The sequence below is a fragment of the Elgaria multicarinata genome, chromosome 18 (assembly GCF_023053635.1).
Source record: "Elgaria multicarinata webbii isolate HBS135686 ecotype San Diego chromosome 18, rElgMul1.1.pri, whole genome shotgun sequence".
NCBI classification, from domain to species: domain Eukaryota; kingdom Metazoa; phylum Chordata; class Lepidosauria; order Squamata; family Anguidae; genus Elgaria; species Elgaria multicarinata.
Genome location: NC_086188.1, coordinates 2,313,410 through 2,374,357, shown reverse-complemented (window position 1 = coordinate 2,374,357; position 60,948 = coordinate 2,313,410). Strand labels below are relative to the sequence as shown.

The 60,948-nt window shown below is 50.0% G+C and overlaps 3 protein-coding genes across 3 annotated transcripts; 1 reads left to right on the top strand and 2 right to left on the bottom strand.

Moving 5' to 3' along the window:
• Nucleotides 1-3,997: 3,997 nt before the first annotated feature.
• On the bottom strand, nucleotides 3,998-8,603 carry ISCU (iron-sulfur cluster assembly enzyme). The gene is made up of 5 exons (XM_063143953.1): nucleotides 8,460-8,603; nucleotides 6,821-6,934; nucleotides 6,564-6,674; nucleotides 5,563-5,641; nucleotides 3,998-4,872 (listed from the first exon to the last, which is right to left on the bottom strand). The coding sequence occupies exons 1-5, from the start codon at nucleotides 8,565-8,567 to the stop codon at nucleotides 4,775-4,777; spliced, it is 510 nt and encodes a 169-aa protein (XP_063000023.1). The 5' UTR covers nucleotides 8,568-8,603; the 3' UTR covers nucleotides 3,998-4,774.
• Nucleotides 8,604-9,635: 1,032 nt separating this feature from the next.
• On the top strand, nucleotides 9,636-27,155 carry SART3 (spliceosome associated factor 3, U4/U6 recycling protein). The gene is made up of 19 exons (XM_063144381.1): nucleotides 9,636-9,832; nucleotides 11,269-11,395; nucleotides 12,265-12,369; nucleotides 12,943-13,127; nucleotides 13,699-13,804; nucleotides 14,894-15,018; nucleotides 15,294-15,449; nucleotides 16,082-16,220; nucleotides 16,950-17,057; nucleotides 18,202-18,279; nucleotides 19,434-19,492; nucleotides 19,632-19,741; nucleotides 21,274-21,386; nucleotides 21,857-21,933; nucleotides 22,540-22,705; nucleotides 23,459-23,937; nucleotides 24,413-24,565; nucleotides 24,784-24,974; nucleotides 25,995-27,155. The coding sequence occupies exons 1-19, from the start codon at nucleotides 9,650-9,652 to the stop codon at nucleotides 26,176-26,178; spliced, it is 2,844 nt and encodes a 947-aa protein (XP_063000451.1). The 5' UTR covers nucleotides 9,636-9,649; the 3' UTR covers nucleotides 26,179-27,155.
• Nucleotides 27,156-29,245: 2,090 nt separating this feature from the next.
• Nucleotides 29,246-32,530, bottom strand: FICD (FIC domain protein adenylyltransferase). Its single transcript, XM_063144383.1, has 2 exons — nucleotides 32,186-32,530; nucleotides 29,246-31,521 (listed from the first exon to the last, which is right to left on the bottom strand). Exons 1-2 carry the CDS (start codon nucleotides 32,490-32,492, stop codon nucleotides 30,437-30,439), a joined length of 1,392 nt encoding a protein of 463 aa, XP_063000453.1. The 5' UTR covers nucleotides 32,493-32,530; the 3' UTR covers nucleotides 29,246-30,436.
• Between the last annotated feature and the right edge of the window lie 28,418 nt (nucleotides 32,531-60,948).

Sequence of the window (60,948 nt, the reverse complement as noted above, 5' to 3'; positions counted from 1 at the left end):
GCTGTTCATGATCAGGAGAGAGAGCTGAAATTTCTACAGACTGCACACACGAGCTTCACAGAGCCCCTGCCCCGCTCACACGAGAGGGCACGCCTGTTTGCAGATCATACTTGGCACACTAACACCCACACCATCTGAAGACGAAGAAAAGCACGCTCCCTGTTTTCAGAACGACCGGTTTCACCCATACGCAAAGGCCATTGATAAGCATCGGTTAATTAACGACGATCTGTATGACTGATTGCCTAAAAGTCCTTTACCAGGTTGCAGCAGCCCTGCTAGTTTTTAAAGCAATTATAAATGTCACTTTGTCGAGCCGAGAAAACAAGGCATGCTATTCATTTGAACAGAAGCAAACGTCCTTTTCACTGCAACCACTTTTCCTAGAAATGTCTTTCTTTTTCTTTCTTCACCCTCTCAAAGCAGACGGAGTCCTGGTTCTCCTCTTCCCTTTTGTTAATAAACACCTGTGTCTGGATGGCATCACAAGCAACCGGAATGTTTTCCCCATCATCTTTTTTCCTTGCTTGCTTTGTCTCGAGCCAAAGGCGCCGTTCCGAGCAAGGACGTGTTTTTAGAAATGCCAGTCCCTGACCTAGTTTCGTTGCCTTTCCCCCCGATTTAGGTCAAGGCTCTCCCTTCAGATGACTAGATTGCGCCGTTCCCCTCCGTGGAAATGCTACAGCGGGGGACGGACAGACATGGCACTCCGTCACAAGGTCACAAAGGTGGGCTGGCAGGGCAAGGGGAAGGTTTATGGCTTGGTCGTTCAGTTGAGTCAAGGCCACCAATGATCACACAAGAGGGCTGTTAGCTGTGTATGAACAAAGGACCGTATTTATTTAATTTATAACCCACTTTTCCACCCCAAAATGGTGTGCAAGGCAGCTAGCAACAAAATCCAGATGAAAAGCAAAATCTTAATCAGGAGTTTGAAGCTGGTTCCTTTAAAAAATAAAAAGGGGGGTCATTATTATTATTTATTTATATAGCACCATCCGTGTACATGGTGCTGTATGGAGTAAAACAGTAAAACAGCAAGACCCTGCCGCAGAGGCGTACGTTCCAATAGAATCATAATAAAACAATAAGAAGGGGAAGAGAATGCACCAAACAGCCATAGGGTAGAGTAAAACTAACAGTATAAAAGTCAGATCAAAATCAAGTTTTAAAAGCTTTAGAAAAAAGAAAAGTTTTTAGCTGAGCTTTAAAAACTGCGATTGAACTTGTAGTTCGCAAATGTTCTGGGAGAGCGTTCCAGGCGTAAGGGGCAGCGGAATAAAATGGATGAAGCCGAGCAAGGGAAGGAGAGACCCTTGGGCAGGCGAGAAACATGGCATCAGAGGAGCGAAGAGCACGAGCGGGGCAATAGGGTGAGATGAGAGAGGAAAGATAGGAAGGAGCTAGGCTGTGAAAAGCTTTGTAGGTCAACAGGAGACGTTTATATTGGACTCTGAGGTGAATTGGAAGCCAATGAAGAGATTTCAGAAGTGGAGTAACATGAGGTCATCACCTCTTAGGATTCATTGCCCCACTGACATTGCAGCCATCAGCCTCCAGTGGAGGTAGCCACCACTGCTGGGCCCCTGCTTTCTACACACACTTTGAGCCCTGTTTGGGCTGCCTTGCCTGGATCTCCTATCCAAGAACCAATCCCGCTTCTGAAATCTAAACCTCTTGCGTTGCAGGAGGGATCCGTCGGCGACAGGAACAAGCTGCAGAGATGCAAGTCTGACACTGTACAGCTGTCGTTATCGACTGCCACGCTGCGGCAGCTGCGGAGACATTTCGGTTGGAAACCTGAGCCGGCCATAAATTATTTCAACTACCCCACAGGCCTCTTCGGGATAGCAGCTGGCGCTTAGCAGTGGGGGGGGGGGGGGGAGAGGGAGAGAAATATTTGCACGTCTCGCACAAGCGGCGGAGGGTGGCAGGAATATTTGCACGTCTCGCACGATTGGACGTGTGAACGGGCTCCATCTAAAACAGATCAGGCGGAAGCTGCCTGTGATGCAGCTGCTTCTGGCTGGCTTTTCAGACTGGATCAGACCAAAGGTCCATTTTCGCCTGCTACAGGGACCCTGGGTAGTTGCTTCTGGGCACCACCCGAAGAGAGCGCAAAGGCAATACACACACACACACACACACACACTCTCTCTCTCTCTTGTTCCTCAGTGGTAGACAAGCTCCCATACAGTGGTTCTATGTAGTCTTCATGACTTGTAGCCATTGACAGACCTGCACTCTATGAATTTGCCTAATCTGTATTCAGTCCGCCAAGCCGCTTGTCTATAGGATCTAAATACCCCATCATGGTTGCACAGTTGCGCTCCATCGTTGGTGTCACAGCCACCAACCCGCAGCTCCATCGGGCTTTCCCCTGCAAAACTGCGCTTTTTCTAAGTGTCTATTTATCGCGACTTTTCCCCATTGCTCCGATGTCACCACTGTCATTTCTTCATCTGTCAGCGGTGACTTCATTTCGTTTAGAAAATGGGCGTATCCCAGCACAGGGTAGGCACGGGAACGCAGGGCAGGAGTCAGTGAGATCCGGGTTTAAGAAGTGCAGCAACGAGGTTGCAAAGCCGTGGATTTACAAAAAAAATACAGGCTGGAGAGCAGAGCAATCCTTCTGAGGTGTGGATTGTTTTTCTTCCCCAGAAACAAATCTATCTTCAGAAGTCTTCCCTCGCTACTGGGTTGCCAATTTTTATTTATTTTAAACATGATGCAGCCTAGGAGATTAAAAGGAGCAAAGTTGGCATTCCATTGCATATGCTAGGAGCTTTCAGCTCCAAAAGCTCGTCTCAGTGCCAACCCATCTTAGCCGTTAACAGCTGTTGATCCTGCCTTGGTCCTAAAGCAGCCCAGGAACCTGGAAGTGAAGCTCTGATCTATTCCGGAAGCCCACAGCAGTGTGCTCTTCTGGGTAGCAGGATCCACATGCCTCAGAGGTCAAAACGTGGATGCCGCTATGAACGCACCTCTCCCTCGCTGGAGGGTTTTGTTTAATCTTCCCTTCCGAAGAATAGCACGCTCGGCTGCCCTCTGGAGGGGCTTGCGGCTTTTCAAGGCGATTGAAAACAGCCTGAGGCGAGCAGATTTTGATGACCAGACGCGGGAAGGCCACAGGGGGAAGAGGAGGGCTCCCTTCCTGTACTGCAGCTAAAAGCAGGACCTGCAACAAAATGTTGCAGCATCACTTCTCTCCCACTTCCTCCCAGTTTTCCTTCCCAAACCCATTTTTTCTTTTCCCCATTGTCACCTGAAATTCTGTGCCAACGGAACGTGCTCAGCCCTTGAAGCGCTGCTTGCATTTGCGCAACCCTTAAGAGTTTCTCCCAGTTAGCTGATGCCTCCTCCGTTTCTTAGTGGCCTCTTTGGGGCTATAAATTTATTGGCACTTACCAGCCGAGTTTGCAAATGAGGCATGAGGTGGCCTCGAGGGGAACTGGGCCCGCTCCAGCAGCACTCTCATGTTGTGACGGAAGCCATTTCTAATACGCAAACTCCTCCCCTCCACCGGATGTCATAGTTTTGTTTCCAGTTTAAAATTGAGAACCCCTTCCCCTTCCTCAGCCTCCACAGAGAAACAAAACTATTACTACCAGTGCAGCCCAACTCCATGCAGGGCTGTTCCGAAGCAATTCCTGCCAAGCTGAATGGACCTTACTCCCAAGAAAGCCTGTACAGGATTGCAGCTTTACAGCCCAATCCTGTGCATACCGACTCAGATGCGATGGACTACAACTCCCATCATGCCCCACCCATCATGAGCTCAACTACCTCTGAAAATAAAAAGAGAGCCGATAGAGCATAAGGTACCCTAGCCACGTGTTGAGCCTACCTAATTAAGGCCTGTTGATTCAAAGGGACAACAGGGTACATCTCTTGGGTTCACAGGTAGGATAGTTGTTTGTTTTAAAAAAGAGAATCATGACGCAGCTGATGAAAGGTAAGTAATTCGTTAAGCGGCAGGTAGCAACACGACCAAGTGTGAAATTAACAGGCAATTTATTGTACTGGAGCACAGTCATATATTATCTCTGTATATATGTATATAGCGTACGCTACACTTCACATACATCTGAAATTTGTGCATAAACAGCTTCGTCAAGGCAAGATCCAGTCCTTTCTTGGAAAATAAGGAGAAGGAAAAGGTAGCTTCTGCCTTAGCCTGCTGTTGGGGGCAAGGTCCCCTCCCTTGATTTTAGGCTAGGCGGATGTGCTACCAACAGCACAAACACCTGCTCCTGGAGAAATACAGCAAAAGGGCCCGCCTGTGCTATCTGTCTTTTTGCCCTGAAAATTCCCTGCTGCTCTATTGCATTTCCCTGTCTGCGGGGAGAATTCCTCAAGTTTACTGAAGGGTTGGAGGTGTTATCGCAACCCCGAGGTCCCTCGATCTGCCCAAGTGACCATTCCCGAGCAAACCTTGAGGTAACCCCCCCCCCGCCGCCTACATACGGAAGGCCCCAAATGATTACTTGCTAAAGATTATAGTGAAATTCTCACACTGAAATCACAAGACAATTTGCTCTTTTCACACACGTGGAAACAAAGGAAAGAGAAAAGCTGGTGGCAGAGAGCTCAAGATGACGTTGCGGGAAGCCGTGTCTGCCCACTTGGACATAAGGAAGTCTAACGTTGTGCGCGTATGCTGTGCATTTTTCTAATGCACTAAGGTGATGTTGTGGCTCCTTACTGGAACGGCACCAAATTACAGCTGGAACGAAGCCGGGGGCAGGCTTCCAGGCCTTGACACCAAAGGCTTCTATGCGCTGGAAGCACTTTTCTCTGCCTTGGAAGTCAACGGTCCCTGTTTCAACTTGTAATCTGCTAAGGCAGCTTTGATGGCATCTTCTGCCAGCACTGGGGGGAACAGGAAGGAAGGAAGAAAGAGTAAAATGTTGAACTGGTTTAAGAAGCGGAAGCGAAACAAACAAACCTATTTCGAACACAAAAGACTCTGGGAGAAGAGCCCAAATCCTAGCAGATCAAACCCACAATTTCAGGTCATTTACTAACAGTGAGAGATCACCCATCAAAGCATTACAGACTCAAGAACCCAAGTTTTGAGGGACGTTCTCGTAGCCAGTTTAGAACGCACGAAAACTTATATTTATAATAGCACTTGTGTACAAATGAATGTACACAAATGAACGGACCCCAGGTTGTTTTTAAATGGATACCGTTGTTTTATACTGTTTTTGATGGTTTAAAATTTTGTATACTTTTTAATGTTCACTGTTTTTAACTTTCGTAAACCGCCCAGAGAGCTTTGGCTATGGGGCAGTATATAAATGCAATAAATAAATAAATAAACAAACAAATAAATAAATGTTTTCAGTAATCTTTACCACAATCCTATAACGGCAGGCCAATGTTTTTTTTCATACTGCAAAGAGGGGGGGTTCAAACTCTCTTTTGATGTTCACCACAGAGAGTCTGCATTTGGGGGCCTTGAAATGTTCCTCTCTTCAACGTCACATGTGAAAAGACAGAAGAAGCCCAAAGAACAAGCTGAGCAGCGACAGTTTACAAAAAAAAAGAGTCACTTACTGGAGCAGTGCAATTTTACTGGAGGAAGGCAGAGCTCTTTAGCGATGTCTGTGTTTCTGATCTTCAAGGCTTCATCAACCTGAAATATCCCAAGTATGCCAATTTAATACTCCTGTTCCCAGCCAAGGTTTTCCATAGTAACTTCTTGTAAGCTGGCTCCAATTACACAAGTTCATTTTGTATAACTGACATATACTGCAGAGGCCACCAGTGAAGGAGGAAGCAGCAGCCAGGCACCTCTCCATCGTGCCTGGGTCCAGCTCCAGCTGAGAGCCCCCTCCCTCCTGCTACCAACTGTCTCTGGAGAGGCCACCAGTGAGGGAGGAAGCAGCAGCCAGGCACCTCTCCATCGTGCCTGGGTCCAGCTCCAGCTGAGAGCCCCCTCCCTCCTGCTACCAACTGTCTCTAGAGAGGCCACCAGTGAGGGAGGAAGCAGCAGCCAGGCACCTCTCCATCGTGCCTGGGTCCAGCTCCAGCTGAGAGCCCCCTCCCTCCTGCTACCAACTGTCTCTGGAGAGGCCACCAGTGAGGGAGGAAGCAGCAGCCAGGCACCTTTCCATCTTGCCTGGGTCAAGCTCCAGCTGAGAGCCCCCTCCCTCCTGATGTCAACTGTCAACTGTAACTGCTGAACTTTGCAACTAAGATTGTAGTGACTGAATTTGCTTTCCTTTCCCCCCTCCTCCTCCCTCCCAATCCCCTTTCCTTTTGTGTCTTGTCTTTTAGATTGTAAGCCTGTGGGCAGGGACTGTCAAGAAATACTTTTGTAAGCTGCCGTGAGAGAATTTTTCGGCTGAATGGCGGCATAAAAATGCTTAAGTAAATAAATATAACTAATGGACTTCCACATGCTCAGCATCTTCAGTTAACATGTGGAAGATCTACTCGTAGAAATCCACCCTGCCAAGACTGGAGGAGCCTGGTTTAAGTGCCCTAGATGGCTGAAAAAGCAGGAGCGAAGCCTCTTGAAATCAGACCAAGGTCTAGAAACAGGCAGGACTTACTGTCTTCCCCTTCACCCACTCAGTAGCCAAGGAACTTGAAGCGATTGCTGACCCGCAGCCGAACGTTTTGAACCTGGCATCAATGATTTTCCCGTTTTCATCCACTTCAACCTGAAGGCATTTAAATGACGTTAATTACCAATCGATTCTTTTTGGGAGTGGGGAGAGGATCACTTACGATCGCAAACAGACAGGGACAGGCTGGAAGAGTTTTACTGCGTAACAGTCAGGGGTGCCTTAAGGCCGCACTAACTTACTTGCAGTTTCATGACATCACCACAGGCTGGAGCACCCACAAGGCCAGTCCCAACGTTCTTTGCACTCTTATCCAGGGAACCAACATTCCTGGGGTTCTCATAGTGATCTACAACCTGGAAGGGAAAATTCAAAGGCAAGGATTGGTAGGCGAAGGGTATCAATGAATTCTTGGCAGGCTTGACGAGAAAACAGTCAAGTCACTCCCACACCTAGAAGGAGGAAGCACAAATGCCCAGAAAGTTATTCCAAAATCCACCCCTGAGGCCGTTTTGGTTCAATCAGTCCAGATGGCTCGATTACTGTAATTTCCATAGTGGGAGTTAGAAGCAAAAAACCTCGTGGTTTCCCACTATCGTAGATGATCTAGTCTGTTTCTCAAACAAATTAATGAAAGACAAGTCTATTAGGAGATATATGAAATCTCTCTTTAGAATCTCTCCTGCTCTCATCAAAGTGCTAGAGGAGAAAGACAAACGAGTATTTCCATCCTGCTCTATTGCTGACTCCCTAAGGTTAGAGAACAGGGTTGAACTGTTCTTGTCTATCATTGCCACCTGCTGGAGAGATCTGACAGAAATCTATACAAAGAAATATATCCTCCAGCAGTGGATATCCTATAACGAACCAGGTGTGTGTATATGCGTTGGACCACGTGTCCTCCAAGACTCTCTCTAGTTCTATGATCCAGTATCCCTTACGAGATGCACCATCATGATCAATCTTTCCAAAGCCCCTAAAATATCTAAAGCGCCGTACATAAATTAAGAGCAAGGCTGTCCCGGCCTGCACACTGACGACCTAAAAGACAATTCGGGGGAAAAGGCAGGGATGAGGAAAAATGCAAAATCAAGCACCAATTCCCCCCTATATCGGCTGCCCCACCTCACAGAAAACTAGAGAGCTTCGGCTATTGGGTGGAATAAAAATGTAATAAATAAATAAAGAAATAAATAAATTTCATACTGTGGGGAATTCCCTCATCTCTTCCCCCACTACCTGCTTGTGACACGCTACCCCTTAATTTACAGCCCCCTTGTTATAGGGGGCCACGTATGTACCCCATCCCAAAGACACCCCCATTCTCTTGTGTACCCCACTAGGGTTCCTCAAATCCTTATGGAACCCAAATTTGGGGGGGTCCCCTTGGACTCCAAATCTGGGGGTGTCCCCTGGACTCCAAATCTGGGGGTGTCCCCTGGACTCCAAATCTGGGGGTGTCCCCTGGACTCCAAATCTGGGGGGGTGTCCCCTGGACTCCAAATCTGGGGGGGGTGTCCCCTGGACTCCAAATCTGGGGGTGTCCCCTGGACTCCAAATCTGGGGGGGGTGTCCCCTGGACTCCAAATCTGGGGGGGGTGTCCCCTGGACTCCAAATCTGGGGGGGGTGTCCCCTGGACTCCAAATCTGGGGGGGGGTGTCCCCTGGACTCCAAATCTGGGGGGAGTGTCCCCTGGACTCCAACTCTTTTTATGGCATTTAACCCCCCCAACACACACTTTCAAGCCACCCCCTTAAAATACCAGCCCAGCCCCTTCCAAGCCTGACACACGAAGACCCCCTCCCCCGCCATTACCCCCTCTCTATCTTTCGGATCCCCCCACTCCAATTGAGCGAGGGCTACTGGCCCTCCTTCCCCACCTTCTCGTGGTAGCCCAGGGCGAGAGGAGCCTGCTGCAGGCCCAGGCCAGGCCTCAGAAGAGCCGCCGCCGCCGCAGCTCGCACGCCGCTTGCCCGCAGCGCCGCCATCTTGTCTGTTTTGAAAGGACGGCGCTGGCGACGGAGATAAATAAAGGGGCGGGGAAAGACACATACAGAGAAGGCGCGCTTGTGACGTCACTCCCCTGCGCGACAACTGAGGGCATGACGCCGCGGCGGGCACCACGTGACCGCGCCCACTTCTCTTTCTTGTTGTCTTCCCAGGGAAGAAATTAACCGTTTGCTGGCTGGAGCTTTTTTTTTTGGCTTTCTTGCAGGAGAGCAAGGAAAGAATACAAATATAATAATAATAATAATTAAAAAGTTTGTTTTATATTTTCAACTGTTTGTAACCTGTCCAGAGAACATTGGTTAACTTGGGGGTATTAAAAATATATATATAGTAAAGCAATAAAGACTAGCCTTTTCCGGCAGGCCTATTCAGATCAATGTTAAATTATGAATTTTTAAGATGTATTAATTCCTGTTCTAATGTTGTTCCCCGCCTCGATCCAAGCGTTCAATCATAATCACATTTATTGATACAGCCCCATTTATGTGCATGATGCTGTACAACTTACAAGAGGACAGGTCCCTGCCCCAAGGAACTTACAATCTAAAATTCGACACCCAACGCCTGGCGCATACCAAATAAATACGGAGGACAGGGCAATCCTATGGAACCCCCCCCTGCGCGCATTGGAGCAGGCTAGCCGGCCTCCTATTGGCCATTGCAGCGGATGCGGGCCCTTGCCACACTCCCTATGGCGGCTCCAGCCTGCCTTTCCCGCGCGTCCGGGCAACGGCGTGAGACACACTGACCTTCCTTGAAGTCCTCACACTGCCTGCGGGGCTGTCTAAACTTCTGCCTGTTTGAAAAGGACCAGATGGCGGCACTTGCCCTTCGCCGTCTCCCCTCAGATAATCCTTCTTGACAACCTTACATTATAAGTGGGGGGAAACGGTCCGTTTCCAAAGCCTTCCGAATTGATGCAGCCTCTGAGGGGGTGTTTCTTAGTCAGGCAGCCTGAAGGGCAGCCCGATCGCTTGGCGGGCGAAGGGGCTTTCGCCGGGGAAAGGCGGAGCTTCGCTGAGGTGCGGGGGAGAGCGCGAGAGAGCGTCGGCTGGACAAGATGGCGGCCGGTGGCGGAGCTGAGGCGGCCGCGGCTGAGGAAGAGCTGCGGGAAGCGGGAGGCTCGGAAGACGACGGGGACGAGGGCGGAGGCGGCGAGGAGTCGGAGTCCGAGGAGTCCTCTGGCGACGGCGAGGATGAGGAGAAGGAGAACGAGGCCGAGATCCAGCGCCTGGAGGAGCAGGTGAGGGGCTCGGGGGCGGGGCTTCAGCCGGGGAAGCCACGCCCCCTCGCCGGCCCTGCCTGGCCTGCTCGGAGTTCATCCCCCGGGGGGGGGAGCAGAGGGCAGAACGAGCCCTTAAGCCGCAATCCTACGGGTATTTCGACAGGGGGGAAGTCCTACAACTCCCAGCATGCCCCAGCCAACATGGCTGGCTGGGGGCATGCTGGGAGTTGTAGGAGTTTCCCCCCTGTCTAGGATTGCACCCTTAATCACTCCTATTCTCTCCCTGCTGTGCCTCTGCAGGAGTCCCTGCTCCCAGTTTGACTCCTCCGACGGCTTTTTGGATGGAGGCAGATCTCGGGCGGTGACTCTTGCAGGGATGCAGCGGGTAGCCTCCTCTTGAGAGTAGGGGATTCTGCATAGGGAGAGACTCCTGAAGGATTTCTCAGTCCCTGTTCTGAGCACGTCTCTTGACTTTTGGGGGCTGAGGGGGGGAGGAATACAGGGGGTGGGGGAAGGAGAAAAATCAGATTTTAAAGAACAAAAAAACACACACAATCTAGTTTTACTATCCCTCGTTCCCTCCCTCCAAGTCCCAGAAAAAGACAGTTAAAAGATTCTGATTCTTTTTTTCTGGGCTTGCCCACCCCATTCCCCCCCCCCCCCTGGTGTGTGCGTGTGTCCCCCCCCCCCCCCCGCGCAGGCTTTCACTGGGCACACCCAGCACAGTGACTCCTGTAGAGATGCAACAGGCAGTCTAATTCAAAGGCAGGCGATTCTGCTGGAATTAAATGAGCCTCTTGCATCTCTGTTTGAAAGGAGGTGAGCCCAGAGCTGAGACCCATGTAGAGGCACAACAGGCAGCCGCTTCCTCCAAAGGCAGGCGACTTTGTTGTGGTGTTGCATAGGTGGATGATTCTACTGTCGCCGCAGAAGCATACAGTCTGGAGTTTTTTATATAAATTGCTACAGATGCACTATTTATTTGTTAGTATGAGTTTTGTTTCTCTCCAGGTCAGATACCTTTTCTTTAATAACTGATGGCGGTATTGTGGTATTTAATATTCCACTGACATTTCCATGGAAATGAACATCACTAGATTGTGTGTTTGTGTGTGGGGGGTGGTTACGGCTTTTAAGTTCCTGGTCTAAGCACTGGGGTAGAGAATTCCTGATGCAAACTACAAATTGCGATATTATAAAGAAAATATGGGGGATATGTGTGCATGGAGATCACTGGTGTTTAAGTGGAGGTCCCTATTTATTTATTTATTTATTATTTACATTTCTATACCGCCCAATAGCCGGAGCTCTCTGGGCGGTTCACCCTATATTGCTTGTGTGTGCCTGGTTAAGAACACAATTGCCTTTGCGTCTTTTGGGTGTGTAAATAAATGCCAGCTGTGTTTCCAGTGAAAGTTAACCAATAAAACATTGCTTTGTCTTTACCTTTTAAGCTATCCATCAATGCGTTTGACTACAACTGTCATCTGGATCTGATCAAACTGTTGCATCAGGAAGGAGAATTAATCAAACTCCGAAGAGCCCGTCAGAAGATGAGCGAACTCTTTCCCCTCACTGAAGGTAGGCAGTGTTCTCGGCTCTTCCTGGAAGCCGTAGTTTGATCTGCTCTATTATCTCGTGAAAATATATTAGAATTTGAATGGGATGCAGCGTGTGTGTGTGTGTGTGTAAACACTCTTGGCCCATATAGTAAACTTTTGGAGATGTTAGATGTAAAACCTGTGTGTGGAAGTTAAAGGTCACGATGTAGCGCTGTTCCTGTTGTGGCATTTTATAGCACCGAAGAACAAGGGCAGGTTGGTAACTGCTTGCTTTATTAAGAGAGAAAACAAAGTTTGCCTTAACGGTGAGCCCCCTACCACTGCTGAAAATTACTAGTACGCACAGCCTTCCTTCCCCACGATGCCCTGCCAATTTTGTGGGAGACAAATGGCCCTGAGAAGGTGGTCATAATATTTGGCCCAGCTCTAATGCAAACTAAACAGAGAGACTATCGAAACGGTTGTAAAAATGAAATACATAGAATCATAGAATAGGAGAGTTGGAAGGGGCCTCCAAGGCCATCAAGTCCAACCCCCTGCTCAGTGCAGGAATCCACCCTAAAGCATCCCTGACAGATGGTTGTCCAGCTGCCTCTTGAAGGCCTCTAGTGTGGGAGAGCCCACAACCGTATCCATGATCTTGGCTTGTAATGTACGGACTCAGTTTGCACAGTGTGTGCTCATGGTATGTAATTGCTTTGATGGCTTCTTAGCAAGTAGCGTGCTATATACACGTTAAGAATGGATTACTGAATAGCGGAAGGTCAGTCAGCGTGTTAGTTTGGTGTGCAGACTTATTCCCCCAAAATCTAATACAGATAACATGAGAGGGCACATTCATACCTTAAGAGTATATTCTTTCCTAATTCTCATTCCTGTGTTTTGCAGAAATCTGGCTAGACTGGCTGAAGGATGAGATTCGGATGGCTTCAGAAAACTCGGAGCGGGAAAAGATCTACGATCTCTTTGAGCGAGCTGTGGAAGATTATATCTGTGAGTTGGTTGGGTGGTGTATTTTTTTTTTTTTAAAAAAAAGCCCTCCATGGGGGATAAAAAAAGGCCTCCATGGCATCCCAGTTGTGGAATGAGCTCCCCAGAGAGGTCCTCCTGGTGCCTACACTGTACTCCTTTCATCGCCAGCTGAAGACCTTTTCATTCTCTCAGTATTTTAACACTTAATTTTAACTTAAATTTAAATTTCGCTGTTCTAACTCTGTATTTTAATCTTATATCAGTTTTGCTGCGTGGTTTTATCCTGGTTGTGCTTTTTATACTGTATTTTGTATTTGCGCTTTTAGCCTGTTGGTTGTTTTATGATGGTTTGAATTTTTGTGAACCGCCCAGAGAGCTTCGGCTATTGGGCGGTATAAAAAATGTAATAAATAAATAAAACTTCATCGGTTAAAGAATGCAGATGCAAGCAACGTAAAACGAAACAATTCAGTGTTAACAGTTCTTAAAAGAAGCTACTTTTCTGGAAGAAATGGTAGGTTCAGAAGTTAGCCTGAGGCCCTTTCCTGGTACCTTGCAGAACTGTGTAAGCAACATAGCGGTGCTTCCTTCTAGGTCCTGAAATTTGGCTGGAGTATGCCCAGTACTCAATTGGCGGCATCGGCCAGGAGGGAGGCATAGACAAAGTTCGCTCCATATTCGAAAGGGCCCTGACCGCCGTCGGCCTTCACGTGACGAAAGGAGCTGCCATTTGGGAGGCCTATCGGGAATTTGAAAACGCCATCTTGGAAACGGTGCAGGTAAAGCCCTCGCTTGCTTGGGGCGCGGCCCTGTGCACGTCTGGACCGGAAAAAAGGCCTAAAACCTCCCAGCATGGGGCGTGCTGGGAGGATGGTAAGGCCTTCTTTGATCTAAACATGCCTAGGATTGTACCGTTAGTTATCCTGAATTTATACTTGTGGTGGTAAATCCCCACGAGGGCAGCTGTATTCTGTTGAGACGGGGACAATACCTTAACTTCTGGGTTGATAGTCCTGTGGGTTGGAAGCTGGCCTAGCGAGGCGTTGGGCCGCTAAGAAGGGCGTGCGGATGGGGCTTTTGAGGGGAGTCTTTCCCCGACGCCACGGCATCTCCGAGTCCGGGAGGGAATGGCCAGCGCTCGGGTGGTCTGCGTTGCCTCCCCGTTCCAAATAGCGGGTCACGGGGCTGCTGGTGCCACTTCCTGACCCGGGAGCTGGAGTTAGTTTTGTGCATGTGGCTCTTGCTCTCGGATGAGGTTGGCGCTCCGTTTCCCGTAGCCTTTCCGGCTTCTGCTGCGTCAGGCAGCCAGCCTGACACCCACCTTTTCTTTCTTTCTCTCTCTCTCTCCAGCCGGGCGCCGGCAGCGTCCCCTCCCCTGAGCAGCAGCAGACCGTCAGCGCGCAGCTTGAAAAGATCCACGCGCTCTTCAGGCGCCAGCTGGGGATCCCGCTGTTGGGTGAGGACCTGCGAGGTCTCCTGGCTCCGGGCTGGGGGTGGGGCTGCATGTGCCTGGAGCGCCCAGATCTGCTTTGCACTGGAGATGGAGGCAGAGGCCTGGCGCTCTTTGAGCTTGGAGGGGAAGAGTTAGGGTCCCTTTTGAGTAATGCCACCTCCCACGCCCCACTCAGGGGAGCGTGTCTCAGGCAGAGCCCCTGCGAACGAACCGTCAGTGGTGGGGGTTTTCCTTTCTCAGGCGCCTTTGTTGACTGGGACGGAGGGGGGTGGGTTTCAGGGAGAAACCTGAAAAATGGGTAACTTTTGTGCCTGGAAATTAACATGGGGCTGGTCCTTCTGTTGTTTTTCATTCTTGGAATCCACTTCTTTCCCTCTCCTTCCCCCAACACCTCCTCCCTTTTAAACGGTGCGAGTTCTGTTGAGCTTGAGTTTTTGGAGTTGCCTTTGTGCCGTGGCTAAGAGTGCGTGGACTGCGAGGCAGGAGGTTCCTGGTTCACGTCTCACCTGTGACAAGCTCACTAGGTGGCCTTGGGCGAGGCGTTTTCACTTGCCCAGTCTTCTCAGCCCTCTAATTGGCGACATTACCGGCTTACCTTACAGCAGGGGTGGGCAACCTTTCTGCTCCTGAGGCATCATCGCTGCAGGGAGAATGGGTGGCCGCACCCTTGCGCACACATACAGGTGTACACACACACACACCTCCTCCTCTCCCAGCGATCTTCATCAGGATCGCTGAGGAAAAGGGAGAGGCTTGAACCACAGGTTTTGGACTACAGCTCTGGTCTGCCCCAGCCGGCATGGCCGGTGGAAAGGCATTGTGGGAGTTGTAGTCCAAAACATTTGAAGGGCACAGGCTTGCTTGAACCTGGCTCTAGAAATGATATTGGCTTGGTTCTGGTTTTGCCCTCCTTTGAGAGACCGACTCCTGTCTCTTGGTTTCTCGTGTCACTTATTAGGCAGAAAGGGTTTCCTTCAGAGCTCCTTCCTTCCCTGCCTGTCGATTGCTCGGCAGTCCGTTATGTGTGGAGCCGAGTTCAGGTTCCGCCGCCTCTGCTAGCGCCTGACGCGGTTTTCCATCTCCCATGTCAAGATATGGAAGCCGCTTATGCGGAATACGAAGAGTGGTCCGAGGATCCGGTCCCGGAAGCGGTGGCTAAGAACTACAAGAAGGCTCTGCAGCAGATGGGGAAATGTAAACCCTACGAAGAGGCCCTGGTAAGGCGCTTCCTTGCTCGGTCGCAGGTAGCTACTTTTCTCCTTCACCAGAGACCTCAACCATCTTCCGCAGAGATACTCGGGATACAGCCTGCGATGTCATCGCTGCTCAAATCAATTGTGTGCTTTCCCCAGAAGCCGCCTCAGTTTTAAATCTCACTTTCCGTGCACTGTACAGTATAGACGAAACCCTTCTTTGTTGTCCACCCCCCCCCGGGCTCCTCTCTCACCATCCTGAAGCGCTTTTCCTTCCTCTCCTCCTGCTTTCATTCCAGCTAATAGCCGAGACCCCAAAGCTGGCCGAATATCAAGCCTACATTGACTTTGAAACCAAGGCCGGGGACCCGGCTCGCATCCAGCTGACCTACGAGCGCGCCCTGGCGGAGAACTGCCTTGTGCCCGACCTGTGGGCACGCTACACCCAGTACCTGGTGAGGAGCCCATAAGCAGCTTCCTTCTTGTCTCGTGGCTTCCTGGGGCGGCACCCTTTCCGGCAGCCTAAGGAGCAGAACTTCGGGAACCCAGATCCAAATCCTCTGACGTGTATACGTAATGCAGATCTGCATAGTTGCTCTCACTTTCCTTAATTTGAGCTGAGAGGCAAGGGACTATCTTCTGCATGATGGCTAGAGACTTTGCGGGCTGTGTGTGTGTTCCTACCAGAGATTCCCCCAAAGTAGAATCCAGCACCCAAATCATAGAATAGTAGTGTTGGAAGGGGCCTATAAGGCCATCGAGTCCAAAGCATCCCTGACAGAGGGCTGCCCAGCTGCCTCTTGAAGGCCTCTAGTGTGGGAGAGCCCACCGCCTCCCTAGGTAACTGGTTCCATTGTCGTACTGCTCTAACAGTCAGGACGTTTTTCCTGATGTCCAGCCGGAATCCGGCTTCCTGTAACTTGAGCCCGTGATTCCGTGTCCTGCACTCTGGGAGGATCGAGAAGAGATCCTGGCCCTCCTCTGTGGGACAACCTTTTCAGTATTTGAAGAGTGCCCCGTTCGAGACTCCTGTGGAATCGAGGTGAATAAACGGCCCTGAATGTAACTCTCGGATCTGATCTCCCAGGACCGACAGCTGAAAGTGAAAGAGCTGGTGCTCTCTGCCCACGAGCGGGCGGTCAGGAATTGCCCCTGGACGGTCAAACTGTGGAACAAGTACCTCCTGGCCATGGAGAGGCATCACGTTGAACATCGGCTGATCTCAGGTGAGACCGAGCGCTCACGAAATCCGAAACCAGACATTTGCTTCCTGGAGCTCGGAAACGTTCTGTGTAAAGTCGGATGTTATACAAGGAGGGCAGCTTGCGATACGCTTTGATTTATTTAGCGTGGGCTCCAGGGCTGAGCTTCCACCAAGAGGGGCACCTTGTCAGGATGCATCACTTGGTGTTTGACCTGGTTCAGATGACACGGCAGCCCAGCATGGTTTAATTAACCCTCGAAGGGCCACGGTGTGTGCCGTCTGCCGTTATGAATACGCATCTCCCATTTGGCGTTGGCTGTGGGTCGTTGTGTCGTACGAACATGACCGGAGGGGGTTCCAACCCTCACGTAACCCATGGTATGTTTTAAGGTTATGTGAGGGTTGTTTATCCCTCAAATACGCCTCCCCGGTCGAGTTTGGACAATGCAACAAGCCCTGGTAACCCCTAGGGATTGCATATTCACAATGGGGGATAGTGCGCGTCGCGGCCCCTTGAGGGTTAATTAACCCATGCTGGGCTGTCGTGTCATCCGAACTTGCCCAGTGAGTGACCACAGCCCATAACCCGCTATCGTGGGAGGGAGGGGAGGCTCTGAGCTTTGCCACTCTTAAATTTGGGGGCCTGGACCCTGCTTCTGATCCCGCAGCTAACAGGCGTGGGGGGATGTCGCAGCTTGGAAGGACCCTCGGCGCCAGGTTCACACTGTTTGTCTTCTTTTGCCCGTGCTAGAAAACTTTGAGAAGGCGCTGAACGCCGGCTTCATCCAGGCTACCGACTACGTGGAAATCTGGCAGGCCTACTTGGATTACCTGCGGAGAAGGGTGGATTTTACTCAAGGTAACTGTGCACGGGGTTCGGCACTGAGGAGTGCTGAATGCTGCTTAGGACAAGGCCGACCTCCGAGGCTGTGTTCTCTCAAACAGCCAGCGAGGTGACTTGAGATGCCTCCGCACCCTCTGTGCTTCCACGCCTGCAGAAAGCAAGTATGTCTAGGCTCCATCTAGCCCGGGATTGTCGACACTGGCTGGCAGCAGCGGCTCTCCAGGATTTCAGGCAGGATTCCTTCCTAGCCCTACCTGGAGATGCCGGGGATAGAACCTGGGGCCCTTCTGTATGCAAAGGAGGTGTCCTACTGAGCTACAGCTCTTCCTTGTGAACAGAGTTGCTGCTTCCTTCCTGCAAGGACCATTCATAACTGCAGGCCTCTTCCTCTCAGATTCCTCCCATAGCTCTTCTCTTAACATCAGAAGAGCCCACTTAGTCCAGCGCTCTGTTCACACAGCGGCCAACCAGCTGGACAGGGGTGCAACAGCGCCCTCCTGCCCATGTTCTCCAGCGACTGGTGCACACAGGCTGACTGCCTCTGCTCTTGGAAGTGTCACATAGCCCTCAGGACTAGTAGCCATGGACAGCCTTCTCTTCCATGAAAGATAATGGCATCTTCGCAAGACAGTTGAATGGGAGTCTCATCTCTTGGTGATTTTTCCACCCCCAAAAATGGCTACCTCAGGACTCGTAGCCATGGAGAGCCTTCTCCTCCAGGAATTTTCCCACCCGCCCTTTTAAAGCCATCCAAAATGGTGGCCATCACTGTCTCTTGTGGCAGTGAGTTCCACAGTTTAACTATGCGCTGTGTGAAGAAGCCCTTCCTTCGATCTGTTCTGAATCTCCCACCCATCAGCTTCACAGGAGAGCGAGAGATTGATCAGTGTCTCCCTCTCCGCATTCTCCACGCCAGGCTGAACTTTGCCAGCCGGTGCCCTCCAGATGAGTAGGATTCCCCCTCCCGTCATTCCTAGCTGGCACGGCCAGCGCCAGCGTGTGTGATGGTTCAGACGCATCCGGAGGGCGTCAGCTTGGGGGAAGAAGGGCTGCCCCAGTCCATGGCCTTGCTCCTTTGAACCACCCCCGAAAGGTGGCGCTGGGGCAGGGAGTCGGCGGCCCCTGAACGGATGCTTTCCTTCCACCTGCTGTTTTTCAGACTCGAGTAAAGAGCTGGGAGAGCTGCGCTCCGCCTTTGCCCACGCGATCGAGTACCTAAAGGAAGAAGTGGAAGAGCGTAGGTTGGGGGCTTCTCTTTGGAGAGGGTGGCGGCGTGGGCGTGTGGGTCTTCCTCCTGCGGTGGCGTCATGTCAAAAGCTTCTGATGGGGGCGGGGGGCCCTTTTGCATTGGCTCTGCATTTGCTCGCCCCGCTTGGCCTAGTCTGCCTCCTCCCTTGGCTCCAAGGAATCTGTCTTTCTCCGAACAGGAATCCCTCCCCAATCCTGGTTTCGGTTTAAAAATCGCCCCCTCCAGCCCAGGTCCCCGAAGGTCAATGTTGGCTTTCCCCAACTTGGGAATTCCCTGGATGTTTTTCTCTACAGCTGTCTGGGGCTGATGGGGGTTGGAGTTCAAAAGGCCAGTTGAGGCTGAGGTTGGTCTATTCTGCCGGGCCGATGCCTCCGGAGGCCGGGGCATGAAGGTGGAGGCCTCCCTCTCTTGCGGCGCCGCTCCTGGTATTTCAGGCCCTGTTGCTCATGAACGTGGGAGCCTCGTTGCAGCCGGTCTTCCCCACCTAGCCGATGTGTGAGCGAGAGGGAGAGAGGTGTGGCCTCCCAACCAAACGGCCTTCCCCAACCTGCTGCCCTCCATATGTTTTGGACTGCAACCCCCATCATTCCCAGCCAGCACAAAGGGTGCGATAGAAGCCCCCTCGGGAGGAGTGATTTCCCTAGCTATTTGCCCCCCTCCTCAAGAGCAGCTCAAACCCTATTCTGGAATTGCTGAAGTTCGCCAAGTGCCGTGTTCAAAGCTTGCACCCGAGCGCTTGACCCAAGGTGCCTCACAGGTTGCCGGAGCTTCCGAATCTGTCTACTTGGGACTCTACTGGACTGGAGACCTTTGCCTCAGAGCTTCGTTCGTTTAAAGCCTTCTTAGGCCGAAAAGGCTCCCAGAGTGGCTTATGGAGGATTAGGCTTCCAGTCTGAAAAGACACGACACTCACCAGACAAAGGGGTGTGGAGGGAACCGGGGCGGGTGGGGATTCTTTCAGCAGGGCTGGTGGGATGGCCCTGCTCCCTCCCCCCCCCAGCTCAACCTGCTGGGGGACATTTGAGGGAGGAGGAGCCTTCGTTAATTCATCCCTTGTTATTCCTAAGGAGCCTTCGTTAGTTCATCCCTTGCTATTCCGCAGAAACCTTTCAGGAACAGTTCTGTTTGCCTTTTGCCTGCAGGTTTTAGCGAAAGCGGGGATCCGTCGTGCACCATCATGCAGACCTGGGCGAGGATCGAGGTAACGTTGGCTCCCCCACCCCACCCCCTCCGGTGTTTTGGTTGCCCCACCGTTGGCAGGGAGCTGGGTGGTGGTGGTTGTAAGCCTGCCTTTGACGTGTTTTAAAGCGCTGCCTACACGCGGGGCTTCCTCTCCTCAGGCTCGCCTGTGCAACAACATGCAGAAGGCCCGGGAACTCTGGGACAACATCATGACGAAAGGGAATTCCAAGTACGCCAACATGTGGCTGGAGTATTACAACCTGGAGCGGTAAGCGGCCCGGCAGCTGGCCTGGCGTGAACGCTCGTGCGCTGGTCCCGGCCCCCTCGGCAGCGCTACTCCGTCTGCAGTGTGCATCACATTTATTTATTTATTTATTTATTTATTACATTTCTATACCGCCCAATAGCTGGAGCTCTCTGGGCTGTTCACAAAAATTAAAAACATTCAAAGTATAAAACAACAGTATAAAACCATAATATAAAATACAATATAAAAGCTCAACCAGATAAAAACAGCAGCAATGCAAAATTACAAATTTAAAACACCAAGTTAAAATTTATTTGTAGACTGTTAAAATGCTGGGAGAATAAAAAGGTCTTCACCCGGCGTCTAAAAGCATATAATGTCGGTGCCAAGCGAACCTCCTTAGGGAGCTCATTCCACAGCCGGGGTGCCACAGCAGAGAAGGCCCTCCTCCTGGTAGCCACCTGCCTCACTTCCTTTGGCAGGGGCTCGCGGAGAAGGACCCCTGAGGATGACCTTAGGGTCCGGGCAGGTACATACGGGAGGAGGTGTTCCTTTAGATAGCCCGGCCCCAAGCCGTTTAGGGCTTTAAATGTTCATACCAGCACTTTGAATCGGGCCCGGACCTGGACTGGCAGCCAATGAAGCTGGAAAATGACTGGTCTCGTCGGCCAGTCCCTGTTAGTAACTAGGCAGCCCTGTTTTGTACCAGCTGAAGCTTCTGGATCGTTTTCAAAGGCAGCCCCACATATAAAGCATTGCAGTAATCCAAACGAGAGGTTATTGTAGCATGTGGGGGCTACTGTAAACCTCCTTGAGCTGCAGGAGAAAATGGTTCCCTGTTCCTTATTTGTTGTAAAGACAGAAAACTACGCCGGTCCCTTCTTAATGGTGATAGATGGATTGCAGAGGAGAGCGAGACGAACGTTTTGAAGGCATTCCTCTTAAAATCGGCCCGTGTGAATGTGGTTTGACCATTTGCCCAAGCCACTGTTGGTTCTAGGTTATGTTCCTTTGTAAAGCAGTCTTCAAGCTGCCTTCCTGCCTCCTCTGCTGTGTTACTTCCTTCCAATCCCCCCCCCCCCCCCCGGCCCCAACTTTGCGCCTCATTTGAAAATGACGGGTCCCATGCGAATCGCAAGCAATGTTTCCTAGCTTATGAAATCACCTTGAAAACTCTGGTGCCGCGGAATGGTGACCGTACAACTTATTCAAAGGCTGCTTAGAGCCAAAGAGAGCCATTGTGGCGTAGTGGCTAAAGTGTTGCACTGGGAGTCGGAAGATCCGGGTTCTAGTCCCCACTCAGCCATGGAAACCCACTGGGTGACTTTGGGCCAGTCACAGACTCTCAGCCCAACCTACCTCACAGGGTTGTTGTTGTGAGGATAACATGGAGGGGAGGAAGATTCTGTACGCCGCCTTGGGTTCCTTGGAGGAAGAAAGGCAGGATATAAATGTAATAAATATAAATGTAATAAATGAATAAAGATGGTTTGTGGAGGTGGCTTGCTGTGTGTGAGAGACAGCCCGTAACTCCCCTCCCCATCTTCTTGTAGGGCGCATGGTGACACCCAGCACTGCAGAAAGGCGCTCCATCGAGCTGTGCAGTGCACCAGCGATTATCCAGAGCACGTCTGTGAGGTGCTCCTTACACTAGAAAGAATTGAAGGTAGGCTGCTTTTGACTCCCTTCTGGGGGTGTAGAGTCGAGCGTTTGGGTTAGGTAGTCAGTCGTGAAGTGTGACTGCATCGCACGAGGTGGTTTTTTGCTTTCTTTCGCTGCGTCACCCACACTGTTCATTACGTTACTGTTTATGGGTGTTTTCGTTTTTCTTGGACAATGCTGCATTATTTTATTGTGTGTGATCGCTTGTACCCTGCTTTGGGATTATTTCCCCATGAAACGTGGGTCCTGTGCATGTTTTAGACAGAAAGAAGTCCTACAACTCCCAGCATCCCCCAGCCAGAATTGTAGGACTTGCCTCTTGTCTAAATACGTGTAGGACGGGGCTCTAAGTAAGTAAGGCTGTTGGGAAGGCTTACGACAACTCTTGGCAGGACGCGTTCAGTCTTTGACGGACGCTCACGGGTTTGGCAGAAAGTATGGCTAACATCTCCCTCTTCTCTTCCCTGCTCCCAGGAACTTTAGAAGACTGGGACGCCGCTGTTCAGAAAACGGAGAACCGCCTTGCTCGAGTCAACGAACAAAGAGCAAAGGTCAGGATTTTCTTGTTCCTTTTTTTTTTTTTTTTGCTTTTTAGGCACGAATTTCGGCTGATTTGCAAAGCTGCTGCACAGTGTGGGCCCTGCGAGTTAGACTAAGCTGCTTTTCCCCAACAGCCTTCCAGCTGTGTTGGACTACAACTCCCAGAATCCCCCAGCCAGTGGGCTCTATGACCCTGTTCAAATGACGCGCTAAGCCACGGCGGTTAGGCATTTCGAGCTGAACCTTATGGCTCAGCGTGTCGTGTGAACCATTCCTCACCATGGCGGTTACATAGGCTGCAAACGGGTTCGCGGCCTAACCACGGCTTGGCGTGTTGTCTGTACAGGGGCTTTGTAGTTCTGATCCTGGCTCCCCCACACTGACTGGTCGCCTTCTTTTTCCCCCTCTTTGGAAACTTCCACCCCATTGTTGACATTGAGCCGCATAATCCAAAGACCTCTCCCCACCCGGTCTAATGCAGGGAAGACAGGCTGGCAAAGGCGCCAGCTCTGGAGGCGCACGGTGCCCACGGCTTGCCTGGCCCCTGCGGTCCAGAAGAAGGCGGGCCGAGCCGTCGCCAGAACGCCCGCTCACTCGGTGTCGTTTCCGCTTTGCAGGCCGCAGAGAAGGAAGCCGCCCTGGCCAAGCAGGAAGAAACGCGAGCCGAGCAGCGGAAGCAGACTCGGGCCGAGAAGAGAGCCGCCAAAAAGGCCAAGAAACCCCGGGCGGGAGACAAGCGCAAAGCAGACAATGATGGCGACTGGGGGCAGGAGGAGGAAGAAGGTATGGGCTCGGCTTGGGCCGCCTTCGTGGTTGCGCGGTAGCCTGTCCCAGCTGGTGGGAAGAAGGGAGCGGAGGCTGGACTCCTGTGCGCACCTGTGGGGACGTTATCACACCCGGGTGCCTTTAGACTTGGCTTCTGGGTCAGCGTACGTGGGGTCCCAGGCTCATCGTTTCTGCGTAGGAAAGGGCAAGGCGGCCTGCATCTTCCTCTCCCTCCGCCGCCCAAATCGGCGACCTGAAGAAATTGCGCGGCGGCGGCGGCCCAGCGAGTCAGGCTTCTGCCTGGGGGAGGCTGGCCAGTTGCCTGGAGTCCTCACTTAGCGGAAGGATTGGAGTCGCCCTCCTCCTGCCTGCCTGCCTGCCTGCCTGCCTCAGTATCTGCCCCCCAGACTTCCCTGGTAGTGCTGTGTGCAGAGGAGCCGCTTGTGTGCCCACCACTTTCCCTTCCTCTTTGAAGATCTGTGGGGAGGTGATTCGGTTTCTGGGAAGAAACGCACTGGGGTCTCTGTAGGCAGAGTCCCCCCTCACGGGCAGGGATGGGAAAGCACAGCATGGTGGCGAAGCCCCCCGGCAGGGTTTGGCAGGTGGGATCCATGGTGTAGATACACGGCATAAGGGAAACGGTCGCTTAGGGTTGAACGGGCCCCTTCTCTTGTGTGTCCTCCGCTTCGCCTCTGTACCGCCATGGCCTGCGTGTCGCAACAGCCAGCGTCCGCTGGAGGCGTCTCAATCTCTTGACGTTTCTCTGTCCAGCTGAACAGCCCACCAAGAGGCACAAGGGCGGTGGCAGCGGTGATATGCTGGTGGTCGAGGAGGAGGAGGAGGAGGAAGAGGTTGAAGACATGGAGACGGAAACCGGGCTGTTTGGCAGAACCATGCCAGGAAAAGCGGATTTGAAACAGAAGGCGGAGGCGGAGGCGTCCAGGTGGAAAGACGCCCCCAAGATCTTCCACGACAGCGAGAAAGACAGCGTCACAGTCTTCGTCAGCAACCTCCCCTACAGCATGGCGGAGCCCGAAGCCAAGCTGAAGGATCTCTTTGCAAACTGTGGGGAGGTGGTGGAAGTCCGCCCCATCTTTACCAACAAGGGGACGTTCCGGGGCTATTGTTACGTGGAATTTCAGGACGAGAAGTCGGCTCTCCAGGCGCTCCACCTGGATCGCAAATACGTCGAGGGAAGGCCCATGTTCGTGTCTCCCTGCGTCGACAAGAACAAGAACCCGGATTTTAAGGTACCGCTGCCCCTGCCCCTTCTCCGCTCAACCCCAAGTCAGTAGTAATGATGTTGCCAGTTGGGAGAAGGAAGTAGGATAAAATCTGAGGGCAGGTACTTCTGTGGTCCAATTAGGGTGTAGGCATGCTTGTTTCAGACTGGTAACATCTCTCCTAAGGGCTTGGCTTATGTGCGGTAAGGTGGGTCCATGCCCCTAGCCACACACAGTCAGATCAGAAACGGGGGAGCAGACGCCGTGAACAGAGGGATCTCGGATGAGTTCCAGCTCCTAACGTGCCCTGTGTAGCAGTTGGCCCACTGTATACACAAAGCAGGTATTTAACTCTCTCTCTTTTTGAGACAAAGTGTCCGGGGCCAGGCACTGGCCCTGTAAAACCTGAAAACTGAAATCCTGCATTTGAAAATGGACTTGTCCGTGGCTTGCCTTGTCTGAACTGCCTTCCTTGGAGTTACTTCGTTTCTCTCCCCTGCAGGTGTTCAAGTACAGCACCGCCCTGGAAAAACACAAGCTCTTCATCTCCGGCTTGCCCTTTTCCTGTACGAAGGAGGAGCTGGAGGAAGCGTGCAAAGTCCACGGGAACGTGAAGGATATCCGGCTGGTCACGAACCGAGCCGGGAAACCCAAGGTATGGCTAGCCCAGGGTATATACAAGGGGGAACCCTTAGGCGGGCTAATTCTCCAGCGGTGGTTTTTGTCCCTCTCAGGTCAACCACCGAAGTCTCGCTTTTTAAACGAGAGAACTGCACTGGGAGGCGTTCGGACACGCGCCTCCAGTGCGGGGGTGAGCCGGAAGCCCAGCACACCCCATGTACAGCGTCTCTCTCTCTCTCTCTCTGCTCTTAGGGCTTGGCCTACGTGGAGTTTGAGAATGAAACGCAGGCCTCCCAAGCGGTACTGAAGATGGACGGCCTGACGATCAGAGATCACGTGATCAAGGTGGCCATCAGCAACCCGCCTGCCCGAAGGTTCCCCGAAAGGTCCGAGGCGGTGGGCAGAGCGGCTCAGACCATGACCCCCCGGCAGGTCTATGGCGCGTGAGTATATCAAGCTGGGGGGGAAGGAGGCTGCGGCCTGAGCCCCGGGCATTCATGTTTCAGGCAGCACTGCCATGTTCTGGAAACCTTGCTGAGCACTGTTTTTGGTGGAAAGGCAGGATAATAAATAAACAATTCCAGGCTGTGAACTGCCAATGCTAAGGAGCAGTTCCGGTTATCGTGACGTTATCCACATTGTGATGGGAGGACCTTTTCATCGCAACCTCCCATTTATCTGGAACGTCCTTCCCAGCGATATTTTTCACCTAGTACCGCAAAGAAAAGAAAATGGCGCCGTCTTTCTTTCCTTTTCAGTACCAGGTGAAGCGCTCTGTTTTTGTCAAGATCTTTTAGTCTTGCGGTAGGTGGTGGGTTTTTTTTGAATTTTTAGGAATTCTAGAATTTCCAACTTGCTGCCGTTTCTTCGATCGATTTCATGGCCTGTTCTTCTGTGCCTTTGTTACAAGCCGCTCTCTGAGGCCTTAAGGGTTAAAGACTGGCTAACCGCCAATTTAAATAAAATCGTTGGTCCAGCTAGCTGAAACGTGTCGCAATCACGGATGGGTCCGTATCTCCTCGGAAGCGGCTTGGCTAGCGCTTCAGAGCACGCTCCTGCGTATGTCCACTCAGAAATCTGTCCCATGGAGTTCAGTGGGGCTTCCTCCCAAGGACGTGCCCGTAGCATCGCAGCCTTGAACTTCTGGAAGTTTCTCAAATGTAGGGATGTCTTGTCCTGGAACCTGGATGGAAGTTTCTAGATCTTAACGGCCGCTGTGGCCTCTCGGTAAGCGGGGTGAGAGATGCGGTAGCAGCAGAAGTGGCCGGCCGATGATTCCCCACGCTTGGAGTCGGGGCTCCGGCATCCTGCCCCCCTCTTGGTGTCTCATGACTAGGCACAGTAGTCCAGACGTCAGACTTTGCGTAACTCGTCCAGGCCGCGCAGTTCTATTCTTTTTCCTAAGCACCTGGTCAAGAACGCTCCTAATGCAGGGCCCCGTTGTGTTTGTGCTCTTTTCAAAGACGGGGCAAGGGCAGGACCCAGCTTTCGATGGTGCCCCGGGCTTTGCAGCGGCAGAGCAACCCGGCGGCCAAGGCGGAGAACGGGGTGGCTCCCAAGGCCCCACCTGCCACAGCGTCCCTGCCCGCCGAAGAGCCCAAGAAGATGTCCAACGCGGACTTTGCCAGGCTGCTTCTGAACAAGTGAGCGAGGGGCAGTGACCGGTGGGGCGGAAAAGGCGAAGCTCTGCCTGAGAAGCCATGGGGTGTGGGTGGGTGTGGGTGTCCGTGCAGGTGTGCAAAGGAGCCGGTTAACAGCCGCCCGCCGGCTCTCTCCTGAACTTCCACACCTACGGAGATATACCGAGCAGGGAGCTGTTGAAATTGAACTGTTGATTTTTTTCCCTCTCTCTCTCTCTCTGAGAATCAGAGGGCAAAGATGTTGGGTTTTTGGAGTTTGGGGTTGGGCACCTGGTTAAAATGGCTTTAAACGCTCCCTCATATTGAGGGATAACGTGGGGAGGACTCACTCTGGAGGTTGGGTACGACGTGCGTTTTACGGAGGACGTTATTCCCCCCCCCTTTCTTTTTTCTTTTTCTTTTCAAAACCTTTTTAGGAAATGAAGTTTAATGTGAAAGCGTATCGCTCTAGTTTGTACAAATCCCACTGCAGGCTTCTCTCACATAGTACACTTTAGAGAGAGACACGCGCCCACACTTGCCCCCCCCCCCCGTGTTTGGCACCCCCCCTTTCTCCTCCTCTTCCTCCTCCTGTATAAAGTTACTATAAATAGCAGATGCTAGCAACTTCACCATAATGGCCTATTTTAGTACTGGGGAGCAGGGGGCAAGTATTTATATTGAACCTGTATTGACGATTTGCTCAAGCTGGTCTGTGGTTGTTGTTTTTTTTATATCAATATTTGTGTATTTGTGAATGATATGCCAGATTATGATTTTAAGCTTTGTTTGACACGATACTTCCCAAGAGCCACTCGTTCAAGGCTTGGATACTCCGCTTCCATGGACCATTTGGCGTTTTCGTTCGCTGAACATCTGTACCATTTTTTGTTTTGTTTGCTGTATTGTTTTTGCCTTGTTCGGTTTTTTTGTTCTTTTTGTAAACAATGCGAAGCGTGAGCCGACGTTCCTCCTTTTGGGTTCATTAAAGTGCAGTTCTTGAAAGCCGTCTCCCAAGCGTAATTGCACGGAACTGTCCTTTCCGTAGTAATCACAACGGACTAAGATAAACAGACCCGGAACTTGCATTTTAGCTTCCCCTTCCTGGGGGAGAGGAGAACAAGAGTTTGGATTTGAGATACGGGATCTTGAAGCTCTGCCCAGGATAAAGAGTTGCCCAAATTGCTAGATAACCAGGGGACGGGCATGGTAGGATATTAGGGGCTAAAAGACGTAGTAGGCCGGTGCTGGAGTTTCCCCAAGGAAGACCTACACTCCCCAGAGGGTTTACGCTCAAAGGAAAACTAACCCGAAGTTTTCCGCCAGCTATTGCTCATGATATGTAGATGCTAAGGATCCCCTCCTGTGTGGAATTTCCTGCCTCTGGCGGTCAGGCAGGCTCCAACCTTGTACTCCTTTCGGCGCCTCCTGAAAACGTCTTTATTCCAAGAAGCCTTTCCTTAACACGCAGCCTTGAATCTCTGTTTTTGCTTCTTTTAAATTTTGTTTTAACTGTTTTATTCTGTTTTTATTTTCATTTTATCTTTGCAGGGGAGGGCTGTTAGCTCTGCATCTTGTTTGTGGGTATCTTATTAGTGCGTATCGCGGCCGCTTGATTACCCAATATCAGAAACTAGGCTGTGCACGGACCCCCCCCCCCCGAACCGCTTCGTGGCCCGATCCAGAACTTCTGGATTGGGCCCGAACCACTTTGGGTTGCTCCTCCCATCCCCTGCTCCATGGATCAAGATCTGGAGGGGTGCATCGAGATTCCCCCCCCGCCTCCGCGGTGGACAGCAGAGGCAGGTAAGTGGGGCAAAATGGGGGACAAATCAGCCCCCCTCACCTGTGTCCTTTGCAGGCTTCAAGCTGAATGGCGGCGGCGGCGGCTGCGGCCTGTTCCAGCTTGAAGCCCGTGACGGACACAGGTAAGCCACCCTCCCCCCTTACCTGGCTCCATCGCCGGACAGACGGCAGCGCCAGGAGCTTACCTGCTTCCGGAGCGCGGCGAACCACTTCGCCTCAATCCGCAGCCCCCCCCCCGACCCGATTCATCTCCGCTTTTGTTGGAGGCGAATCAGGCTGCTCCGCTATCGCTTCTACGAAGCGGAGCACAGCCTTATCTGAAACAAGATAATGTGCTACCTAGAGAGGATCTAGCTCAGTATCGTCAACACTGACTGGCAACAGCTCTCTGTGGTTTCAAGCAGGAGTCTTTCCTAGCCCTTGGGGTGGGGAGGGGGAAGGCCAGGGATTGAATCCGGGGCCTCCTACGTGTGCTCCTTGGGCTGATCTAGCAGGGCCGTCCTCATGTCCTTGAGACAGCACTGTCCGGAGTGCCCTGTTGATGCGTGGCCTGTGGGAGTCTTCCCAGGGCTAAGTGTTGGAACTCTGCCCTACAGCCTTCCTCTCTGAGCATATGAGTGTGAATGTGGGGCCGCAGTAACCTCTGACCTTCTGAAAGCATTTCCTAAGGTTGAGCCCCTCACCTTCAGAAGAGGAGCTGGAACAACATGTAAACATAGGGTGAAAACAAGGGGACTCTGCCCCCTGCTTCCTTGGGAGCTCCCTCGAAAGCGGTGGTGGTGGTGGGGTTACTTCTAAGTACAGATGGGGCCAGGCTGCAAGGCCTCAGGCGGCCTGTTCTGAAGACCACATTCTATTTCAAATGAAATACACACAATTTCTGCTTGTGAAACTGATTTTTATCCACATAAGAGTTCACATTAAAAAACACACTCCGTAGCTTCACCAGTTCCTGATTTCCCCCCACGTATACCCTGCGCTGTCTCGTGGAACCAGATGCCCTGGTCTACAGCGCTCGTCTTCTCTTTTAAAACCAGTTTTGTAAAATAATTTTGGCAGTTGCATCTCGTACGTGCAATACTACTCTACGACAAGCAGTGCCTGTCGGAATCCACTTCTAGGCAGCACTAGGAAGGTACAGGAACCGCCTCAAGCTTGCTTGATTTGTTGTTTTCGAATACGTATTTTGTATGGCTCTTCCCTCAAGAGGGAAGACCGCGATGTTGAGGCGATGGAGACGTGAGAGAGGCGGGTCAGGTTATGCCCCGAGCCTGTCTCAAATTTACCCCCCTTGATGCTTAAAAGCTGGACTTGCCAACATCACTGAAAAGCATAACATCTTTCTCTTCTGTCCTTGGAATTCAGGAGCAATGTTTGCTTCTGCTGCTGTTCCTTTACTGTCAAGTGAATCTGTGTAAAGTGCTATCAAACATGTTTTTTTTTCTTTTAACCAAACCCTCCAATTTCTAGTATTAGATAAAATAATCACGATGAGGAGCATGTTCCAGGCCACTCAGTCAATTCTGCACAGGTAATGGTACCCAAGTAGGGCCGGGATCCAAAGAGTGACCTTGGATAGATGCACAGTAAAGGTCTTCGGCTTTTGAACAGCAGCAGACGCTGCCGTATTACGGGTTACTCAGATTCCCACGCTGCATCATGATGTTGTGATTTTTGAATGCGAGACGTAAGCCTGTAGGGCCCACAGAATAAGTTAGAGTGTCCTTTTGATCTCGGCCCAAGTTCAGACGTCTCACCGGAGTGATAGTATTGGGGGATGGGGAATAAGGCAAGGGTGTGCAATACTGTGGCAACTGGATCAGGCCCCCCACTGAGAGGGTCAGAGCGTTGGCACGAGGGAGACAGGTGGGCTTCAAGTTGGGAACGCAACTGACACACATAAACGAAGAAAGCAATGGCGGCAACACAAGTTACAGCTTGGGGTGGATTCAGAAAAGGAATTTCCCTCCCCAATACGGGTGGAGTTTGGGCATTGCCATGCGCTGACTGTCAAACTGCGCTGTGCTGGAAGAAGTCGCTGCGTAATAAAACTCCTTGGGCAGAGTTTGGCGGGCAAATTAGCAACGCATCTTTCCTGCCCAATGGCCGTTGGTTGGGAAGTCCATTGTGGACTGAATCTCTCCAGCGAACGCACTCGTGCTCGACATGTGGCAGGTCTAATGCCCGTTTGGGAAAAGGTTCTTTGCTGAATCCATCTCACGCTATGGTCCATGCTGGTGTGTTCTTAGAAGTCATCCTGCTTCCCCAACCCATAACGAAACCAGTCAGAGTTAACCACAAATAATTTACATTTGGCCTGATACTACGGGATAATAAATATTTTGAAATATTACTGCAAAAAAAAAACTTATTTAAATAAATGAAATGCTTAAAAGAAAGTGCCTTTCTCGTTCTGTGTTCTTAAAACGTTTGCAAATGTGGACACCAAGCAGATGCCTTGCTCCTCCCGCGTCTGGGTGTCACGTTCGGGTTTTGACGGAGATGGTCTGCTTGCAGTCAGTGGTGCTGCTGCTGTGCGCTTCTGGCAGGCCCACTGAATACTCGGTGGTGGCGATGAGCAACATGTCTAAGGTGGTCTCGGTGCATTTGGCAATGAAGCGGATGAAGGGCCTGACGTCTCCTTCGTTGGCCACCTCCAGGACGTGGTAGTACTCTGCCCGCTGTTCCTTGCGGATGGTGATGGGTGGGTAGCCGGCCTGCATGAGGATGAGGTTCATCAAGAGGCGTGAGGTCCTCCCGTTGCCATCCACGAAGGGGTGAATGTAAACCAGTTTGTAATGGGCCAAGGCGGCAAATTCAACCGGGTGTAGACTCATGGCGTCTTCGGAGTTGATCCACTGCACGAATTCAACCACCTGCTTTTCCACGTCGCGAGGGTGGGGCGGGATGTGGTGCCCGACAAACACCTGGGTAGTCCTAAATCTCCCAGCCTCCACGGGGTCCACGTAGCCCAGGACTCTCCGGTGGATCTCTAAGATGTCACTGAGGGTCACGGACCCAATTCTGGAGACCAGCGTGGTGTTGATGTACTTCATGGCAGCGTGCATGCCGATGACCTCGTTTTGCTCCACCAGGCTTTTCCCGGGGACGGCGTACCGGGTCTCGATGATGTGCCGGATTTCAGAGAGTGTCAGGGTGTTCCCCTCGATGGCCACCGTGTGGTAAATGTGGTGGTAGTAGGACTCCTCCATCACCCGCCTCAGGGCGGAGTTGCCTTTTGGGATGGACATAATTTTTTGGACCTTGCTGTCAATGATGCTAAAGAACCTCTGGTCAATCTCTTCGACGAGAGGCAGCGTCCGGTCGCGACTGATCAGAGCCTTTTCGTTACGGGGGGAGATGGTTAAGGCTTTGGAGTACAAGTAGTCAGCCTGAATAATGTCCTTCTCCTCTTCGGAGAACAGGCCAAACTCTGTCAAGGCATCGACGTAATCCGGGTCCATCTTGAGGGCGTGCAAGAAAAGCTTGTGAGCTTTCTCTCGTTTCCCTTGTCTTTTCATCTCCAGGGCCTGGTTCAGGGCTGCTTTGGCTTCTAACCTGGCCTCTGAAATGAAGGCACCGTTATTAGCATTGCAGAAAGGGGGTCCAGGCCCAAGACCCCCCTCGGACTCCCAACCTGCAACAGGGGACCCACTTTTACAACTGCCCAACGTGGCGGCATCAGCTTTGCTGCAGCCCATCTGGACTGATCTCGCCACCCTCCAGTTGAAGACCACCGCTCTAGAGCAAAGTAACTGTAGAATCAAGTTTCTCTGAGAGTACACTTGGGCCTGTGACTCTTTAAATTATTCTGAATGATTCTTTCCTGAAAAACAATTATTTCATTGTGTTCATCCTTACGTTTTCTCATTGATTTTATTGAATTTGCTTTAATTACAAACTTTGCTGGACAAATAAACAAGCACACAACTGCAGTAGAGGGCTTCTAGCTCTCAGGGCTGGCTGCAAAGAAAACAAACAAACAAACATGTACTCCGTGCCCTCCCCCAGTTCTCTTTCATCACCTCCTTCCTTGAAAATGTTCAAATAACCTGAAAGCCCAAGTTAAGCAAGATAAGATATAGAAAACTCAGTACACCGGTGCCCTAAATGGCCTTAATTTGCACAACGCATCTTGATTTCTTGGTTGTACAAGCGAGTGTTTGCAGTAACACCAAGCTGTAAAGGTTGATACCCCGCTGTTGTTAGCCCAGGGCAAACCTCCTTACCTTGGGAGACCTTTGGCTTCAACACCAGCAGCTCCAATCTCCCCGAGGTGACGCTGAGGCCTGTTGTCTGCCCCGCGTAGCTGGTGATCCCGACACAGCCCAATCCCAGTCTGCTTTTCAGCAAGGACAAGCCCTTGAGAACGGCGTGGCACTGTTCTTCCACCGACGTCAGCTGGAGCAACGGCATGAGCAGCGCGGCTAGGAGGACCACCAGCACCGCCGCCCAGCGAACACGGAGCCACAGGGACACCCATTTCAGCTCTGGTTCTGCCACAGCCACCACGGCTGCCATCGATACGAGGTTCATCTGGCCACAGAGAAGGGCAGGAGGCGCATCTCCTCAAAGGTCCCACCTGGGCAGAGATTGATTTAAGGGGAAGGTTTTCAGAGGAGTGCCACATGGATCCCCCGGCTTCCATGTTTGCGTTGTCCACTTGCTAGAATCACCCTTTCCACTTTTCTAGGCTGTTGGATTCTCCATTTGCGGCACCTTTCAGCTAGTTCAGGATGTTCAGCTAGTTCCAGATGTTTTGACCTGCAATTCTCATCACAGCCAACAGTGAAGGGTGTTGGCCAAAACATCTGGAGAGCCAGAAGATGCCCACCCCTGAGCGAGATCTACACATACAGCAGAATGAGGCAGTAGAATGGTTTGTATCATTTCAGACGGTGGAAGGGAAGTTCCACCACATTCTGCTGCATGCATAGACCAGATTTTTAAGCCTTTAAAGGTCACTCACCAACATTGCGTCCTACCTTTGCTTACCTGACAGCTCCTGCCCAATTTTGCATTGAGTTACAAGATTATTCACCTGCTTGTCCACCCACAAAGCTATTGAACCTGGTTGCTCGGAAGCAATTCTGACTCATCACACAAAAACAAGGGAGAAATCCTTATCAAACTTATCATAGCGACCCCCCCCACCTCCTTCACACATCACGACTTCCCTTCTCTTCAAGTTCAGCCTCCTCTCCCCAAATCCTGATTTCCCCCTCCCCCTCCCCTGAAATCCACCTTTTTCCTCTTCATAAATTAAAAAATGTTAATTAAAATAATAAATTAAAAAGTTCCTTTTTAAAAAAATGTTTTGATTTTCAATAACTACATAATAACCATACTTCTAAACAATACAGACAATACAATATATAGTAATAACCCCGTAATACATAATACATACTTACGCAAACTAATAAACATACATTCTCTTCACTTAATTCTGCTTTTGATCTAATAATTGATTAACATTAAAGGGCACCCCCACCCCAGGGATCTTATTCTGATTTCCAAAATCTCATTGATTCTTCTGGAGGTGTTTCCCCTCTCCCCCTTAATAATACAAAGTCCAAAATAAATTGACCCTCCTGAGATTCAACTTTTCCCTCTTCCTAAGTTTTTGACACCCCCTTTCTTCCTCTAGTTCTATTCATCACCAGATTCCCCCCCAAAACTGACCCAACCTTTCCCCCACACCTGCCCCTCCCCCCAAACCAATGAAGACCCTCCCCACTCAATTGGGACCCCCCAATTTCCTCTTCCTCCAAGGTTTGACCCCCCATAGGAAATCTCTTGCCTTTCCTTCAAACTACTCCTTCCACTTTCAACACCCCCTATTTCTTAACCCCCAAATCTCCCCCTTCCCTATTTCTTAACCCCCTCAGGTCTCCCCCACTCCAACTCCCCCCATTTCCTAACCTCAGAAAATCCCAATCCCCCTCTTAACTCCCCCCTCTTTTTCAACTCCCCCATGTCTTAGCCCCCCCCAAACTGCCCCTCCCCCCACTTAATCGCCCCCCTCCCCCTTTCAGCACCCCCAATTCTTAGCCTCCCTCCTACCTACCTAAAGCCGGTCTGATCGTGTCTGTTTCTACTTTCACCTCCACATCCTGCCTCCTGCTTCCGCCCATGGAAGTCCCGCCTTCTCTCTCCATTTCCCTATTGGCCTCCGGCCACGTCCATCTCCCTCCGCCCCGCCTCCGCCAGCAGACCGTCTCTTCCTCTCCTCCCTTTCTATTGGCTACGCCGGCTCGTCCGTCTCTATATCGACCTCGCCTCCAGGGGAGGAGAACTTGAGCCGGCACGGAATGAAGCTCTGTCTTCGTGGACGGCTGCGATTGGTCCATATCCCCGTCCATCCGTAAAGCCGGCATTGGCCAATGGAGAGGCGGCGAAGGCGGGCACGTGCAGGTTGGAAACGCCCGGAGGAAAATGGCGGGCGGGGTTGCCTAGGAAACGGGCGGGCCTTGCAAAGGCCTGTGTTCAAACCATAGCATTTGCCTCTTATTTTTGCTTGGGGCTGTTCTTTTTTTTGAATAGAAACGCATTTTATAAAATAGACTGCAATATTTACAAAAGGGGTTGAATGTTTGTTTTTTCCTATGAGACACTAAATTATAGCACACATTTGATTATACAAACTAAAATGTTTATGGCTTGTCCTTTAACACTCATGGTGTTTTGCAACAAAAGCAATAAGGTACCAAGTGACCATAATAAAATAAATGTAAGACTCCCATGCAAATCTTTCAAAACCACATGTTTTGGGCTACAACTCACATTATCCCTGATCATCGTGGCTGGGGATGATTGGGGTTGTAGTCCAACACACCTGGAGGGTGCAAGCCTAGGAAACACTCGTCCATATAAAAATTTGAGAGAGAGGGTAGTGTTGTAGTGATTAAAGTAGGGTGTCCATATGAAAAGGAGGACCGGGCTCCTGTATCCTTAACAGTTGGATAGAAAAGGTAATTTCAGCAGGTGTCATTTCTATGCATGCAGCACCTGGTGAAATTCCCTCTTCATCACAACAGTTAAAGCTGCAGGAGCTATACTACAAGGGCAGGGCGCCTTCAGCTTTAAGTGTTGTGATGAAGAGGGGATTTCTCCAGGTGCTGAAATTCCCTTTTCAATGCAACTGTTAAAGATACAGGAGCCCCGTCCTCCTTTTCACAGGGTCACCCTAATTAAAATGCTGGACAGGGACTCAGGAGACCTGGATTCAAGTCCCCTCCTAGCTGTGAAGTTCACTGACTCCCAGCCTAGCCTACCTCACAGGGTTGTTGTGAGGATAAAATGGAGAGGAGGACTGTGTTCCCCGCAAGAGGAAAAAAGGCAGAATATAGATTAAATAAACAAATAAATAAATAAAAAGTTGACAGCAGATTCTAGGGGAGGCTGGCCCCATAAACTGAGGCGAAAGAAAATGCCGAACAAAATCACATACATGCCTACTGCTCAAAAGTACGTCCTATTGAACTCAATAGGACTTACTTGTGAATAGACATGACTAGGATTTTGTAGTAAGCTTCCTTTCTAAATCCAAAGACTGTGGAAAGGAATGTGGAGCTGCCGGAAAGGAACTTTATATAACACAGATCGCAGTGTTATATAAAATTCTAAAACTTGAAAAACTAAAACCCCAATTTGCAAATGTGAAGGATTTCACCCTCTTCTCTCTTGCCGATAGATGGCAGCAAGGGATTTCATTTCCCTTTGAATTGGTTCATGAAAAAAAATCAAAAATCCTAATCTTGACTTTGTGAGTTATGGATTTTGACATTGTAGTAATAATGAAAAATGGAATTTGAGAGAGAGGCGCCTTCTGTATGCAAGTAGAGCTGCAAGGGAGCTTCTAAGTCAGCCCTGGGTATCCTCGGGGACAATTAAACAGAATGGAAATATATTGACGGGTGGATAGATTGCGAAAAAATCCCTCCCGATGAATTAGGCTTGACGATGCTGCAGTCAAGACAGCTCCATCGAACCTGCATGGCCAGGAGAAGTCTACCTCTCGGTACCAGGCGCTGGGGACGCAACAGGGCAGAACCCTTGGCTTCATTTTACTCGTTTAATGTACATCCTGCAACTCCAGTCCATAGGGGCTCACTGCTTAAAAATAAAAACGACACAGCCGACATTAATAATAATAATAAAAAAAATTTAAAAATCATGTATGCTAAAAATAGTGAAGCACTTTGAATAGCTATTTTAGAGTTCCGATTGAGTCCGACCGAAACATTGGCGTATTGGTATTGGAGCCATTAGCCAACACTGTGAAAAAACTGCTAGTTTGTTGATATGAACGGATTTATTGATACGCATTTATTTATTTATTTATTTATTTATTACATTTTTATACCGCCCAATAGCCGAAGCTCTCTGGGCGGTTCACAAAAATTAAAAACATAAAGAGCATAAAAACAACCAACAATCTAAAAACGCAAAAATGCCTGCATTTTTTGGGGACCCTCCTTGGGGGAGTGGCGTGGCGTGGCTTTGGGTGTTTAAATGTGTATGTTTTAATTTTTGTAATGCTGCCTTGATGCCCAGCATTGGGAAAAAGGCAGTATATAAATAATAATAATAATAATAATAATAATAATAAGGGCAGGTGCCCTTCCCATGTTTAAATCTGGTCACTCTAGTATAGCTCCTGCAGCTTTAACTGTTGTGATGAAGAGGGATTTTCACCAGGTTCTCCATCTATACAAATGACACCTGCTGAAATTCCCTTTTCTATGCAACTGTTAAAGATACAGGAGCCCGGTCCTCCTTTTCATAGGGTCACCCTACGCTTGGGAGGTCTCCCCGCCACCCCGGCAAGCTCTGATTTACTGTTTCTCAGGCCCAGGGAGTGTTCTGAGCCAATAGATCAGTGCACTTTTCATTGACCCGGCTATTCATCAGAGACCAGCTCACTCCCCGAGCAACCGTCCGCTGTCACTCAAGAATTATAGATCTGCTGGGCAGGAGCTTGCAGAAAATAATTGTTTTGTTTGCTTCTGGGGCCTAAGAAATTCAAAACCGAAATGAAATTCTCCCCCCCCCCCTTGCACAGCCCTTTTCTGGCTTTAGATCACTGGGCTGCCTTGTCAGATGAAAGGCAGGAGTCACTTTTGAATGTCGGTGGCCAGGTGCGTAGCTGTGGAGACCGCCCACTCCCCTTTCTCCCTGGGGAGCCAGTGCATTCAGGATCAGGCTCGCTGTGATGGGGAGATCAATTCGGGTTGAATGCTACGAGCCCTGGTGCCTGCCTAACTGCATGGGTAGTTTACTATTTATTTTTAACGGAGACTGGGAATGGGGCTGAAAGGTTGATGTAAAAGTCAGTTTTGCGCTGTCTGTTTTAGATGCTGATGGAACAGGAGCAGGCTGGGATCATGAAATGCCCCGAGATGAAAGGCAGGCATGAGAAAGAGCATGGTTATAATCTATTCCAATTATTATTAATAGAGTAAAAAGGTGAAGGCTTTGAATTGAATAAAAAGGAATAGAATGAAATGGAAAAAGGTTTTGGCACCCCAAAGTGGCCAAAGTAGGCACCAGGTGGTGCTCTCTAGAGCAGCCGTTCTGGAGGATTCTGGGAATTGCAGTCCAACACATCTGGAGGCCATCAGGTTAGGGACGGCTGCTCTACAGCATTCCACAATTTCGGAGCCTCCTCAGAGAAGGCCTCAGATAGCTCCTTTAGGGTTCTGATTGGGTTTGATTGAAACCCAGAGCAGCTTCACCACCCCACTGACATCGGAGCCACCAGCCTCCACTGCACAGGGCCGCAGCAGACCCAGCAGTTCCTAACAAGGGGCTAGTCCCTTGTGTCGCTGAACTCCAAGTGGCAGCTTCTCAATTAAAGAAGGTTCTGCACCTAGCCTGGCTTTGCCCACCCAGGCTTCCCACTGGATCCTCCTAGACAAGAAGGAGTGTTCTAGCTGAGCCTTGCTTGAGCAACAACGCCTCCCAGACCACTGGTGTGTAGGGATGTACGGTTTTTGTTAAATCCCTTCTGTCTGAATTTCGCAGACAGAAGGACCTTTCGTTCCATTATCTGTTCGTTGACGGAATTGGATTTTTATAAACCAGAGTTTTGTTGTTCTTGTACTAATGCTCATTCGCTCTCGTGTGAAGTAGTGCAAATCCCCTCTCCCAAAGTGCAAAACCAGTCCACGGGATCCACGTAACTCGGAAAAAGCCGCTCCATTGTGGAATCCCCTGGTCAGATTGATAGAAATCTGGATGATTGGCAGGCGACAGGGGTGGTGGTGAAATGAGAAAGGTTGTGGCCACGGGAGCAATTGAGATCACAGGTGGGAAGTTACGTAAGAGAAGCCGCGTCGAATTGTGTAGGCCGGAGCCTTGGCGTCAGTAATTTCAGCACCTTGGACAGGGAAGCCAGCCAACAGGACTTGGAAATTGGCAGCCGCAATTGAACAGCATCCAATGTCTTTGCCATGGCGAAGATTGCGTTTTTAAGTAACCCATTTTCCTGAACCCTCCCACTCCTCCTCTGGGATGCTGCTACAATGAAAGCTTTAAAACAGCACAATTTATGGAAGGAGCAGACAATTTCTTGCGAGAGGTGTGTAGAACTTTATGCCCGGTAAAATTTGATGTGCTGTCATAAATTACCCTTTGGCTGCGGATGCCGGCGGGTATAAAGGAAATGTAATTGTTCTCTCTGCCCCTCCCAAGACAACCCCTGGTTTTTTCTCCAGATGTCTGGCTAGCAAAGCAAATGAGGTTTCCGAGAAGCGCAGATGCTCAGCTTCAAGAAAGAAAACTCTTACGTAACGCAATTGGCTGTTTTCCCCACAATGGCAAATGTATATATATTATTCAGAATAAGAAATGGAGAAATGCAATTGCATTGCAACCGGCCCCCTAATTTCCCCCCTCTCCCTCTTTAACTCGGCCTCAAATATCAATTTTAAAAGCAAAACACCAAAGCACTTGGCTGTCAATATATGCTTCGTTTTATTCCTCTTACGCCCTTGTGCGACTGCATTGGAATTTCATTGCCATGTTCTTCTTTCGCCCCATGTGCCCAGCGCACCGTGGCCTGGCTGCTCATGTGCCGTTGAAAACTATTAAATGACAAACACGTTGCTAAGTTGTAAGCTGCTGTGAATTTCCAAGGGCTCTCTGAAGTAAGAGCATTAAAAGCCAAATAGGTGGAAATAGCAAATGTGGACTGCATTTATTCGCTATTTGTAGGAAGCAAGAACAAATCCTAGAACAAACTTCTTAAATGGTTTAGGGACAGTATAAACTATTAAAAAATCCCATTCCTTCAAGTCAGAGAGAGAGAGAGAGAGAACATTTGTTGAAGCTCTCTAGGAAGGAACTGTTCACTCCCTCTAACAGCAAATTCAGGTAGTGAGTGTCAGAAAGACTGTAGCCAAAACACAGCACAGCGTCCAATAATTCTGATCCACATGTGCTTGAGATGCAGGATTGATTTGCTCCCTGTGGTTCTGATCAAATAAAGGGCGAGGTCCAATTAGCCTGCAGGCGGATTATTAAAAGGCAGGCTTGGAACACCAGCAGGCAAGGCGGAATATCAGCAGGTAGAGCTCCTTTGGAGCCGTCGTCTTTTGCTGTGGGGCTTTTCTGCCCCCTTCCAGTAGATGCTGTTCTGTACTCCCCCCCCCCCCATATGATGGATAGGGATGTTCTGAGGGCAAGCGGTAGCCCACGGGTGTTTGTAACGGCCCGGGGCTGGAAGGCTGCAGTCTCTGGAAGGTCCACAGGGGGTCACTGGCACATCTGTGTGGAACGGACACGTAGCTTGCCCACGGTGCCTTCTCTGTCCTGGGTGTGAAATCCAACTGCAGTGAATGCCAGTCGTCGTGAAAAGTCTGCTTGCTGCGACTCTTGGGCAGGCGAAACCCGAACTAGCCCTGCAAGTGAGGTGTTGGGGCTTTTTTGGTGACAGAGGTCAATCCTAGAGTTTTGGAAGTTTGTTCGTTTGATTTTTACGTGTTTTTTCCTCCTTTCCTCAGGCTGCATCCATGGTCCTGCTCCCCCCTCCCATTTTATCCTCCTCCTGATGACACTGTGAGGTTGGTTGGTTGGAGATCGAGTGAGCTGCATAAAAGCACCCTCTCCTTCACACAGTGAACTAGGGAATTCGCTACCACAAGATGTGGTGATGGCCGCCAATTTGGATGGCTTTAAAAGGGGGTTGGATCGATTCCTGGAGGAGAACATAAGAACATCAGAAGTGCCCTGATGCTGGATCAGACCAAGGGTCCATCTAGTCCAGCACTCTGTTCTCACAGTGGCCAACCAGCCATCGGCCGGGGACCAACAAGGCAGGACATGGTGCAACAGCACCCTCCCACCCATGTTCCCCAGCAACTGGTGCACACAGGCGTATTGCCTCGAATACTGGAGGTAGCACCCAACCATCAGGGCTAGTAGCCATGGATAGCCTTCTCCTCCAGGAATTCATCCAAACCATCCCCTCCAACCAGTACCATCCTATCCACAGCCACTGGTGCACACAGGCTGACTGCCTCTGATCCTGACGGTAGCACGTAGCCATCAGGAGTAGTATCCATGGATCCCCTTCTCCTCCAGGAATTTATCTAACTCTTGGTGTAGGAATCAGAAGGGACTTCACAACTACCTGCAAAGTGGGGGTTGGAAGAAAGGCTCCCTCTTTTCCCATTTCAAAAGCCATCTGTCGTTCTGCGGGAGGCTGCTGTTCTCTGTTGTCACTCTCATTTTCATACAAAGCACCTGACAGCTGCGTTCCCAGCGAGCGTGAGGACAATGTCCTAGAAGACTTACCTGCTTCTCCTGCCAGCGATGGGGTGGGGGTGGGGCTGGGGAATTCAGTGCAGGATCCTCTTGGGTTTCATCCCATTCTTTGCCTCCCCCGCTCTCTTCTCTGCAGAGTATTAAGTCGACGCCGGACAAGTTTTCAGTGCGGTTGCTGTTAAAATGTGTTAGTCGGGGAAAATCTCATTAGCGCCGGAGACTGTATCAGGAGACAGCGAATGGAGAATGCAATTTAGCCCTGTAGCTTCTCATTAAAAGTGAGTCCGTGGCATTGAAAGGGGGGGGGGAATTGAGATATCCAAAAGGAGCCACTGAGATCAGGGGGAAATGAGGGAGGCAGGAAGGGCACCAATCCTCCCCAGCGTGACGGAGAAGAAGAGGAAAGCGGCGTGGAGTAGGACTGATGTAGACCACAGCTATGGCTAGGGGAAGCAAAAGGGGGGAAGGAAAACCCCTCTGAGTTTCCCAGGCTATGGGAATCCCATAACCCTGCAGTTCTTATGGCTGTAGCTTGATTAAAGCCATTTCCATTGATTCACCATTCCGGTTTTCACGGATTGACCCACCACTTCAGTCCGCATAAATGTGCACATGGAAAAAAGCAATATTTCTGCAGCAAGTGGATGCACGCACGTCTTACAAGCGGCATCTCACCTGTGTTGGGTGGGTGATGGGATGCCTGGTCTTTAGTCAGTTTAAAAATGTAAAAGTAGATTAATCTGACCAATTTATCATCTCTCCTTGGTTCTTATTCCTAGTCCTATTGTTTTTGCACCTTTTGGAAGAAATTTCTTGTAGTGTTCTTTCTTCCTTCTTCCTAACCAAGAGGGCTGTGAACAGGAGAATGTTAAAACTCGAAATCAAAGGCCTGCTTCTCTCGCTCTCATGCAGGTGTTCCCCCCACCCCATAATTGCCCCTTCCTGGCTGCAATCCCTCGCACAGCCCCTCGGTTAGGGGGCAGCACACCTGATGCCCTCCAGAATCCAGATGTTTCTGTCTGCACTCCCCCATCAGCTCCATCCACCATGGCCAATGGCTAGGGATTGTGGGAGTTGTAGTCCAAAACATCTGGAGGGCTCCAGGTTGCCTCTTCCTGCCACGAGGAACAAATCCCTGGGACCCACTGGGATGTACTCCTGAGAAAGGGCACTAGATTACCCACAAATGATGGCGTGCGTGCGTGAATGAGTGCCTCACAGATCCCACCCCATAGACGGACCCTCAAACACAGAACTGGCAACCAACATGGCCAGCGTCACGTGGGTGCCCTGCGCACAGATGTGACGTCTCCCCCACGTCCGTTGCATCCCACACGCTGTTCTGAGTTGCAGACTTTGCTCTGTGCAACGCACCACATAGGGGCCATGCTTCCTCCGGGAGCTCTCCGTGGTCCTGTCCGAGGCAACTGCTTGAGGTTCTGCAACTTAAAGCCGGCATTTCTTGGTCAAACAGCTTCCGCGGGGGCAGAATTTTTATCGTTAGACTTGCCGCAATTGTGTCCCTGCTGGCTATTGCAGTGGCAACCACACGGGTGCACATCTTTTGGCTTTGCAACCCGGTCCCTTGCCACCTGTCGCCCTGCGAGAATAGCGGTGCAAGATGTGGTTGGAGAGGAACGTAAGAAGAGTCCTGTTGGGTTGGATGGCGGGCCCATCCAGTCCAGCAACTTGCATCCCACAGTGGCCTCTGCGAAGGAAGGAACAGGGGGTTGGACTCGATGGCCTTATAGGTCCCTTCCAACTCTACTATTTTATGATTCTATGAGGGCAGGAGGGCAGCTGCCATCTCCTGCTGTTGCCCCTTAGCAACTGGTATGCCAAGGTACGCTGCCTCTGAAGATGGAGGCTCAGTTCCATTTGGCCATCATGCCTCGGAATGTAGAGAGAATCTACATTCAAATGAGTTTGTATTTCTATGAATCTAACCTGCAGATTCCACAGTTGGGCTGGCTTTTTCTGAGTCATGTGGGTTCCATGGACGTGCGGACCATTTTTTTTTAAAAAAAACCTTTTTGGGGAGGATTTGCACAAAGGTGCACTCGTGTTAATGCACATTAATGTTAACGCACGCTTGCACTAGTGAACAATTCACAGGGGCTGCTGAGACCCTACCTCGTCCCTGAGAATGCCAGCACCTTAAGGTTCAGTCCCGGACCGTGGCCAGGTGAAAGAGCTCATGCTTGCTGAAGAGGACTCCTCATGAGTAAAGGACTCCTTGTGAGGAGGGCCCTCCTCATGAGGAGGACTTTTTTAACGAAGCCTCTGATGGGGTGCAGCTGAGTTCTGGGTGGGGCTTTGGAGCCTCAGTATTTAAGCCTTCAGTTGGGGCTTGCGAGTTGCTGAAACATTACCTTAGTGCAGCTTCTAGAGTTTTGGATCTCTGGCTTTGTCAGTGATCTTCTCTGCTGCTGATCTTTGGCCTCCTGCTAGATTGTAGTTCAGCTTCTAGTGCCTTGGAGCTTGGCTTTGTTACTGATCTTCTTTGCTGCTGACTTTTGGACTCCTGCTGGACTCTGCCCTTTGGACTGCTTGCCTGTGTTTTGACCTTGGCTACTGCTCAGACCCTGTTCTCCCTTCCTGATGGGTCGTCCTGTCTTCTTGACCCTTGACTGCTCACTGACTTCTTCTGCTTTGAATCTTTCTCTTGCTGGGCAGATACAGCCGTGCTTGACCGGCCTGCTCACTTGATATTGGATTTGATCCAGAGTTGGCTCAACAGCTGCTCCTGACCCAGCTGTAGGGCCAGCTCTGAACTTTGCACACTCGCATGCCAATGAAATTACTGTCTCTTCCTGGGGGCTGCCCAAACCTTTTCTTCTTCTTTTGGTAGGAACTAAAAAAAGAAAGGAATGAGAGAACTTGAGTGAATCCCACATTAATCCCCCGCCCTGCCCAAGAGGGGCCTGGTTTCCATGGCAGCCCAAATGATGCTTCATCGCTCAATCTCATATCTGTGGGGGAGAGAGAGTGCGTTTCTTTAGGAACAGTGGTGAATGTATGTCGGCGCGTGTTCCCAAACGTTGCTTTTGCATTGATTTTCCTGAACTTAAATCTGCAAGAAGGATCAGTGTGTGTGTGTGTGTGTGTGTGTGTGAGTGAGTGAGTGAGAGAGAGAGAGAGAGAGAGAGAGACCTATTACTCCTCTCTGCCTAGCTCCTGATGGCTAGTGGATCCATTTTCTCTCTATAAAAGGAGATTTCTCCCATTAAGATCCCTTTGGAAACAGTTGTTCTTAAACAAATACATAGATGAGGTGGTTTGAGAAACCCATTGGTGAGGTCCCTGATTTTAATGTGGCACGCTCTGGCACTTTGACAGGTGCAGGATTTGGCATCAGGCTCCTTGATTTCCTCAGATGTTCTTCAAAAATGGCCTTTCTGGTCGACTTGGGTGTTGTAAAGCATGGGGTGTGCGTGCGTATCTTGAACCAGGGGCCTCTGGCGGGCACGCTTCAACGCCTGACCTCCTGCACCACCAGTGCTCGGCTCCCTCTGCAAACCGGGCACTTTAGGCTGTCCGCTGCAAGATTAATGGGAATGCAGCTGGATGATCCCACAGGGCCCATGGGGACACGGCAGGCCTTATAAAACCCACGTAGCCAGCTCCTCAGGCTGAGCAAACTGGCTGGTTCTGTTGCCTCCCCGTAGGGAATCCAAAAGAGAGCCTTTGGCAGGAAGCAGAATGCACCGGCAGGAGCAAATGAAAAGGGATACTGGGCATAAAATGATGGGGTGGGAAGCCCTGGTCTTTGAGATATTAACCTAGCCATCCCATGTCCTCCAGATGTGTTGGACTGCAGTTCCCATTATCAGTGGCCACGTTGGCTGGGGGTAATGGGAGATTTAGTCCAAAACTTCTGGAGGACATGGGATTGAGGAAGGTTGTACTAACAGGTGTCTTTCTTCTTTCTTTTCTTTTCTTTCACTCTCTTTCAGCTGCTACACTGAACCTGCCAACAGGAGTTGCAGAGCAAGCCAGAGAGCAGGAACCGTTGCAGCTGGTCACACCACCTGAGCCCTGAAAAACTTGGCCCTGCCTCCTGCCTCCGCTCTGTAGATCAAGGCTTGGACAAAATTCCAGCCCAGGCTGGAGGTAAACAGATTATTATCATTATTCTGAAGCGGGAGGGGGGGGAGGCTTGGTTTCTGTGCCAAGTGGCCATGAGCTTCCCTGCTGACAAATATAGAACCGCTCTATCTGGAGGCAAATGCCAGGGCCAAGTAGCTCCGCCTTGTCTGTACCAGGGGTGGGGAACAGGTGGGCTTCCAGATGCTGCACTGCAGATCCCCATCATCCATCACCAGGGTGGGTGGGAGTTGCAGAGGGCTGCACACACACACACACCCAGGATACACCGGAGACCCCCGGGTTAAGGGCAGCTGCCTCACCGGCCCTTTGCTGAAGCAAGGCAGCCAAAAGGTGCCGCTCAGTCATGCGCTGAACCGATACGATGCCTCTGTGTGAAGCAAGCCCCTCTGCCCTGTGCATGTTCCTGGGGGCCCCTTCCCCGCACCCCCTGAAGCCCTTCAGCCTCCTCCGCCTCCTGGCCTCCGCAGCGCCCGCCACGCCTCGGCCATCCATCTATTCCGGCAGCTGCCTGCCTGATCTGTCACAATAATCAGGTCCCCAAATTCACGCCGCGACTCCTGACGGCCACTGATGAAGAACTGCCAGACAAACTCATTTTTATCTCTTGATGAACAGGCCAAGGAGTGTTCAGGGAAGGTTTATTCCAGCCGGCAGGAACGACGGATGTGTTCTAGGGAAGGGAGGCCTCAGCGGCTGCTGTTCTCATCCCCAAACAAGAGGAGAGTGACGTTCCATTTTAAGAGGACTTCCCCCCCCCCTCCAAGGGAATGCCCCTGCTTGGATATTTTTTAATTTCCTTGCCTTGGGGGCAGGAAACCACTGGGGCTTTTGTTACCAGTTACAATAGGGAAGCAGGGAATACATTTTTTGTGTGAAGACTATTTCCATCTTGCCTTTTCAGCGACGGTTGCTGCCAGGCAGTTTACAAAGCCAAAATGTAAAGCAGTACAATATTTATTTATTTAGAATAATTATATACCGCTCCCCATTGAAAAATTTCGGAGCAGTGTACAAGGAAAAATGAAAATAAAAACAGAATAAAACAGTTAAAACAAAATTAAAAAGAAGCAATAACAGTAATCCAAGGCTGCATGTTAAAGAAAGGCTTCTTGGAATAAAGATGTTTTCAGGAGGCGCCGAAAGGAGTACAAGGTTGGAGCCTGCCTGACCTCCAGAGGCAGGGAGTTCCACAGGAGGGGGGCCACCACGCTGAAGGCTCTTCCCCTGGTGGATTCCAGTCGGAGGATGGATCTAGGTGGAACCACCAGGAGCAATAGAAAATAGAAAATACCAGCAGCGAAGAACAGTGGCTTACAACATTTGAAATCACCATGATAAAAACTCACAAGCGTGGACGAACCACGGGGATAAATTCACTTAAAAGCAGTCAGGAACGTTCATTCAAACGCAGTCAGGCCCATTTAAAAATGGATGGGGAGAAAAACCTGTGCTCCCCCAGCGATGGGGCATTCCATAAGAATGTCAACTTGACCCTTTACAGACATCATACGAACATCAGTCGGGCCCTGATGCTGGATCAGACCAAGGGTCCATCTAGTCCAGCGTTCTGTTCCCACAGGGGCCGACCAGCTGCCCACAGGAAGCCCACAAGCAGTACAGGATGCGACAGTACCTTCCCGCCCATGTTCCCCAGCAACTGGTCTATATAGGCTTACTGCCTCGGATGCTGGAGGTGGCATATAGCCATCCGGGCTAGTAGCCAGGGATAGCCTTCTCCTCCAGGACTTTATCCAACCCTCTTTTAAAGCCATCCGAATTGGATCGAGAGAGCAGGGCCTCTTGGTTGTCCCGTGGCCTGCCCAGCTGTGTGCGATGGCAACCGGGGGAGGGTCTCGTCCCATGCCAAAGCCCCTAGGATCGCTCCTTTAAAGGCCTGACTGAAACCGGGAGCGGATTCGCCACCCCATTGATATCGGAGCCACAAGGCTCCATTGAGCCAATCTGGTCTCGGAGCCTGTTGAATGGCAGGTGTCTAGTTGATCCAGCAAGGCCAGGCCGCCTGGATGCCGTCCAATTTGGCCACGATCAATCTCTGGAGTGGCACAGCGTGCTTAGTCTTCGCTGTACTTGGTGGTTGACCTGGTGTAATCCAGTTAACGGCGCTGGTTTCTCCCCTTGGCCCCTTCCAGATCAGCGAGAAAGAATTCATTCAAGAGCAAAAATTGATTTTGCTTCACAGGCCTGGTCCGCTGCCACCATTGCCAAGACTTTCTCAAGGAGACGGCAAGCACACGCTTGCTCTCACGCCATGCTCTTGAGACATGGGAATGTGCATGACGCTAGATAGACGTGCATGCCTGCGTGTATGGGGGAGAAATCCAGGCGTGTTTTGAAAAGCTGCCATTACGGATGGTGGATTTATTTCTTTATTACATATTTATTCTGCCCAACAGCCTAGGCTCTCTGAGCAGTTTACAACTAAAACCATGAAATCCAATTTAAAACTTTAAAAATCACATAAAACCACAATAAGTTACAGACCAGGGAAGGCTTGTTTAAAGAGATATGTTTTTAGGAGGCGTTTAAAAGATATGACACTTTCCGCCTCCCGAACCGCACGAGGCAGGGTTTTCCAGAGGGTGGGGACCGCTACAGAGAAGGCCCTGCTGTTGAGGTTCTCTACAACGATATTCTCATGTCAGGACGACGGGCAGGGCCTCCTCTGAAGATCATAAATGTCACCTGGGTGTATATAAGGGTTTTAATGGCTGAAGATGTTCCAGATGGTCTTCAGAAAATGGCTGGTACCTTAAGGACTGCCTTCTTTCAGATGCTCCGCCCCACATGCTCCAGTCGTCCTCTCATTCACTATTTTAGATTCCCCGGCCTTGTGGGCAGCAGAGTTGTAGTCCAACACGAGGGATGATCTGACTGGAGTCCACCAGGAGAAGAGCCTTCAGTGTGGTGGCCCCCTTCCTATGGTATTCCCTCCCTTTGCAGGCACCAACGTTGTGTTGCTTCCAGCACCTCCTGAAAAAGTCGTTGCTTCAGGAAGCTTTCCTTGAGTGACCGGCTGTGGTTTTATCAGAACTCTGTTCTTTTAAAAATGGTAATTTAATATGGTGTTTTTATTCTTTTATTCTACTTCAGCCTTCCTCAACCTGGGGCGCTCCAGATGTGTTGGACTGCATCTCCCAGAATGCCCCAGCCAGCTGGCTGGGGCATTCTGGGAGTTGCAGTCCAACACATCTGGAGCGCCCCAGGTTGAGGAAGGCTGTTCTACTTGTTCACCGCTCTGAAATCATCTGGATGGGAAGCGGTATATAAATACTATAAATAAAATGAAATATATGTACGAATCAGCAAAATTCGGGCTTGCTGAAGTTTTCCGAATTCCACTGTGAGCCTTGCTCCAACTCAAGTTTGTATCAGATTTTCTTTTCACTTTTCTTTCCGGTCTTATTTTTGTACGTATTTTCCTACACCTTCATATCCGTTCTGTGCCTCTTTGCAATCCTCATCAATAACGAAGCGGAATGAATTCTTCGTACGATCTGAGACATCTGGAAGGCGGCACGTTGGGGCCATTGAGCCTAAACCCATCATCTCACTAACCAGCTTCCGTAGCAAATAAAGCCTCGCCTTCCGCCGCTGACCCTAAACCTGGGATCTTCTGTAATCTAGATGAATAATCTTTGAGGAATGTTCCAATATGGAGCATTCCGTCGCTGCGTCTTCTCGCTCTGTGGCCTTTGGGTCTCTCCTCCAGCCTCCTGGGTCCCGTGATGCTATAATTCAAGAGGAGGTTTAGAAAACCCAAGCCTCTAAGTAGGAGATTAGTTTGGCTCAGCGTAATTGAAACCAGGCCCGCAGCTGTCGTGTGATAACGTCCGGCACTCGCTGGTTTTGCAACATCTTTGCCCAGCGTCCGAAAAGAGAATATTACACTTTTAATCCAGGCTTGGGTGGTGGTGGGTGCTGTGAGGCAGGCCGAAGGGGGAGGGCCTGCGTGTTTTGGCTTGCTTTTGGCTCCACAGTCCGGGCTGCCGGTGGGGAGGGAACAGCGCAGTTGCAGACGACACCTGCCGGCAACGATTTTGCAAGCCCCTTGGCCGAAACAAAGGCCTGATTGAAACCAGAACGTCTCTACGGTCTCACTTGAGTAGAATTAAGGGACTTTTAGAAATATTTAATGATGATCAACATAAGCTGAGAAAGAAAAGTGGCCGGAATTCAGCACCGGGTGGAGCAAAACGGCCTCCCGGGGGGGGGGGGGAGCCTCTTGTGCAAATCTCTTTTCAGACCACCGTTTTCTGCTGGTGGCCTTCTCAGAGGCACCTGGCTGTCCACTGCTGGAAACCAGATGAACCTTTGGCTTGATCCAGCAGGAGATTCTGAACCGTTGGCCATGTTGGCTAGGACTGCTGGGAATTCCTGGTGTCCTCGACGCATTGGGTGACTATCAGATTGGGGAAGGTAGCCCAATTAGCCAAATGAGATCCTTGTTTCCCTTTACATACTGCTGAATGCAACTCCTCCTTGGTTTTCTTTTCCACAATGACAGAAAATATCTTTTTTCCCCTCCTGAAAGGAGAATGGAATATATACTGGGTGGGTGGGTGAGTGGGTGGTAAATAGCGGCATTACAGACCTATAATGCTTTGATGCCAGTTTAACTGTCATTGCTAAGGGGGGTACAGATTTTGCTAAATCCGTTTTGTCTGTTTTAGGCATTTTGTATTCCATCAACCACTCATTGATGGAACCAGATTTTTTTTTTTATGGCTGCACAAGGACTGTGTTCCACTTGCGTGTGCATTCACACGGATTCACAATAATGCAAGTGTGAATTTGTGCACCTCCACGAAGTAAAAACTGGTCCACACCTGTGCAGAACTCTGCAACTCAGGGAAAAAAAGTGGGGAAAGGTCATCGGAACCTGAACTCATTTGAATTTGTTGCAAATTCCTTTGACAGCCCTGCTCATGGCTTCTCTCAAAGAATCTTGGGAATTCTCATTTCCCCGCGAGAGATTCCTAGGCTGCCCGGCCATACCCCATTTCCCAGAGTTCCCTGTGGAGAGGGAAAGATGTTTCAAGTATAGGTACCCCGGCTTCCCAAAGCTTTCCAAGGAAAAAATTAAGATTGACCTGCCTTATTCTGAGTCAGGCCTAGGCTCCCTCTCACCTCCTGGTGCTGACGGATGTCAGTTGTTTTGAGCACTGCTCCCAATCCATGCAGAATAGGTGTCTTATCGAAATCTTTTAGTGCCGATAGCAAGGTGACAACATTCCCGCAACCCGATTCTCTCTGGATATGTTGCATTACAACTTCTGACCAGCTATAGGAGTTGTACTTGAAAGGAAGAAAATAAATCAAACGAAATACATTGAATTTAAATCTAACTATAGACAGAGGATAGTACAATTAACCTCTATTCATATATATTTTTTCTATTTCACCTTACAGACCACCTTGGTCTGTGCAAATCATAGCTGATTAGGGATCTGAACCGAGATCTTCCCGGCTCATAATCCAATATGCTATTGATTGATTGATTGATTAATTGATTGACAGCATTTCATTCCTGTCCACTGACAAAAGTTCTCTTTGCATTGAACAGGAAAAATATTACCCTAAAATATATTTTAAAAATGGTAAAATAAACCTAAAATGAAGAGGAAAAAAATGGGTAAGAGGCATGACATGAGGCTGCATCTCTAGAATAACTTTTGAAAAGCACGGTGCTGCTGTGTGGATGTCTCTCCTACTCTTCAAGACCATGTGATTATTCAGTTTGGACTTAAGAACATAAGAAGAAGAGCGCTGATGCTGGATCAGACCAAGGGTCCATCTAGTCTAGCACTCTGTTCACACAGGGGCCAACCAGCCGTCGACCAGGGACCAACAAAGCAGGACATGGTGCAACAGCACCCATGTTCCCCAGCAACTGATGCACACAGGCTTATTGCCTAGAATACTGGAGATAGCTGAAAACCGTCAGGGCTAGTAGCCATGGATAGCCTTTGCCTCCAGGAATTTATCCAACCCCCTTTTAAAGCCATCCAAATTGGTGGCCATCACTACATCTTGTGGTAGTGAGTTCCATAATTTAACTCTGCTCTGTGTGAAGAAGTCTTTCCTTTTATTTGTCCTGGATCTCCCACGCATCAGCTTCATGGGATGACCCCGGGTTCTAGTATTTTGAGAGAGGGAGAAAAATGTCTCCCTGTCCACATGCTCCATACCAGGCATAATTTTGTACACCTCTATCATGTCTCCCCTTAGTCTCTGCTTTCTCTCTTTCCCGTTTCTACGTTTATTTTTGCAGGAAGGCAAATGTCTACCCAAGATGCACCAGGGCTCAGAAACGGCCTTTTTGATGGCATGGCGCAGTGACGCCTCCTTGAGAAAAAGAAATCTCTCCGTTTTAGATTAAAGACTTTGTTGAACAAGAATGCCTCCAGGCTCCCATTAATTAACAAATTAGTTCATCAACAGCACCCCTAATTTATCCATGGTAAAACAGTCCCATCAATTAAACAAGAGTGCGGGGGATAATTTGCCTGGTGCGACGGCATGTTTCACTGATAAACGGCTCCTTTAAAATGGCTTTTACCCACCAATCCAAGCTTTTAAAACAAGGAGGGGTCTACACAGCTGGTAGAAACGGAGGTTTTAATCCCTCTGTTCCATGGCTTTTGATACAAACAAGCCAAATGATGTTCGTTCTTCTGCCTCCTAGCAAAGCGTTACGGGAGAATATGGCTGCATTTTGAGCTGAGATCATGGCTGCATTTCGAGACGGTTACTAATTAAAAGAGGGGGAAAGGAAAGAAAAAGTGGATGCAAGGTTTCGAGGCACATGGTACTCTTCGTCTGGTTCAGGTGAGAGGAGGCGGAGCAAAAAAGAAAAGAAAGTTCATTCTGAGCCAGATTCTAAAGCAAATTCCTCAGCCTTTCTAATAATTAACCTCAGACTGGAGTCTAAGGCTAGGCTTTTCAAATGTTGGCTGGGAGATTAGAATTTGGGAGCTCTGCTTCTCTGTTCGTTTCCTCCTGAATCAAGCCTCCCAGAAGCAACACCGCTACTTATGCAAACATTTGGGCTCGGAGGAAATGTGATCCAGAATCTCATTTTCTTCAAACCAATTTGCCTCTCCCTCCAACATGGGTTATGACGTTTGTGGGAAATCAAAATAGGAACCGAGACCCCGGAGAGAGCAAGGGGTGAATTCCAAGTGCAACTCAGCGAGATGTTTGACTCGGACAGAAAAAGAAAGCTCAGGGCATCATCAGACGAGTGTTTTATTGCACGCTCATCACTGGGCACTCACGGATTTTCGTGGGTCCCTCTCATGATGTCGTCTGCGTCCCGGCCGCCTGCCGCCCCTTCTAGTCTTCTTCGTGTGACAAACACCCACCCACCCCAGTAAGTCTGACTTACTTTTTGAGATGGAAATTGCCGCTATCTCCTGCTATGTGCTGGAGAAGCAGCAGGATCAAAAGGGCCCACTGAATGGACCACATGCAAGCTGTTTATTTCCTCTTTTGAAAGAGGGAGTAATGAGGGACAAACGCACGGGCGGAGAAGCGACGGTAAGGAAACGCGATTTCCCCTCGTGCGATGACGCTCTAAACTGTAGTCTTACAATGGAGGGAACCAAGAAGGTACATCTTGCTGGAGTTCTCTTCCTGGCACACCCTTCTTTTGCAGACCAGCTCGTGCTATTCTGGTTGCAATTTGCCACAAGCAGAGTTGAGATGCTGCAGAAAAATGCTTTCCCCTCCCCTCCCTCCCAATCTTAACTTTGTTTTTACGCGGAGAAGGTCTGAGCTGGCTGGGACTAACCAGCAAAGAGAACTTACTGTAAAAGTATAATCCATTCATTCATTAATCATTATCCCCCCCTGTAAAATATGAGGGAGTAGGCGCCCTTTCCTTGTAAATTAAGGGTGTTTGTCCTCTTCTAGTCTGCAGGCTGAACTCAATTTTGGAGAAGATCTTGGGACCACAGTCCAGCAGTCGGAAGGGCTGAAGGCAAAATGCAGGGTGGGTCAAAGGCAAAGGACCAAATTATCCCCAAAGACCAGCATGGTTTAGGGTGAAGCTTTTATTGACACTAACTAAGCTTTGGCCAAGGCCTTTCAAACTTTTAGACTGGGAAAAAGAAAACATCTAAAAACTAGGAAAGCACTGGATGATCGATGGTTGGGGAACCTCAGACAAAGCAGATCTGGGTATACGGTTCTGCTACGCTTTTGTAAAGAAACAGCCCCGTATTATCGTTTTATCAGGGTGATGAAACTCAAACGACTCCGCATAAACCATCAAGACCTCGCTAAACTCTCACTGGCAGCCTCCAAGCGGCCAGGCCTGACTTGCAGTCGACGGCAGTTCGGGGCTTGTGAATGGGTGCCGTGGCTGCAGCGGAAGGTCTGAGTTTCCCTTGATCTCTTCCCAAGTGTTGTTTTCCTACGGGCAACCCGGGGCCTGAACCAGAGAGAGCTCCTGGCTGAATTTATGTGGAGTCCTGTGTGGGGTTTTCAATTTAGCTCTATTGATTTATAAGGTCTTTTCAATTACTGAATTCTTCTCGGCGGTGGCAGTTGGTGGAGTCGGCATACGTGATCCTCATGCTTTATGGGGTCCCACATACTTAAGGGAGAGGGCCTGTTTCGGCTGAGGAAGGCAGCCCCAGGTAGACAAAGGACCAAATAATGAGGGTCGTCCATGCAACATTTATTAAAATGAAAATCGGGGACTCATTAGCAAGAAGAACTTGATATAAAGAGCAGAGGTGATGGAAATGCTGCATACAGGAGAGAGGAACTCCAGTTACCACCATGAAAATAATATATGGAGCAATTTGAAATTCACAGAAAGGCAATTTGGGGTCTTGCATTGGCTCCTCTCTGTCTTCCTTTCTCTCCGTCTTTTTTTATGATTGTGCAAGGATGGTTGGGTGATTTCCGAGGCGAGCTGTGGAGGGGGGAAAAAATGCCGCTATGGACTGGAAAGAGAGATTGGACTTTGAGATCGCTCGTGATTTAGGGCGCGTTGCTGAGCTGGGATTCTGAATCATGTTGTCAGAAGGCGCCAAGCCTAGGCCTGGGGTCTGCCATGGTGCCCCCTTGCAGGGAGTCCATAGGGAGAAGGGATTGTAGTGACATCACAGCCTCCATCTTGGCTTCGCCTGCTAGGCAACCAATTGGTTCCTTCCAACCCGGCTTGGCTATAAATACTTCCTGGTCAGGGCCTTTGGGCATCAGTCAGACTCCGGGCTTGCTTTTCTGGCTCCCTGTCAAGAGTTGTCAGCCCTCAGAGCAGAAATAAAATGTGACCTCCTTATCGGACAAGGTCCCAGTCTCAATCAGGACGAAGCGGAGACAGGGCACTTGCACAGAATTGGGGTACCCAATGTGCCCCAGTTAGGCTCACCCCACAACTCTCAGACTCCAACTATAACGTCCCCTGAGGAGGACGTGGCCTATTTCTATCTGGTCTACTTAGTATTTCTTTGATGATGATGATGATGATGATGATGATAATGATGATGATTTTAAGAGAAAGGGCCTTTCCTTTCCGCTGACTCGTCTGGATTTTCCGCTTCTTGCAGCTTCTACCACGGTTGTGTGCGTGTGGAATCAATGGTGCTGACTCAGCCCACCGCTCTCTGTCAGTTTAACTTCCAGGACTCTGGCGCTGCTGCAGCCTTGGGCTGCCAAACGTTTCTGGGGCTGAAATTGTTCCAACGGCCCCTTTCAACCGGATTTTCTCTCTCTCTTTTGCAAAGCTGCTTGTAGCACATGTACAAAAATGTGTACTGAGAGTGTCAGGTTGAATGTAAACGGCTAAAAAAGGAAATGGCGGAGTAAGGAGGCTGATGCATGCAGTGACAGGAGATGATAATGATGATGACTCTATTATTATTATTATAATTATTATTATCGAAATATAATTTATAAAAATAACAGAGGATCTGTCTGTCAGCACCATAGTGCTCAGCCTGTGAAACCTAAACACCTGAAATTTGCCATGCATAGTAAGCAGACTTTAGGGGTAGGCAACTTGGGGTTATTTGGGTTTTTTGTTTACAATGCATTGATTAATTTTAATTAACATAAATATATCTGTGCGCTTGAAGTCTTCAGTTCTGCCTCCAGTCACTAGGTGGCAGAAGTCCACAACCATCCACTAGCTTTCCACTTGATAAGTCTGACTGCAGGGAGTGGGGGGGGGGACTAGTCTGTGGGAAAGAGTCATACAGCTGCCTCCTCTCCACTGCTGTGGGGAAGCCTCCCCCCTCAAGGGAATAGAGCCGTGCAGCCCTGCAGCCCCCTGGGAGAGGCGCCTGCAGCTTTTTGTGTCACGGTGCTGCAAGGCCAGGGAATGTAAACATTGCTTTGCATTTGTGCTGTCTACGATGGGATACGGGCCCTCGGGCACGGTGCTCCTGCCCTCCGCTCGCAGGTGTGCCGGCCTGCATTCTTTTGAGCCGGATCTGTGTGGAAAGCTGAGCGGGAGGCCTGAGGAGTGGGCATTCTGCTTCTCCTGATGAGGAATCATCTCTCAAAACCCTAATAATGACGATAATAGCAGCCTTCTGCAGGAGAGTATAAATCCTCTGTAACAAACCTCTCAAAGGAAAAAGGAAGAGAGAGAGAGAGAGAGAGAGACCCCTCCTCAATGCATCTGCAAGCCAGGTAATTTGACATTCTGTTGCTGGCAACCCTGTTGCAGTATTAATAATCTTTGGGTGTAAAATTACTGCATTTTAAAATTTCATTACATCTTTATGTCACGGGACATAAAGCAGAGGAAAACCTAATTAAATTATCTAAAATTATTGCCTTTGCCGCTTGCCAGAGGAGATGAGGAAGCACAATAGGGAATTTGTGTCCGGGTGTGTGCATGTGTCTCTTTGTGTGTGTCAGAGAGACAGAGAGAGAGAGAGAGAGAGAAAGAGAGAGGCATGGGTGTGTGTCTGGGCCTTTTCTGGCTCGGTTTGATTTGTGTGGTTGTGGAGCCGTAGATCTTCTTTGTGGGGGGAGCGGGGGTACAAATGGGGGACGGTAGGAGAGAGAGCTTCTGTGCCCAGGGGCCATGCCTCAAAGCAGGAACCTGAGCACCTCCTTTGAATGCAGAATGTCCCAGATTGAAGCTCCGGCATCTTTGGTGACACCAGCTTGCAGTGCAGGCTGGTGGCTCTGATGGTCAGTGTGGGTGACGAATCCGCCCTGGGTTTCAGCTCTGAAGCAGCTCTCATGCTTCACCCCGTGGGTAGCTCCTTTAGAGGATCGTCAACCTCACTCGCAGTCGCTCCGCTGTTGGGCAACATTCCATTGCTGGCGCTTTCACTCCCGAGTAGTCTCAAAATATTTATGAACATTCCGTGACGTCACAGCAGTGGAAGCCGATGTCTTCAGGGGATTTGTGGGTGAGTCCTAGGCAAGAGGAACTGAAGCCGAGTTGTAACCCCGAGAGAACTCACGTGGTTGTCCTCCCCCATCTCGGGCATGATAGAAATGACTCTCCTATTTCTGTTCTCTTTTGGATCAGTGCCTGCCTGAGATTCTGCCCCCTCCTTTGACACCCGCACTCCCCCAGGGCTCAAAGAGGCACATCACCAACAGCCAACCCCGCCGCTGCCGGGATGATATATGAACACCAAAGATGTTCTGCTCCAGAGAGAGGAGGCTTCCAGGAGGAGATTCAAGAGCAATTACAGAATTAAAGGCGGAGGACACGCGACATCTCGGAAAGCCGCTTCTCCAATGCCAGGTACAAATGCAGGCAATAAATCACTGGCAAACGCCATGTTTGCATCCCAGCCTGTTGCAGAGACTCGTCCCTGCGGTTCCTCCCCTTCCTCCTCCTCGCACGTCTTCCAGCTCAATCCAAAAATCTTATGCGGAAGCCCTGCTGCTGTTGAATGAAACCCTCCCTGCCATGTCCTGTGTCAGATTCAAGCACCTAGTCCTCAGCTCTCAAAGCGCTGTGCCTTTCTTTGCCTGCCGCTGTAAATCTTGCTCTCTGGGTTCTGCATAAGCTCATTGAAAGCACCCTCCCACAACACCTACAAGGGGTGACCTCACTCTCTCTTCTTCCACGCCCACTTTGCTCAGGAGGCCTGCGCCTGTATTGGCTTTGTGCCTTCACAACTCCCACCACGTTCCTTTCTGAGGCCTCCATCAGCCTTGTCTGGTGTTTCCGCACTGTGCAGGGAACATTTCTTATCAGGCCATATATAAATACTGAAATAAAGAGAAGCAGCAAGGGGTTCCTGCTGTAAACAGGTCTCCAGTGCAACGCGTCAGAGTGAGAGCAGGAAACATTGCCCTCTCTCTGAATTGGCTTTATGGCCATCCCACATCTTCACATGGTGTTATTATGAAGCCATATCTGATGGAAGGCAAGGCTCCACTGAGGGTCTAGTGCGCTGTAGACAATGGAGGCTCATTGCTTTAGGGCGGATTCCTGCATTGAGCGGGAGGTTGGACTCGATGGCCTTATAGGCCCCTTCCAACTTTATTATTCTATGATTCTATGATTTTGGTGAAGCTGCGAATCCATTCCAGGTTTCAGTCAGAACCAGCTACAACTCTAAAGGAGCTATCCAGGGTGCTGAACCTGCGTGCCCTTGTACAGAAGTGTACAAAACGATGCCTGGTGTGGAGAATGTGGAGAGGGAGACATTTTGCTCCCTCTCTCATCATACTAGAACCCAAAGCAGCCATCGCATGAAGCTGATGGGTGGGAGATTCAGCCTCTTGGGATTTCATTGTCGTTTTAGCGGTTGTTGTCTTATTGGCACGGCGCTTGATGTGGCTGTCAATCATCCTGAAATCAACCGATCAAGGGCTGGTATGTAGTTTTTAGCAAAACAAATAAAGAATATTATGAAATCTCTGTGATTTCCTTACACAAATGCGTAGATTGGTTTGTCCAAACCGGCCTGCTCTCCATCTGCAGCTAGACCTTGGCAGCAGGTGGGAACAGAGCAGTTTTCTTGCCCTGGGCTCTCTTACTGTACAATTTCCAGCCTTCCTCCCCTCCTGCAAGAGAACTATTTTTGCATCTCGGAGAAACTCCGAAGACATCACGCCTCAAGTGCTAATCTGCAGAGGCAGGCTCTGTGTGCAGAGTCTTCTACTTTGCCGGAAGACCTTTCCAGCTGCACGCAGGACGCTACTCATTTGAGAAATTCGGCTTCCAGGAGACGATGCAATTATTCATCCTTTTGCGTGCGTGCGGGGTGAGCCTTGCTTGGTAGGCAGGGTGAAAATAAAATAAACATAAACATAAGGGGTTGGATGCAATGGCCTAACCAAAGCCTTTCTTGTTCAGGAACTGGAGGGATCAGATGTCCCTTCTGGCTTCCTCCTCCATCTTTCATGAGGCAGGATTCCCTGGTTTTGTCGGATGCCGTACAACTCGAACCAGGAGCCCTGGGGGGGTCAAGGCACGGCTCCTTTTGCCCCTGCTGGCATAAGGAGGGAACTGCAACTGCAAGCTCAGACATTAGACACTGCAACGTCCCAGAATCCTCCAGGCCCCGGGGAATTCAGGTGATTCCAGAGAGCCAATCCGGAATCATTGTGCAATATAAACCTCCCAGGTTTGCAATCCTAAAATTCCTTGCTGGGCAGCAGGACTATAAATCTGCCAGCCCTGTGTCTGCTGACCATTCTAAGATGTTCCAATTTGCTTCTCCAGGCCCCATTGTCACAAGAGATGTTTCATTGGGAGAGATTAAATATGCCAGTGTTAATATATTATTATTATTTGTTGGTTATTACCTTTAAAGCCCTACATGGTTTGGGTCCAAGTTACCTGCGGGATCGCCTTCTCCCGTACAATGCGCCCCGCACACTCAGGTCCTCTGGGAAGAATTTCCTCCAGCCAACAAAAACAAGGCTGACAACTATAACCCAGAGGACCTTTTCTTCTGCCGCTCCCACATTACAGAATGACCTGCCTGGAGAGATTCGTCAACTTAACAGCCTTCCTGAATTTAAGAAAGCCATAAAGACTGATCTCTTCTGGCAGGCCTACCCAGCTGAATTTTAAGATGCCTTTTTTAATGGTGTACCGCTTTTAATGATGCACTGGTTTTAAACGTTTCAATTAGTTGTATGTATTTTATGGTGTTTTTACTTGTGTTGTACCCCGCCTCGATCCAGAGGGAGAGGTGGGTAACAAAATTATTGTTGTTGTTGTTGTTGTTGTTGTTGTTATTATTATTATTTTGTCCACCCAAAGCCTTTGAGATGGGCGTGTGAGGGGGCGTGGGGGGTGTACATTAAATCAGCACCAATTCCACCTTTTTGAGGGTTCGTGGACAAGATCCCCTAACTCTACCCCATACTCTCAAGGAGTCTACCTTCTCGCTGCCAGGGAGCAGGGAATTGGGTTCAGTTTGAAATCCCCGGAGACCCAGAATTGACCTGCTGTACATGATGAGCCCTTTGAAGCGACAGGCTTGAACATATTCCAGATACATCTTGGCCTTGCTTCTCAAGTGTCCAATCGCCTGCCTCCCTCGCTTTGGGGCGTGAGTTTGCCCGTGAGCCAATGTGGGGTTGCTGTCAGCCAAGGAAAAAGTGCTGAAGGGGACAGGATTCATGCGAATAAATTCCCGTTAACAAAGGAAGGGGTGATATATTGAAAATCTCTGAATATTTATGGGAAACTGCACGGTGGGTTTTCTCCACATTTATATGGATGTCCCGAGGTGAAGAAGGCATTAGATATTCACCATTAATCACGGCACCACCGAACACGTGGGGAGGCGTCTGGGAATTTAGATTAATTGATTGTAGCGTTGGAGAAACGGTGGAGGTGCAACTCTTTCGGAGGAAACAGGGATCTTTCCTTGCGCGGAAAGAGACGTTGTTTTTATGATCAGAGCTGGCCAAAGGTGTGAAACGAAGGAGCTGAGATGGGCCCAGCCGTTGTGGGTATGCTTTCAAGTCTCTCTCTCTCTAGCCATCAGGACTTATTGTATAACAAATGAAAATGGGAATTCTTAGGCCGGCAGTCTGCAGGTTTTGTGTGATCCCCTGGCATCGAGCAATATGTATGGCACGCCCCGCCCACCTCCCTACAAATCTAGTTTTGATCTAAAATAAGGATGGCTCAGCTCTTGGAAGAAGCAAGTCTTTTGGTTGAGGGAGGTAAGGCAGAAGTCTATAAGACTACAAACAGTGTGGGGAGAGAGGTGCCCCTCCTCTTATAACACTATGACTCCAGAGCCAGGTTTACAACTCATAGAATCATAGAATAGCAGAGTTGGAAGGGGCCTATAAGGCCACGAAGTCCAACCCCCTGCTTAATGCAGGAATCCACCCTAAAGCATCCCTGACAGATGGTTGTCCAGCTGCCTCTTGAAGGCCTCCAGTGTGGGAGAGCCCGCAACCTCCCTAGACTGCTCTAACAGTCAGGAAGTTGTTCCTAATGTCCAGCCGGAATCTGGCTTCCTGCCACTTGAGCCCGTTATTCCGTGTCCTGCACTCTGGGAGGATCGAGAAGAGATCCTGGCCCTCCTCTGTGTGACAACCTTTTAAGTATTTGAAGAGGGCTATCATGCCTCCCCTCAATCTTCTCTTCTCCAGGCTAAACCTGCCCAGTTCTTTCAGTCTCTCTTCCTAGGGCTTTGTTTCCAGACCCCTGATCATCCTGGTTGCCCTCCTCTGAACACGCTCAAGCTTGTCTGCCTCCTTCTTGAATTGTGGAGCCCAGTTATCAAGTTCCGGGACCTGGATGGACAAATGGGTCCGTTCCGTTCCCCCTTATATGCGACGTTTTGAAATAAATAAATAAATAAATCTCAAATTCTTTCTGTCCCGAACATGATTTTTTTTTGCAAATGTTGACATGTTCTTATAAAGAACAAAATAATTTGAAATGAAATTCTTGCTCTCTTTATGATTTTCCGTTTCCGTTTTGGGAGCCATCCAGAGAACTTCAGCTATCGGGCAGAATAGAAACTTAACAAACAGAGAGACTAACCAATGCTCTCGCTCTGGTTTTCCCGCATCGAGGAGAGAAATGCCAGGGGAGACGGATAGAGACAGCCCTCATGCTCCGCTGATGAGCCGTCCTCATGTTCCTTTGGCCCAAACAATGGGGGAGCCCAGTCGTATCTGC

What these genes read in the sequence shown, in the direction of transcription:
- FICD (XM_063144383.1), bottom strand. Translation starts at nt 32,492, where the DNA reads ATGAACCTCGTATCGATGGCAGCCGTGGTGGCTGTGGCAGAACCAGAG. An exon ending in GAAGCCAAAGGTCTCCCAAG is followed by an intron (nt 31,522 to 32,185) that starts GTAAGGAGGTTT and finishes CCTTCATTTCAG; the next exon opens with AGGCCAGGTTAGAAGCCAAA.
- SART3 (XM_063144381.1), top strand. Translation starts at nt 9,650, where the DNA reads ATGGCGGCCGGTGGCGGAGCTGAGGCGGCCGCGGCTGAGGAAGAGCTG. An exon ending in ACTCTTTCCCCTCACTGAAG is followed by an intron (nt 11,396 to 12,264) that starts GTAGGCAGTGTT and finishes TGTGTTTTGCAG; the next exon opens with AAATCTGGCTAGACTGGCTG. An exon ending in AGCTGTGGAAGATTATATCT is followed by an intron (nt 12,370 to 12,942) that starts GTGAGTTGGTTG and finishes GCTTCCTTCTAG; the next exon opens with GTCCTGAAATTTGGCTGGAG.
- ISCU (XM_063143953.1), bottom strand. Translation starts at nt 8,567, where the DNA reads ATGGCGGCGCTGCGGGCAAGCGGCGTGCGAGCTGCGGCGGCGGCGGCT. An exon ending in CCCTGGGCTACCACGAGAAG is followed by an intron (nt 6,935 to 8,459) that starts GTGGGGAAGGAG and finishes TTTCCCTTCCAG; the next exon opens with GTTGTAGATCACTATGAGAA. An exon ending in AGTAAAATTGCACTGCTCCA is followed by an intron (nt 4,873 to 5,562) that starts GTAAGTGACTCT and finishes TGTTCCCCCCAG; the next exon opens with TGCTGGCAGAAGATGCCATC.